Here is a 54,283-nt window from a genome sequence, read left to right as displayed (position 1 = left end):
TACTTCCTTGTACGAAATAAAAAAATCTGATGTGTACACCACATGACTTCCTTGTACGGAATATTAAATTATACGCATTTTTTTCTTGCATTTCATTTAAACTTATTGGAATGAATTAAATCTACTTCGTCGACAGCGCATAAACCATAATAGAATAAATGCACTCTTTAAAATTCACTATATTTGTTTACCCTAGCGACACTCTGGCGCTAGTTTCACTTAATATTTCGTTCATATTATAACTATGTCTATATGTCTATGTCATAACACAATTAAGAGGCAATCGGCCTAGTGCGGCCTTTACCAATATATTATAAGTAGGGTGTCTTTAATGATGAGTTGAATCCAGTAAGATGGAACGTACTTTTTGCACCTAGTGCAGAGTCTATAGAAGAGAAGTAAACGTGGCCCCACGATGTGAGGATCTGCAGTTAATATTATAACTATGTCTATGTTTATGTCTTATCACTTAGGCAATCTATCATCAAAACGGCTTTTACCAATATATGATACTTGACCTTTTAAATGCTTGAAGAACTGAGTAAGTTGTATTCAATAATGTGGAAGTACTTGTACACATGCTGTGCTAGAACTCAGAGATTATTAGCGACGGAGGCTCCTGTGCTGCCGTCCGTAGAATAAGTAAACTTTGAACAAATGAGGTGCTTCATAAAAAATTTCATAAAAATTGTTCTTCTGATAAGCAATAATTGGTAAGTAAAATGATGAAAAACGGAATTTGCAGTACATTGAAACGTGGCAGGAACAAAGTCCTTAGCGCTTTGTAATTTGATAAGTAAATCTATAAAGTAAAGAAAATGAAGTACAATCTTGGCTAAATAAGAAAAAAACGAAAATATATACATTACCACCGACTATTATGGTGAATTGTGCGGGGCCTCTTGTGGCGTTGTTCAATTGTGAAATCATAATTTCCTAGTTTTTTGATGATATTCTTAGGATGACTGTCACATTTCATAAAAAAGTTATGAAAAGCTTTTAGAATTTCAGAATCCGTTAAAAAAAATTTTAAGTCATTGCGAAGAGTACTGTTTCGTACGAACCAAGGCGCATTTGTAATTATTCGGATGATCTTGTTTTTAATTCTTTGGCGATGAATTCTTGCAGTTGCAGCCCACGCTGGGGAAGCATACAGTAAAATCGGGCGGATAGCTTGTAGATAAATAACTCTTTTTGTAGCGAGACTAAGTTTAGAATTTCTCCCTATGAGTGCATAGATACTGTCTATTGCTTGGTTGGCTTTTTTACAGATATTTTCGATATAGTTTTTGAAGGTTAGTTTTTGATCGAGATAAACGCCTAAATATTTAACACATTTTACATTTGGGATGGAGATATTATTGATTGTGATATTGTTGAGATGTCTTCTGGAAGGGTTCTTTTGGAAATAAATTGTTGTGGATTTGCTATCGTTGATTTTAATTTTCCAAAAGTTAAACCATGGGAAGATATAGTCTATTGCATTTTGGAGGTTTTGGATGGCTCTTTGCGGATTGATGGATTTTCTGAGATTGCAATATCGTCTGCATAGCAGGCGATAATGGCATCTTTGTGGCTGGGAAGATCATTTATGTAGATGTTAAAAAGAAAAGGTGAAAAGTTCGAGCCCTGAGGGACACCTGCTTTCATTACACTAATATTAGATAGCTCGTTCTTAATACGAACTTGAAAAGTTTTTTTCCCAAAAAACTTGAAATTAGTAGGATTAATCCAGGTGAAAATTTGTTTCCGATAAGTTTCATAAGGAGGCTTGGGTGGCAAACCTTATCAAACGCTTTTTCAATATCAATGAAGATGCCAGCAACAGTTTCTTTTTTATTAAAAGCTTCACCGATGATTTCAGTAATTCTTGTAACTTGTTGGGTGGTGCTAAATCCATGCCTAAATCCAAATTGATGTTCCTTAATAATATTATTGTCTTCAGCGAATTTAGTGAGCCTATTGATGACTAATCTTTCAAACAGCTTGCAAACAGCTGATGGGGTAAACTGATGGGTTTGTAATCTGAAGTTGAGGATCCATTTTTCTCAGGTTTCTTCAAGATAATGATTATCGCATGCTTCCATTGTTTAGGAAGAAATCCTACACGCAGGCAAGCATTAAAGTTGTAATATAGTTGCAGGATGGCTTTTCTTGGTAAATTTTGCAGTGTTTTATTAGTAATTTGGTCATAACCAGGAGCTTTTCTTGGTTTTAATTTTCAAATCATTCTGTAATCTCTCTGGGTGTGGTAGGTGGATTGGTCTGATTTTTCAAACTTTCTAACTGCTGAGTCACGTGATCAATGACTGCAAATATTATAACTCAGAATGCACAAAATTTATATCATTTGAAGAATTATCTTATCACTGCCACATGTACTATTCAAATACTATAAAAAAGCTAGAACGATGTATAAAAGAAATTAAGCAAACAAATCAAAAAAGAAACAGTTTTTCACAGACGATTTAGTATTTCTCATTCAGTTAATTCAGTTCTCACTTCGCGACAAGGCAAAAATACATAAAAACTCAAAATATCTGTATTAAAAATTACGAAGTAAATCTTAAACACTTATTTCCTCGAAAAAATTCCAGAAAGGGTTAAGCATGATTTAATTCGCAATAATAAATGAAGGCGTTATCTTTGTTGTTGCGAAGCTTAGTCTCTCTAGATTGGCAACAAATATACTACTCTGCTGTTAATAAATTGTTGATAATTGTACAAATATTGCTTCCAGATTTACGAAAGGCATAAAAACCTTAACCGAAAGATAAGAAAAACATAACTCAATCATTTTTAAAGCAAAAAATGTACAATTTACAAATATATAAGAGTAAAGAAACTGAGATCACTGAGCCGAGTAACAGAGTGGTTTGGTGCGGCCGATTGCAACCAAAATACGACGTGCACATCTACATGTTATAGCAGTCCTATATACAAAATTTCAGCGTTCTGAGGCTACTCGTTTTTGAGTTATGCGAGATAGGTACGTATGTACGTTCGTACAGACGCCACGAAAAATTATCTTCAGAATTCATTTTAAAGCAGTTTTATAATTTTTTTGGAGGAAAAGAATCTTTTATTCTGTCCTTACATACAGATGTCACGCAAAAATATCGTTCAGTTGCATTCGATAGCGGTCAAAATGGATATTTTCGTTGAAATATGCTGCCTGAACCTTTTCGCGATTACAATACTTCCTTTTTATTTCGTACAAGGAAGTAAAAAGGAAGTATTGTAATCGCGAAAAAATTTCGGTAGCATATTTCAACGAAATATGCATTTTGACCGCTGTCGAATGCAATTGAACTATGTTTTTGCATGACATCTGTAGGTAAGGACAGAATAAAGAACTCTTCCCCCCCCAAAAAAAAAATAGAAAACTGATTTAAAATGATTTCTGAAGAGAATTTTTAGTGGCGCTTGTGCGTACGTATGTATGTATGTATCTCGCATAACTCAAAATCGAGTAGTCTCAGAACGTTGAAATTTTGTATGTAGAACTGTTATAACATGCAGATGTGCAGCTCCTACTCCTATTTTGGTTGAAATCGGTCTCACCAAAAGTATACAAATGTATATATATACACTCTTAGAAAAAAAAAAAAAAAAAAAAAAAAAAAAAAAAAAAACTACGCACCGAGAAGATATAAAGCAAATTGGACACAAATTGATATGCATACAGGTTTCGACGGAAAATGCAAAATTTTACATTGTGGCTGCCAATGAATGAACGGTTGTGGCTACAGCGCATCTGATCTGCGCAACTGGCGTGATATCTAAGAGGAGAAATTACGATTCTAGCTCATAAATTCTTCAGGAATTTCATTCCGTGTACTCTGGTAGACAGTAACTATGTCTTGCATACAGGGGCGCGAACGATATGCGCAGATGTCAGAATTTGAGAGAGGTCATGTAGTGGGTCAAAGAAGCTGGTTGGTCTTATCGGAAAATAGCTCGACATTTGAGCAGGAGCGATGCCACTATTAGACGATGTGGCAGGAATGGGTGAACCATGGCCGCACACAGCGTCAAGAAGGATGCGGTAGGCCTAGAGAAGCGATAGAACGTGAAGACTGAGAAATCGTCAGAGCGGCACTCACAGCCTCAGATGCATTATTATTATCGATTGTACATGCAACTAGTGCTTCAGTGACCGCAAGGACCATTCATAGACGGCTCACAGAAAGGGGATGAGGTTACGGTGCCCCTTGCGCCGACTGCCATTGACCTCTGTACAACGTCAAGCCCCTTTGCAGTGGTGTCGGGCTCATTCGTACTGGAATGTCACTGAAGACTGAAGACTGAAGACATCACTGAAGACTATTCTACTCCAGTCGTCAGTGATCAGTCAAAGCGGGACTCATCACTGGAGACTGGAGTAGAATAGTCTTTTCAGTGATGAGTCACGCTTTGAACTGAGCCCCGATGACCAGCGAAGGCGAGTCTGGAGACGTCCCGGACGCATATTTCACAAGTGCACATCAGCGTAGCCACTGAGGGAGGCGTTTCGAAAATGGACCAATGAGCTTCTGCTGCTCTTGTGACGCTAAATCTTCATGCATGCGAGCGTATCTCGTTTACGTTTTAATTTGCATTTGTTTCGCGGTAAAAAATGTATGGCGTAGTAGAAGAAAATCTGGTAGTGCTTTCGTTTCATGAGTTTAATTAATCGCTGAAATTTCACTTTCGCGATTCTTATCACACATTAATATTTGGATTGATGTTCACGGCATATTATCGCTCTTTACATTGAGAAAATGACTCAAGCTATAATTAGCCTCGAATATTATGCATTTACTTAACACCTGTGGATTAAGAAAATTCAAGTGTGTAGTTTTTTTTAAATATTTTTTCATATAGACTGCAATAAAAGGTGCTATATACATATATAATTAGTGTAAATATTTTTCTCATCTGCATAGTTTTGTGTAAAGATAACATTTGGGCTCAAATGTTTATCATATATTTCTTTCTTCATCTTATTTACCACGTATTAAGTAATATCTCACATGGATATTTTTGCTATTTTGGTTGAAATCGGTCCAAACTGTGTTTGTATTTATTTAAAATTCTTTTAATCAGGTAGTTAAATCATTAATTTGCTTATATTTGACCTAACTTCGCAATGAAAATTTTCAGAAGAAATCGACGATGCTTTAATTATTTTGTACAGAAAATTGCGTGGCAAAATATTTTCAACCATTTTGCTTAAATCTTAAAGCACATGAAGAAAGTTCATGTGACGTGACAGAAATGTTACTGGATGCCCATTGGTCCATCCTAGAAGCCACACCCTCGGTGGCTACACAGATGTGCACTTGTGAAATATGCGCCCCGGACAGCGGTGTTATACCAACTTGACTGTCTTCCGACAGACAGGCCGACAACCAGGAGTGATGGTCTGGGGTGCCATTTCATTTCATAGTAGAATCCCTTTGGTTGTCATCCGTCGCAACCTTACAGCACAGCGGGACATCGACGAAGTTCTAAGGCCCGTTGTGTTGCCCTTCATGTCACGCCACCCTGGGCTTACATTTCAGCAAGATAATACCCGCCCCCACACTGCACATGTTTCTACTGCTTGCCGAACATTACCTTGGCCAACAAGGCCACCGAATCTCTCTCCTATTGAGCACGTTTGGAGCATAATGGGCAGGGTCCTCCAATCAGCTCGGGATGTTGACGATCTAACGCGCCAGTTGGACAGAATTTGGCACGATATACCTGAGGAGGACATCCGTAACCTGTATCAATCGACGCCAAGCCGAATAACTGCTTGCGTAAGGGCCAGAGGTGGACAAACGCGTGACTGACTTTTTCACTTTGTGAAGCTCTATCACTTCAATAAATCATCCACTTTTTCTCAAACGGTAATCATTTGTTTTTCTGTACATGTACATCACTGCTACCGATTTTCGTTCCATTCGGATAACTCCTTCTTGGTGCGTCTTTTTTTTTTTTTTTTTTTTTTTTTTTTTTTTTTTTTTTTGTCTGAGAGTGTATATATATATATTCACTCTATTACTCTGCTCACTGATCTCAGTTTCTTTATTCTTATATGTTTGTAAATTTTGCATTTTTATGCTTTAAAAATGATTGAATTATGTTGCTCTTATCTTTCGGTTAAGGTTTTTATGCCTTTAGTAAATCGGCATACACTAGTTGTAGAATAATCAACAATTTAAAAGTTGTTTAAGTGCGGATAAGTTTAATTATTTTTAAACTAAACTTTTATAACTAAAAAGAGGGAGACTTGAAAATAAGATGAAAATTTAACAAATGGATTGAACGAGCCCTCCTAAAGCCGTACCACTGTGTGTAACCATTTTCATGGATTTTTTTAAGGTGTGTAAATATGAGTCTATTTTCCCTAGAAAATTCTCCATGAAGCCATGCCTCGCCAACCCTCATATGCTTTGCCATATTCAATTAAATAAGCATTCAAAATCATTCTTAAGATGTTTAAGTAATTAACTTTGTGTTAGATGATACGAAGCTTTTCAAAAACTAGGGTACTTTCCGTAAACACTTAGTGCTAATTACTGCTGTTCAGCTGGAACTGGATCGGATTATTTATTTATAGCAGTGCTTTTCAGCCTCGTGACTTACATGTATGTATTGCTCAGGGGAGGGGAAAAGGAAATTCCTAGACGAAAATAATAGAATAATGAAATGTTAATAAACAAATAAATACAATCATTAAATTCATTTGATAATTATAACTTAATTTGCAATTATAAGGAGATATATGTTATTAATAATCTAAAAAAGTGCATACTAATATTATTAAACTGTTTCATAGTATATAAAAGAGCACTTTAAGACTTTTCGCATCCTATATAATTTGTCCCCATTCTGGTACCATGAATCTGGTACCATTATCTTGTATATATTATTGACTTACAGTGAAGAAAAGAGAACTCTGTAGCTCAAGATTTTATTCCTGATATGATACTAAATGACACCTAAAAACACATTTTTACAATATATCTCCCCTTATGATCCCTAACGTACCTGTTTATTTTCCCCTTCGCAATTAACGCCATTCTCCCGTTCTTGACCGCATTTGCAATGCCACCGCCGCAACACCCTATTCCTATACCGATGATCGATGACACACTGTACTCACTGCCTGCCTTCCAGGCGGTATAGCGGTTAGTGACGCTGACTGCCATACCGAAGGGCCTCTTTTTTAATTGCCGGAGAAAACATAGATGCTTGTAAAGTCTAGTTTCTCTTGCGGCAAACAGGCATTCAAAATGGACTTCGACCCAAAAGTCTTCTCGAGAGGTTGTGATAGAAAGTGAGAGACACTCGGATCACGCTCGGAGTTATCTCTCTCGGAATTCCTAGGGGCGGAAGCTTATCAATTAGTTACGCACTAAGTATGTAGTAGTATTAAGTTACCCATGGTACGACACAGGTGTTCGCCTAGCTTCTACATGTACTTGCTTAAGACAGCGAATGCCTTCGTGAAGGACTTTCTGAGAGAAACTAGCTTTTATTCACGTTATTTCATTGGGAAAATCACAAAAACTAACCTACAGTCATCCTCTTTGAACCCATACCAGGTCTAACTACCAGTACTCAGTTCTGTTAACTACAGCTGGTACCGCTAAATAAAACCATTTGCTTTATAAAATCTACCGCTTACTAAAGTCAAAAGACAGGGAAAGAATTCAAATGAATATAATATCATTATAAAATAACTGCTTAATAAAATAAACGCTACCGCTTATAGAAATCAAATCGTTTTAAAATTGTAAAGTCAAAAACCCCAAGTTTGTGTTTCAAGCTTTGTTTCAAGTTTAAGTGTTTTTGTTCAAAGTCGATTCACTTTCGCACGTGGAGGTTCAAATGCTAGAATTTTCTTATCTGGAATTGTCAAAACCCTCTAGCCTGTGTTTCAAGGTCAGTGATATCATTTAAGGTAAATTCTCTTTTACACGTGGAACTGCAAATGCTAGAATTTTCTTATCTGGCCAATCATGGGTAGGGCTGTATTACAAAAGATTTGCCAGAATTGGCTTAGACCAGTTGGGCGAAAGGGAAAACATTCCCTTCTTCCTAATATAACATATATTCCTAATATAACATTCCTAACATCATTCTCAGCTGCAAGCAGCTGAGGATGATGGTTCGTTAAAACCATCGAAAGAAGTCCTGTGAAAATTTGAAAATATAACGCTGATTTTTGTTGTTTGACTTCTAAATTAATATTTGTTCGGCGTGTTGTTGTATCTTAACTTAGAAGACTATTACCCTGGATTTTATTGCTCGACTGTTGGAGGAGGAAAATCGAATGAATTGGTGAAATGTTTGATGTACAAACAGTTACACGCCGTCCATACGGGCAAAGTCGTGCGGCGCTTTGAGACTTTGATGCGAACGTGATTATGCAAGGTTTCTACTGCCACAGCAGTACGTCCCTGCAACCTGAGATGTTTCCACGATGGGCATGGTGAGGAGGTTTACATGAGTAGATCCCAAAATGACAGATCAGCATTCAAAATAAAGAAAATGGCCCAAATACATGGCATGGGGAAGTGAAAAATCTGCTGGTATGGTCATGGAGGATATTTCAGAGGTACATAATAGTGTCTAGGTTGACTTATAGCTAGATTCTAATAGACGGTGCCATAGATGAGAGAGGGATGCTGAGTAGTCTATTTAAAATTTAATAACAATAATCCAAGTGGCAGGAAAAATGCAGATTCAGTTTCAGTTCAGTCGTAATAATGTAATTAAATTCGGGAAAAAAAAAGTATAAGTTGAAAAAAACCAGCATTTCCAAAAGTCGTTAAGCACTGAGTATCGCACTGACGATCTGCGGATCTGTAGGGGGTCGATGCTCTATCCGTTCGTTACTCTGTTGATGCTAGACGCTTGGGAAAGTATGAAGTGACTAAGAAGTAGATCAGGAACTTCTGTGGAGAAAACGACCAAAGTCCGACGTAGGATGAGATACTTTTAGCTATTTTGACTTAGCATAGTAAAGACATGAGCTGTGTAGGGTCGAGCATAGCAGTCATCGTCGATGACTACATAGTTTAGCACTTCAGAAAAATGAGCAAAATGGTTATAAATGGCTTTTTGGTAGAAATTTCCGTTCAATTTGTTGAGGTAGGTCTTAACGGAGTCGATGTTCAGGTCTCTATGATGATTTTTCTTCCTGATGAAGTAAGGTGCTCCAGTAATTAGTCGTAAAGGCGCCTACCATAATTTTACTATCTACCAATACCCGACCGGTGGTGAAATTCTAACTCTTCTTCCTCTAGAGCAGTTTTTCGCAACGTAGGGCCCATGCCCCACAGAAAACAATTCGATTGTTAAGGGGGGGGCAATTAGAAAATGGACTTGTCCAGAGTTTAAGAGGACAAAGGATGTTCAAATTTGCAAATTTTCTTCAAGAAGTCTATATTTTTCGAAATTTCATTTTTTATTCACAAAAATATAGAATAATGTATGTGATATATGCGTAATTTTTTTTTTAAATTGCGGTTACATTTTAAATATTTTATAAATAATTTTCGCTGTAGACATGCATATTTAAATGCTTTTAAAGGGCATTTAAATAATTGACACATTATACGCACATATCAGCCAACGAATTCATTTTATTTTTTACTGGAGGAACGGCAACAGGTATATTATTCTTTCCTTGAGTTGCAAAAGCAGCTGCTTTCAGCTTTGTTTGTATTTAGCCAAAGAATATGTAAGAATACTGAAAATGCAATATCAAGAAGAAATCGCAGAAATGCAAAATGATGAGTCTGTTAAAACTTTATTTAATATAAAAAGAGCGATGGCATTGCTTTGTGAGGAAACCGAAATAAAATATTCAAATGCAACAAAATGTGCAAGAGAACTATTGTTACGGTTTACATCTTCATATTTATCTGAATGCAAATTTACTGCTATAAATGATTCGTTGAAAAAAAAAATGGCTGGATATAATAAAACGCGAATACTTGAGGCTGAAATTAACTAAACTAGAACCTGACATAAAATCTCTTTGCAGCAACCATCAAGCGCAAGGATTTAACTAAATTTAAATAATAATTACTGATACTTAAAACAATGTAGAAAAAACTTTCATTAAAACTGTACTTGGATTTCAGTTCTCCATTATATGTTTTGAAAGTCTACTTACTGTGTTTCCTCACAAAATTTTCTAGCGATTTCTTCCTAAAACCTATCATTCAAGTTTTTTTCGCGAACATTTCGTTTTTTGAATATTAAAAAATTATGTATATGAAGAATAAGAAGCATAAGAAGTTTAGAAAGGATTAGATGGGCCATACCACAAAAAAGGTTGGATAACACTGCTCTAGGGGCTCTAGGTAGGCACACCGTTTGCCGTTCGATCAAAAATTTTCAGATTTAAACTTGCAAAATTTTGGGTTTATTTAAACGCTTTCGCAATCGTGCAGTTTTATTAATTTTTCATTGTTGAACCGTGTAAGAGTACCAAATCAATCTATGTATTCGTTATTCGGGATTTTCTAACATAGGGATTGTGAAAAATAATTAAAAAATAAGGTAAATGTTTAAGTAAATTCAGCATTGTGTACTACTAATAATTAATAATTGTAATAATGCTTTATTCAACTTAATTTAAAATTTTGAATTTTCTTTAATAACTTTTTTACATGAAAGAAATAAAACTTTGTATTTCTTAATTTTTAGTGATTTTATTTAGATGACCGGAGAAGAAAAAAAGGAATTCTCTGTTTATCATAATACACTGAACAAGCGAAAATGAGAGGAGAACTTGGAGAAGAGCAATTAAAAGTTGCCAGCTTTTTTCGGAAGCTCACACATTTTCAAGACAGTACTTCTATTGATAACAGTGGTTTTCCATTTCCATCAACATAAAGTTGCCATCAGAATTAGGAAGAAATGCAATGAGAATGATAGATTCAGGTTCTGATACGTTTATGTCGGTACAATCATGTTCGAGTAAGCAAAACCAATGAACAGTAGACGCTTCGCCCCTCTCTAACGATCCAGGTCTTTGGCCGTGTATATTATCTCCAACCTAAGCGTAAAAAATCCTATGTTCAGTATAAAGTCTTTAATTCGGACGTCCATAATCCGGAATGATCTATAATCCGGACCTCAAAAGCTACAAACTTTTTGCGCATGCGCATAATACGTTTACGCATGCGCGTTTAATGTATAACGGACGGTATTGGCTAGGCTAAAAATATCTAATTCAGTTAATGTTGCAGATTGCTTTGCTCCTTAATCTTCTAATTGGATCCGCCTTGTTATTTTTTGCAGACTGTTAGAGCAATTTTATAAAACGTAAGCATGAACTTTCGATTATGTCAAAAAGAGTTTCCAATTCTGGAGCTGCCAAAGGATCTACAAAGCGAAAGCATGTTTCGATGTCCATTAAACAAAAAGTGGAATTGCTGCAAAAAAATGGATAATGGCATGAAGAAAGTGAAGAGAGGTAATTTGTTTCTCTAACCATTCCGAAATCTGTTTATCAATTTCACGCTGCTCTGCGGACAGGGGGAAACGTCGCGGCACGCAATGAACTGGAAGTTGATCTGTCAGCACTATCCTCATCTTCAGGGCAGATGTTTTTATTTTATTCGACTTATAATTCCTTACTAAATGTAGTGTTTCATCTCGATGTACTCCGATATGATTTAAATCAATTCCGTCGTCATTATAAATATCACGAATACACATGAAATAGTTTTCTGGTTGCAATTTTCTAATTTCGACTATGCGTATTATATGCTTTACGCATGCGCACGTTGAAATAAATGTTTAATAAAGTAAACAAATAAATATTAAGCTTTTTTTTTTGTAAATTTTGGTACCCTTTAGATCATAATTGCTCTTTATTTCATAAATTACGGTTTCATATTTTTAATTTTATAATTTCTGCATGCCATCTTACCAGATTTAAATTGATGATCTATAATCTGGCAAACCCCTAATTCGGAATCGCCGAAGTCCCAACGAGTCCGGATTAAAGACTTTGTACTGAATTATCAAGTAAAACTAAAGACAAAAGTGGACTCAAGTTTTCTGATATACCGGGTGACCCAAAAGTCCAACATTTGAAAATCAATAATTCACTGAATAACGTAAGTAGAGAAGTAAAAACTGCTTGAAATGCCATGGGGTTTTATTGACAGGAAAAAAAAAAAGTGCTTAAAACGGCCAACAGATGGCTCTTCTTATGACAACAAAAGCAATAATTGGCATAACAACTGATTTTTGCAAAGACTATGTTCTTTATAATAAATGCATTTCGGTCGTCATTCATCAACAATACCTTTTGTCAAGGGACAATGCTGTGAACAGCAATGTACAGCATATCTATAGGTACGGTGAGAAACTGCCATTGGATGTTGTCTTTTAGCATCCCATCCCTAATGAGGTCGGACGATCGCGGAAGACTTGCTATTTCAGGTAATCCCACAACCAATATTCACATGGATTGAGATCTGGGGACCTGAGAGGCCAAGCATGACGGAAGTGGCTGCTTAATACACAATCTTCAGCAAACGATATGTGCAAGAGATCTTTCACATGTGTAGCAAAGTGGGGTGGAGCGCCATCCTGCATACAAGTTATACCTTCCAACAGGTACTTATCAGCCAGACTAGGGATGATGCGGTTCTGTAACATAACAGTGTACCTCGCACCCGTCACACTGACAATTTGAATAGCAGAACCACGCATTTCCTCGAAGAAAAAAGGGTCCGATCACCGATTGACGCGATAAATCCACATCACACTGTGACCACCACACCGAGGCGAGGATAGAAAAGTTACAAAGACATTCTCTTTCTCACTATAGATCATTTTACACACGATTCTCATGCAGCCTCACTGACATTTTGCTGCCCAGTGCCATATATTGGCCTTTTCTCCCCCCCAAAAAAGCCCATGTTATTTCAAGCATGTGTATCAATTTTTACCTCTCAATTTATATTATTTCGTGAATTATTGAATGTTCAATTAGATAAATTGATACATTTCGGTGACGTCGGAGGTCACATGATGTAAGAACTGCTAATGTAAAAAAACAAGCTTATGCTGTGGTAGATGAGATGAAAATTCGGAAACTTTGTTTATTTTTAAGTAGTTATGAAATTTGCCTTTCATCTTTAATTATTATTTCATCCATTAATTAACTATTCATTCATTTGGTTAGTATAATTTTGGTAACTCTTGTTATCTTCATGATATTCTTTTGTTCACTGCTTTACCATGTTTTGATTGTTAATATTTATTTATGAAATCTTTCCTTAATCTGATAATTAATTCATTTATAAAAAATGCAAAAATGAATACATAAAATCATGTTTATATAGATTGCTCTTCTACACTGAAAAGAAAGTTACTATAAATATTTTTAAATCATAATTTTATCAGCTTAACAAGCAGAACAGTAAATATAAATAGTTGGTTTCTGAAAATTGTAGTAGTCAAATTTCCGGAGCACTGTAAATGCAGTTAGCCCTTAAATCATATAAGGATAATGATGCCAATGTTCTGCACAGTTCAAAATTAATATATAATTTTATACAACTTAAAATTTAATTTTTTAGCAACTGACTATTATCCTATTGATAGTATAAGCTGCAAATTAACACATTTTGTATACTATAATATATATGTAAAAAAGAAAAATATAGAGATTTGTGCAACTGAGTTCACTGCAGTACTAGCTGTGACACTAATAATTTTTCATAATACATTTTTCTTCATTTTATAATAATAAATAATAATTTTTCATAATACATTTTTCTTCATTTTATAATAATAAATAATAATAAAGTACTATCTGTAGACATTTTAAATATTCAAAAAATAAATTTGAAGTTATTTTTAATCTTGTAAGTTACATAATTTATGTGCAGACTTTTTTATTTTAAAATCATGTACTCAAAAAGATTTTCAAGTGTATTTATTGAAAAGATCTACCATAGGAAATAGACTAGTGTATATACCTGTAAAGTTGCGCGCTTCTAACCTGCACGCAACAAAGTGGTGACTGCTGAGAACTGGAAATAGACCAAAGTCTTGAGAAGGGTTTAAATCCCTTTTTATTCAACTTTAGAAATTACAAATGCGTGCTCTTGACGCTCATAAACAACGCCGACCCGGCAGTAAAATAAAAATAAGAAACTAAGAAAAGAATAGTAACAAGTGACTAACTACGAGGCTGTCTAAACGGAACTAACCTCACCGCGTTCTAAAATACCGCTGATAGTTCAGCAAACTTCTGAATATTACGTTGAAAGATTAACAAACTGCCGAGGCAAGCACGCAGGCCGAAACGCGTGGTTCTTCGATTTCTAACTAGCCACCTCCACGCTCGTGAAGCAAGAAAGCACACTTTCGAACTCGTTTCCTTTCTATTTAACTCAGAATACTTCCGCTGATAATTTGAATCCTTGCGCGTTCTACTAAAATTTACATACTCTGGCATTGGCAATTCCAAGGGAAAGTAAGGCTTCACAGGAAAGATAGTTTAAACTTGAAATAAATGTTAGTTAAAATAAATATAAACCCTACATACCTATGGTACATGTTATCTCAAACTATGGACTGACACAACCACTGATTTTCAAGGACTAAATATACGTGCTAATTTAATATTTAAACTAAAAAACTCAACAATCTCCCATGAAAAATTAGAATTAAGTATAAATTCTTATAAAAGCATCTTTTTATATTAAAATATTTCAGTATTACTGATGCTTCTAATATTACAGCTGTTGGTATCCTTAATATCTACAATGGAAAGTATTTAAAAAAAATAACATTTTCGATATTTATGTGCATTCATTAAAATCGATTACAACAGCTAAAATATTAAAACATATCCTGATGAAATTAATAAAATGTTAACTGCATAAAATATTCTATGACACTAATTAATATTAATAAGAGAAAATTGGCTTTGTATTTATGTTCTTGCAGATAAACAGGTCGTTCACGAATTCGGCTATTTCAATAATTTAGAGCAACTATTCTTGAACTATGAACATACTATTTTTACACTTACATTTAAAAGTTTGGAAAACTTAATATTCTTAATGAAAACATTCTTAATACTGATAAGCATCATTTACAAGAAAAATTTATAAATCTTACCTCGTTTTCTGCAGAAATTTGCACAGATGTTTCATAATTATTGATTTCTTCACTTCAGCCTTAACACAGCTTCTTATAAGTACCGTGATATCCACATTACTTTGAAAGAAATATTGTTCACATGTTTCATCTTGAATAAAAAAAGACCCTTCTTTTTTGACATCAAAGAAAGAGAAATCATTTCCAAGCATATTTTTTAATTTCTCGCAATAGCCATAAAATTCTAAATTCGAAAAATCAATTAATTTCAGTGGAATGTCTGCTATTGACTGCATTGTAAATATAGCACATTCGGATGTTGTTGTTCGTAAACCACGTGACCACATTTTCCCTCTTCTTCTCTTGCGGAATGTATCTCATTGTTAACGGACTTTTGGGTCACCCGGCATATTTCACTCGAATTTTGTCAAATGATTGAAAGTTTCAGCGAGATTGGATACTGTATTCTATAGTATTAAGAATACTATACTATATTAAGAAAAAGTGTACTTTTCTGTTTCTGTTATAAAATATTCAATGAATTCATAATCCGTTGACCTTTAGAAGTACTAAATTAAATAAAGACGGTTTCATTGTTTGGCATCACTTAAGCGAACATTTGAAAAATCACGAAAAAAGTAAATTTCATTTTCAAAATGTATGTTTCTGGTCAGATTTATCAGAAAGATTTAAAGTTAATCAAACCATAGATTCCGAGATGCAAAATTTATTAAACAGTGAAACTAAACAATGGTGCAGTGTCATTGAAAGAATAATTTATAGAATTCTGTTTTTGGCTGAACAAAACTTGTTTTTTTTTTTGTAGTCCTAGTAACAATTATATATATATATAAAAAGGGGAAAGGAAATCGAAAATTTTTAAAAATATACAAAAATGATAGCAAGATTTGACCCAGTCATGCCTATACATATTAAGAGATCTCAGAACAATATGCCACTTTATATTGGAGATAAAATTTAAAACGAAACGATTAAATTAAAGGTGAATAATATAAGAAATTATATTTTAAATTAAGTTAATAAAATGCAAAGTATTTTTCTATATTACTTAGTTGCACTCCCGATGTGAGCCACCAGTAGCAAATTTCTTTTTGCATAAGAAATGTTAATTTAAAAACCAATTAATTTAGTGTCTAAGAATGTTTTTTGATATTCCGTCCTGTACGTGATACAGTAGGTGAAGGTTTAATCAACGTTTTATTAAAAACTTTAGAAAATTATGATTTAGATATTTATATGCGCGGAAAAGGATACGCCAATGGTTCAAATACAGTGTCATCAGCGAATAAGCCCTGATTTCAAAATTAAATATCTCTACAACAAAGATCGATAGAATTATGCGGTAAACTGTACGTTTATTAGCAAAACTGTAAAAATGGTGTACAAAAGTTTAGAAAATTTAGTTACGTTAACAGATGGCGCTATGCGCTGAAAACTCTCTGAAAGGAGTCTAAAAAACACAATGAAGTGTAGCGGGAGTGACGGGATTGTTTCGATACGCAGTGTCTTTCAATGCGTCCCACAGAAAGAAGTCACAAGGACTCAGATCGGGAGAATATGGAGACCAAGCAATTGCTGTGTCAGTAAATTGCGGATAATGTAACGCAATTACTCTATTCCCAAAGTATTCATGAAGAAAGCGAAAAACTTTATCTGTTCGATGTGGTCGAGCCTCATCTTGCATGAACCAATCGATACCTGGTCGATCCTCCAACGTTAGTTGAGTGCTGACAAACTGTTCCAAAATCGTAACGTAACGTTCAGTAGTTATCGTTTCTCGTAGAAAAAAGGATCCGATAATGCTTCTGGCGCATACCAAGTGCCGCTGATATGCCACGAATACCGCAGCCCTTTCTCTTCACACAAATGAGGATTTTCAGAACCCCAAAATCTCCAGTTTTGTTTATTAACGATTCCATTCAAATGAAAATGTGCCTCATCTGTGAACCAGATGCAGCTCCCATTAAATATGTCGTTCTCGATCATTGTTAGAATCTGATTCGCAAAGTCAACCCTTTGTTGCACACCTTTCATGGTGACTTTGGATTTTGTATGGAAACATCCGTAGGCTGTTTTTTATTTTTTTATTTTATTTATTTATTTATTTTTTTTTCGTGCTCGTATACTTTAAACCTGTCTCTGATGCAATCCGTCGGATGCTTTTCCTAGAGTTTTGCTGAACAATTCCAGAAACTTTGACTGCATTTTCCGGAGTGACTACAGTTTGCCTAGGCCCAGCATTTCCCTTCCGATCATCAGCCACACTGCCAGTCCGTTCGAATTTCGCGAAGAGCATGCGAATGGTTTTCGCATCGGGTCCAACTGGAACATTGAATCGGTTTTGAAAACTGAGACTTGTTGCCGTAGGATTGTGTTCTAATAGGTAAAATTCCAGAACAAAAAAAAAAAAAAAAAAAAAAAAAAAAAATTGTTCAATGGAATACATTATTTCACTTTCTACGGTAGCCTCTTTTCACTAACCAACAGTCGTACTGATCACTTTCCATTCCATTTACCGCTGTTATACTGGGCCTAGCCGGCGTGAATTTGCAGGCTTTTTGCCAGTTGTCTTCTAATATGGCATCTGGAACTAAGAACATCAGCAAAAGGTGTCACAGAAACAAGATGTGATAAATAAAGAGTTTTGCTAATAAACGTGCAGTTTACCACATAATTCTATCGATCTTTGTTGTAGAGATATTTAATTTTGAAATCAGGGCTTATTCGCTGATCACCCTGTATGAAGAGCGGTACAAAAAAGAATTTTAGACATTTAATTCACGAGCAGTGTTTGTACCTTCCTATAGCCACAGTTTGAACCTTATCATAGGAGAACGCTTTGAAGCCCAGTATCTTTAGTTTAAATTTTTTTTCTCAATGTTCAAGAGCTACATATATTTTTTTTTTTCTTTCCCTAGCGTAATCAATCGGTGGTTTGTTTTGAAAAGTAACATTTCAAATTTAACTTTAAAACTTTTGTCAGACAGCCGATAGTTTAGCAGAATTGATGCAATGACCTAAGATTCCAGTTAGGGAAATTTACGATGTTTTTTTTATGAAATTTTGTCTGGAAATAATTCTGATAACAATACAAAACATCTGGATACTTCTCTAGTCAAAGATATTAAAAATTATGAGTTTGTATGTATGTTAGTGTTGTATAAGATACTAAGTAAAGTTGATGTTGTTACCAAGATCCTGCGTAGCCCACCAGCGGCCGAGCGGTAAAGTCGCTGAACACGGGTAGTTCGGTCCGAGGTTCGAATCCCGCGAACGGGCTGGCTGCATGGGCGTTTTCGTGGTTTTACCCATGTGTAACGTGTATACGAACCAGTTTCCCTTAGAAAGTCCTCCACGAAGACATCCCTTCCCTTAGGCAGATAGCCCTAGTGTGCTTTGCCGTAATCTCAATAAACCAAACCAAACCAAGATCATGCACACTAAAAAATTCAATACTCACAGGGTTCAATGGCATGCTCGTAGATGCCTAAGAATTAACATCTTACTTGGAAGTAGATGCAAAATTTAAATATCCAGAAATTTTAAGGCCAATTGAGAACCAATTAAAATTCAAAGTCAGTTGTTTTCTTTTTGGAATGCTAGACATTATTTTTTCATCTGTAAATAGAGGATTTGAGCTGTTACCCATTCATTCTGATGTTCTCAATTTTTTTTTTTTTTTTTTAATATTGAGGAATTTGGCAAGTATTCTGACCGAACTCGATTTAATTTTTGTAAAAAACTTGAAGAAGCTTTAACTGACAAAAATCGAAACAAAAACGATGTAGATAGAACAGAACTTTTAAATGAATTACAATTTCTGCAAAATTCCAACAAAAATATGATTTTTTTAGAATAAACAATTACAATAAGTTACTTAACTCACTCCTTCGCAAACATTACGATTGCATTGCGTATGTTGTTAACTATACCAATTTCTGTGGCTAGACCGAGAGGTCATTTTCTAAATTAATAAAGTTAATAAAGGATTACTTATGATCTAGAATGGGCCAGGAAAGGTTACAAAAATCTGGCTATCATTTCTATAGAGTCTGAGCAGGTGATTTAAAGCAGCTGGATACTGAAAATCTTATTAATTAATTTGTCAAAATTAAAATTGAAGTCCAGTTTCTGTAAGACATTTCCTTTGTTTTCCATCATGCATGTCTATTTGTCATTTAAAAATGGGGATTCTAAATGTATTGCATTCGACCTTTTTTTTATTTAATAATTTGGAATAATGTTTTATAACTTTAACACTATTTTGTTTTGTTAGTGTTGTTTCATTGCATAATGAAAATTTTAATAATATTTTCGCTTGTGTACCTATTATTTGTCTCTAAGAACTACATACCAGTACTAACAAGTACAAAGAGTTTGTAATAAATGTCAACTTTGAGCTGGGCAGTGGGCGGTAATTTTGGGTCAATACGCATAAAGGAAAGCCGCCTTTCAGTATTTCGTTCGACGACGCCGAAGATATTTGGCGCATTCCTGGTACTAGGTATTTAATAAGAAATTAAAAAATTAATTTTGTAAATGCGAAATATTCTTTAAATTTAGCGAATCTTTTTTCTTTAGCACTTTGTGATCTAGGCATGCCTACTATGAATAATAAAAAGCCCACCAGTAGCCGACGGTAAAGTCTTTGAACATTGGTTCGATTCTAGGTGAACAAGCTGGCTGCATGGACGTGTTCCTACTTTACGCCATGTGTAAAGTGGATACGAGCCAGTTTCTCTTGGAAAAACCTCCACAAAGGCATCCCTTGAATCCCTTCCCCCAAAGAACCCTTAAGTGCTTTTACAAAGTCAAATAAGTGAACCATACACACGCACACACACATATGCATATGAATATATAAAAAGCAGTTTCTTATTTGTTATTAACTTTTCATAGTTATAATTAAAATACTGTTTTCATGTTTCATGAAAAGAGTTGTATTAACGTTTTTTGTTTTCATGAATTCATATATTGAAGAAAGTATTTTGGGATTCGAAATAAATGTTGAAGTAATAATTCGATTTTTTTGAGATGCAATCATTAATTATTTAATTACATTAACTTAACTAGTTTCTCTGTGTGATAAAATTTCAGATCTTAAAAGTCTACTATTTGGTTTGATACAGAGAGAACATTTTCTTTTCTCATGATTTGTAGAGTTACTTTCGAAATTTGACTCCACAGGACACATTTTCCAGTTGTTAAATTTACTGATTAAATTTTTATTAATGATTTATTTAATCTCTTTCATCTCAAATTTCTCTTAAGTTATAGAAATTCTGTCTCAGTACATTAATGCTATTAAGACGTCTTGAAGGATACACAAATCCAACAATAAATTTAGGTATTAAAACCGTAAAAAAGCTTTTGCAGCACATTTTTCTCCTAAACAGCGATAAAACGTGTCTACTAGCAGTCTTCCCCACACAAGCTTGCCAACTCTCAGTACACGTAAGCATTCCGAGTTTCGCGAATTCTCCATGGTCTGTGACCAATAGTAAGGAGCCAAATAGGTTGCACTTCGGCCAATCATCTTTCGACACGAGGGTTTGGGCCATTTAATAAACCTCTTCAACCGGCTTGTGGTAGAATTTAACTTCAATCGAGTTAAAACCGAATAATTTCCTGAGTGAAAACGTGTTTGAATCGTCTGTACTTGCCTTGGATTATTTTTACAGTTCTTTTCAATTCTAGCTCTTTCGGAAGGTATGTTAATTGTTAAGGTTTGCATATGTTTATGGTTAATACTTTTTTTTTTGTTGTGTAGGTTTATGAAGGTGCTCGTAATAATGTTGGAAATTTAAATTATATGTGGTAAGTTTCTTAAGATGAACGTTGCGTGTCACATGTATAGGAATACGTAGTATTTTCCTCGAATCTGTAAATTCTCGTGAGTAATCTGCTACGTAGTAGGTATAGTAGGTACTCTTAATTTATTATTAAATCCAATTTAATTCTTAACTTGTCGTTTATACTTTATTTCCGAATAAGCTTAGAGATCGTTAAAAATGTGCAGAAAGGTAAAAGAAAACAATGTAAAGTGTAAATGGAGTGGAATCTGTAGCGCTTAGATTACTTTTTCCTTGGTAAATGTAGTTCAAGTGTATGTGTTCGAAATAATAATTCACGTGCGAATTTTTTTATATCTTCCGGTAAAATACTTTTTTTGCGTACTAGGGAAATCTAGCCTGTTGTAAGTTAAGTCTGATTTAGTGATATAAATCTGTAATAATGCTGTAGTTCTGATTGAATCGTAAATTTCGGGTATAATAAATTATATTTTCCATTTTTTAAAAATCAGTTTTGTGAAGGAATGCGGTTTTGCACTAACACTGTGCATTATGCAAAATTATTAGTACTTATTTTCGTTTAAATATCTGAATTTTCCATGTTTGCCTTTCTTCAGTGTTTAAAGTAATCTTGGTCTACATTACAAATTTGTAAGAAGTTCTGTATGTGGTAATGATATTTCAATACAGTTTATATTACAATAAAATGTATAAATACTGTATATTACGATATAACATTTAGTTGATTTATATTCTTTTTACAGTGCTGAGCACCATGAAATTAATAACGAGGTTAGCAGCTTTATTGCTGCTGGTTATATCTTTTGTGTCCTCCAAGACTGAAGAAAAAGATAAGGATAAAGATTCTATTGGTACTGTTATAGGAATTGATTTAGGAACCACTTATTCATGGTAATATACTTTTTTTTACTGTATATATATATGTTGGTTAATATTCAAGAAGTATATTCCTATGTGCATGCATTTTTCAGCGATGGACACTAATCTGCAGAGATGCGACTTAAAAATTTGTAGTTAATTTTAACTCTGTTTATTAGTATTAAAATCTTTACATGTTCTATAACTTAAAATTTTAGAAACATGAAACCTTTTATAATAATGTGAACCATGTTTATAAAACTGGAAAATTGCATTACTGAATTTTTAATAAGTTGAACTTGATGTCAAAATATTGATTTCAAAAACTTAATTTTTAATAATTTACTTTTCTACTTTATTTTGGCATTTTGAAATTTGACTATAATATACATTTAATCTTAATTATAAAGTTAAAGAAAATTATTTAATGTTAAATACTGGAAACAATTTTGTTTTTCATATTAAAGTTCTGACTTTAAGTATGCTAGATTAATAAGCTTTTCTAACATTGATTATGAAATCAGCTTGTTTAGTCTTGCTAAATGCAGCCAGCTGGCTAGATATGCAACATTGGTAATTTCTTCTGACTAGTCTCGTTTAAATGTAAGGGCATGGCCAGGACATCTCACATTTTCTGAAATTTGCTGTTTTCTAAGAACTTTATTTCAAATAACTAGACTTTGTTTATATAACGTGGAGTATTTTTGTAAGCCTGCTGGGAAAATGACTAATTTGTCCTTGTAAAAACATAGCCTTTTTACTTCACACAAGAATGAAGTAAAAAAGCTATTTATGCTTTTACAAGGAAACTAATTTAATATTTACAAGAAAATTGTAACTCTACTCAATCCTTTGAAAATTATCTTAAAATAATATTTAAAATAGATTAATCATATCTTATGGTTACTTTATATAAAGACGGTTAAAGAAAAGTATTATACATTAAAGTTTAACGTAAAAATGTCATTTACTCGTTTTCTACCCTTGCTTTATATTTAATGATGGGGATGTGCTTGCATATTTTTATGAACTGTTGAATTTTAATTTTAGTAATGCTATTTGCAGTTGCATTCTTATTCTGCATTAAATTTGTTTCAATATTTTTAAATTTATATTTTAACTGTAGATCTGTTGACATGTTGGTAAAAATATGTTTACAGGTGGTCCTTGGTGAAAATTGATAATTTTTAGCAGTATGTAGACAGTTTGTTCAATTCTTTGAAATTGCGGCTATATAATGCCAAAATAACAAGTCGAAGAATCGCACATACTCGGTATCCATGTACACATCGACTTATTTTCACTTAAAAAGTCAAAGGAGCAGTCAGTTCTACACTTGAGCCAAACAAAATATATAATCTCAGTAACCGACATTTTTAAATGAAATAGCATAAAAAGAGAAACTAGTCTTATAGTATCTAAGCACTATGCAAAGGAAATATCCACTTACTTATTGTCCACCTTATTTAGAAATTTCTCTGTCTTCAGTCGGGCCCACCATCGGCCGAGCAGTAAAGTCGCTGAACACTGGTAGTTCGGTCCGAGGTTCGAATCCCGCGAACGGGCTGGCTGCATGGGCGTTTTCGTGGTTTTACCCATGTATAACGTGTATACGAGCCAGTTTCCCTTAGAAAGTCCTCCACGAAAGGCATCCCTCCCCTTAGGCAGATAGCCCTAGTGTGCTTTGCCGTATTCTCAATACACACACACTCTGTCTTCAGTCTGTGGCATAAAAAATTTTTCAATAACATCTCAAAACTTCCTAAAATTATCTGAACTAGAATCTGTACACTGGTGTTGCTACATAAATTCACTCCTCCATAGGGCCGGACCCTTTCTTGAGACGAAGCCATATGCATGATCTTTACGTTCAACCATACGTATTTCCTTCATACAAACAATACACTTACAATGGCTACTAAATAAATCATCATTTACACACCAGTCGATGTTTTTTTTTCCCTTTTATTCTAAATTGTACAAAAACTTCAAATTAATCTTGCCACATTCAGCCATTTTACCGTGTAAACCACAAAATAAGCAACATACTTCCTAACCAACATTTAACATTCAAACAAGCTCTTGCAAATCACATCGGTCAAATTCGTCACAGTCACTCAACCAATTGCATCATAATAGGGTTTCTATAACGTTCAACTACTCTGCTTACCATAAATGAAATAACTTGGTGGTAATACAAGGGCTACCTTTAAATATAGGCTAACCAACGTATATAAGTTGTTCCCTTTCCTTTACTATCAAAACTTCAGATTTATTGTAATAATCGAATAGATTTTTTTATCCGGTCATATTTATATTTCTTGTGGGGGGAATATTTTCTTTTTCAATTGAGAAGGTGTTGCATTGTATAATTTTTAATAATGTCATCTAAATTCAGTTTATTTTTCATTATAAAATTTAGTTTTGTAAAGCATTGTATGGCGTTTTCTTTTAACTTGAATCTGTCGGTAAGATGTACCATTTTCTTCATTGGAAAGTTTCTTCATTGGAAGTATTGGAATGGATATTTTATCTGGATATACTTAGCTTTTTATTCTGGGAAATATAGTATAATTTTTTAATATTGTCGTTTAAATTCAATTTTTGCATAACATTTTGTATCATCCCCCTTGACATGACCATATGTTAAGTTTTAAAACTAATCTATAACTAAATCTGTTCCTATATATTTTAGTTTAAATGCCAGTTAACTAATGTTAGTTGAATATATTTACATTTAGTCGCATAATCCGGCCTTCCGTGTAACGTAGATCAGTGGGCTATATTAAATACATTTTTCTTATAAGATACTTGTAATTTTGTTTCTAGTGTTGGTGTTTTCAAGAATGGCAGAGTAGAAATCATTGCTAATGACCAAGGTAACCGAATCACACCTTCGTATGTTGCTTTCACTGCTGAAGGAGAACGTTTAATTGGAGATGCTGCTAAAAATCAACTGACTTCCAATCCAGAAAACACTGTGTTTGATGCCAAACGACTTATTGGGCGTGAATGGTCTGATCCTACTGTACAAAGAGATATTAAATACTTTCCTTTTAAGGTAATTAAGATTATATTCTCTTTATGTTAATGAGACTGATCATAATTGAAACTGTAAAAAAGCTTTATAATTACAGAATGTTAATGCTTTTAAATATGAAGAAATTCTTTTCTATAAACAAATCGCATAATGCTTCTTTAATTTGATATTTTTTGTTCAATTAAACTTTTACATATTCAAATCTATTGTAATTAAAAACCGATAATCGTATTTAAGTGTATATTCTTTATATAAAATACTATGCAGTTCAGATACTGGGTATTTTTATTGTTATCTTAAATTGTTAATCTGCCCTATAGCTAAATGCTAATTGTAGAAATTTCCAATCATTGAGACTGTAGTTTTACTTTTTATTTTACAAAACAAATTTTATAAAATATTTGAATTGAATGTTCAATTTAACAGCTAATTCATTAACCATTTTGCAATTTATCCTGAATTATTTAACTATTAATCCATCCTTAATCATTAGCCGTGTAATCCTTAATTATTAATTTAACTATCAATATATCCTTAATTATTTAACCCAAGACAAATCAAATATTCGCCCAATTTTAACCCAATTTAATTTATAGGCAAATGCAAATTAAAATAAATTATTAAAGCACGTTAGTAATAGCATCATAAATCAGTCAAGTAAGGTGATTTATTTTGGTCGACTGGTTCTGGGGACTTTAGTATTAAATACCTGGTTGGAACTTGTATCTAATTTTGTAAAATACCTTATTTTGATAAAGTGATTAACTGTTTTAACAGTTTACAAATGCATCAAGTTATGGTTAATAAAATAGTGAAGAAGCTATAATAATCTTGTGGATAAGATTGACATTAAAACTTTCTGGTCTAAGCAAATGTTGTAATATGATTCAAGAATGGTAGAATAATTTTAACTGAAATTTGTTGATAATTCTTGTGTAAAATTATTCTAAAAAATTTCATTTTTAGAAACATGTTTGCATTACGTTTGAAATTTAAATTAAAAGGAAACATAAATGTTTTGAGATGGACTAGCTTTCTTAATTTTTTCCTTTTATTTTTTAAGCATATAATTTTGAAGAAATTTATATAAAATTTTTCATTTTCATATTTAGTCATTTTTGATATTTCTAATGTACTGCTGGATAAGTATATATAAATTTTATTTCTTTCATAGGTAATTGAAAAAAATAATAAACCTCATATCAAGGTAGCCACAAAAGAAGGTAATAAAGTTTTTGCGCCTGAAGAAATCTCCGCCATGGTCCTTTCTAAAATGAAAGAAACAGCTGAAGCTTATCTTGGCAAGAAGATAGTTAATGCTGTGGTTACTGTTCCTGCTTATTTCAATGATGCTCAAAGGCAAGCTACTAAGGATGCTGGAGTAATTGCCGGCCTGAATGTGATGAGAATAATTAACGAACCCACTGCCGCAGCCATTGCATATGGGTTGGACAAAAAGGAAGGCGAAAAGAACATCCTTGTTTTTGATCTCGGTGGTGGTACCTTCGATGTATCGTTGCTGACCATCGATAATGGTGTCTTTGAAGTAGTTGCTACCAATGGTGATACTCACCTCGGTAATTTGAACTTTGTGCTTGTTCACATTTAACTCTAGTTTAATTTTCAGTGTTATTTCATTAAATAATTAAGTACTCCAATAATTTATATATTTAAATTGACTTTAAAATATTTCCACTTCCAGGTGGGGAAGATTTTGATCAAAGAGTAATGGAGCATTTTATTAAGATATATAAGAAGAAAACTGGCAATGATATCAGAAGTGATAATAGAGCTGTTCAGAAACTTAGGCGAGAAGTTGAAAAAGCAAAGAGGACACTTTCTACTGCTCATCAGGCAAGGATAGAAATAGAATCTTTCTATAAAGGCGAAGATTTCAGTGAAACATTGACAAGAGCCAAGTTTGAAGAATTAAATATGGTATGTTTTTCGTCTACGTAATTGAGTAACATGCTTAAAGCCTTATTATAATTAAAAATAATTTAAGAATTTGTTTGCATTGAAAAATACTTTTTAAATATCTGAACATCTTTAGCATTGCTTAAAATTTTCAAATTTAATTGTGGAATTTGCAGAAATGTGTTAAATTCTATGTAAATTATATTGAGATCAATTTTATTAAATTTTAATTGGTAGTTTAGTAGCCAGAATTATTTTTCTGAGTTTCATGTATACAGAATATTAGAACTGTAGAAAGAAATGTATGTTGGAATTTAAAATTTCTTAGAATGAACATGAATAAATCTTAAAGCATAAACTTCATATACTTGTCTTTCTTATTGAAATTTTTCCTATATCGTATAAATTATGTTCTATATAGTGTTTAGTATTAATTTCTTACATACTTTTATTTGAAATAAAAACGCATAAGAATTTTTTAGAATAAGATAACTCTATACTTTTAGCGTGGAATTCAATATCATTTGTATTATCTGCAATTAGATGCATTTTCAAAAACAACCAACCATAATGAACTCTGGGTAATAAAATATTACAAGTTGCATTAAATAAGAACAAACTAAAATTTAATAAATAACATTTTCTGTCATGAAATGTTGTTTTTAATAGTTAAAAGTGCTGCAAGCTGAAGTATTCATACAGTTCAGATGTATGTAAATTTAAAATAGATCTGTGTAAGTAAATAAATCGGGGTATTTTCATTAATGTTTATAAGATTTTTTTATTATAAATTTGTATATTCTTAAATCTGTTCATTTAGTTTAAGTACATTTTGAAGAATAAAGCTAAATATTTATAAAGCTTCACAATTCAGTTTATTTAATGTGCCTGCCAGGTACAAAATTTAATTTTAAGATTTTATTTTCAGGATTTGTTCCGTTCTACCATGAAGCCCGTACAGAAAGTACTTGAAGATGGTGATCTTCAGAAGAAGGACATCGATGAAATCGTCCTGGTTGGTGGGTCTACTAGAATTCCTAAAATTCAGCAGTTGGTAAAGGAATTCTTCAATGGAAAAGAACCAACTCGAGGAATTAACCCTGATGAAGCTGTAGCATATGGTGCTGCTGTTCAAGCTGGTGTTTTAAGTGGAGATGAAGATACAGGTATGTATTTCATTTATTAAAGTTGCTTTAATACCTTGATTGATTTTCAGGTTTTAAATTTTATCTCAAATTTATATTTTGCAAAATGATTTGGTTATTAAATTATAGATAAGGAGGATTCGGTCTAGCCTGAATTCTGGATTTTAATTTCTCATTTAGATTTCATAAATTGTATGCTCAATGTCATGGTATGGACATGCAATCTTGAAAATTGATTCTAATTCTGAAAGAGGCTTATATAAAATGCTCTGTCTTTCTCCCAGAAAAAACTACCCACCCCTAAAGAGCTGTTTTATCAAATTTTATGTTACGAATCCTGTTTAATTATAATATAGTGAAACAATTACTTTATTGCTTTGATAAAAATTAGCAAATAATTTGCCAAATTTCATTTCAGAAGATGAAAACATTTGTTAGACCAAAGGTCGCTTGTCTGTTATAAAAGGAGGTTGTAATGTTGTGAACTTTTGTTAGTACTGCATTATGTGCTCAACTGTTCTACTAAGTCGTGAATTGGTGATTAATTTTTTGTCAACCTAACGTGTGGGAAAACGTAGCTTAAAAAAAAAAAAAAAAGGTGGCTCATTGAAAGTTGCAGAAATGATGACAGATGAAACAAAATTAAAAATAAAAGGCACGTACGTAAAGACGGTAAAAATTATCTAAAGTGAACATTCATTATGTAACTTAGTTTTGCAAAACGGTAAATTTCACTCTGCAAACTTCCATAATGACACTTTCTGCCTTCTCAGTTTCAACTTGTGTGTCTGTTTTCAGAGCAAACTGCCATTGCTCTGCATGTATATATCGACCTGGTTTAACAGTTGGAGAATTCTACTTGTTTGGAAAAAAACTATTGCAGTTACCTAAGAATGTTTTATAAACTACTTTGAGCTGCAAGATTTCTATAATATGACATGGGAGATAAATAAAACCTCGCCAAATGGTTAATTTTTTAAATTAAAAAATAACATGAAAATTGGTTTGAACTATATTTTACTTTTTGACAAACAATGCATGCTGTTTAGCTATCTGCTTTAAAATCTCTTGAGTCTTTTTCCATTTCACATATTTTCCCAACTAAATCAATGTGATTATTTCTAAAATACAACTTCATAGGATGGCATTTTTACACTCTACCACTATTACAGGGCAAAGCATCTTATTTTTTAAAAAATGCAATCTTGCTTTTTCATTAGCAGGCAAACTCAAGATTTGCATTATGATTTGTTTCAAGAAAAGCCACAAGCATAACCCTTGAATTTTAAAATTGTGTGCATTTAGTAAGTTGCCTACTTCGGAAATATTGTTTTGCCTGGCGATTCTTGTAACTCCTTGGACCAGCAGCATGGAACACTTGAAAGTATTCTTGAACAGCAACAGCCTAGATGCTGAGAAGACTGAAATATTCTCATTAAATAGAAATACGTATGCAATTTTTATATAAATTCTCAAGGCTATATTGATAAATACTTCAGGGGTAATTTATTGAATAGCTAAACAGCATGCTAAAATTCTTACATTTTATGAATCATTCTCTTCCCACTAGCAGTTCCTTATCTGTTAAGTTTTCCACTTCTTAATATGCTTATTTGGGATCTTAATATTTCAGTGTTCTCAGTCTCTGTTATCCTATGCGTCTGTTGCTAGGCAACCATTCCTCCCTCTCCTTTTCAGAATTAGAAAAGTACATATGTTTAAATTTACATTATTTGTTAATATACAGGGTGTTTATAAATGAATGGTGAAGTTTCAAGAATTAATAAATCGATGTATTACTTTATCTGAGCAAACATTAATAAGCAGTATAGCAACTGTAACTTTTTGATGCATTAATCATATTTTGCACTCTTGGTCATGCGACACACATTTACATGGTAATCAAATTCTCCCCGTATTCGATGTAATATGTTTGCCGTGACGCTATGCAGTATATGCTTTATCCGATCAAACTTCAAGTTGCATGGCCACTTGTTGTACATAAAATCTGTCTTTAACTCACAAAGAAAGAAATTTGCATGGTGTTAAATCTGTTGAATAGAGTGGCCAGAGAAAGTTGTTTGCTATTTTAGCACGTTCAGTTCAGTGTTGGTTAAGAACGTAATTAAAAAGCTCTCGTACATTCCTGTGAAAATGGGGTGGAGCACTGTCCAGTTGTAAAATTTATTATAATTGGTGTTCAGGTAGGGTAACAACCAGGTTTCCAGCATGTCTAGAACTGAGTTGCTGACCAGTTTCTTGTTCAAAGAAAAATGGGCCATGCACTTTCTCATGGGTCACCACACAGAAAACAAGCATTAAACTCGTTCTGCACTGAGACCACAGATCTGGACATCTCAAAATGGAACACTTGGAAAATCTTTTTCTGTTGTGTCGTTATCTTGGAAACTGATGTTGCTGCTACGCAGTAAGCATGACATGCAAACAGCAGATTACACATGAGAAACTTGGACAGTTGCCAATGCTTATGGTATAGGTTTTACCGCAGGTAAAGTAATTCATTGATTTATTAATTTTTAAAACTGCACCATTCCTTTATAAATTAAGTAAGAAAAGGTAATGGAAAATGCTGATAAATGGTAAAATTTAAATGGTAAAACTTGAATGAAAGTATCTTTTTATATTCCTAAACTAAATACTTAACTGATAAAAAAGGCTGGCTTGCCCTCTGGAGTTAAGTATCCCTGTAAAATACGAGAAAAGTTAACTATGTGCATCAAAATGGTTTGTACTAAAATTTCAGTATTCATACAGCCTTTTCTGTAATTTAATCCTTTTAATAAAAGAAGTTAAACATAGTAATTATTTTTTAAATGCTGAAAAATTCAAAACTAATTTTGTGAAAAGGTTTATTGAAACATGAAATAGTGTTCAATAAATTGAGAAATATTACAATTTCTGCTTCTCGCTGAAATTGAAAATTTGTATATAAAAGGATAAATAACACACAATATTCTGAATTATTTGAAATTGCATCAATATACTCCAGGTTAGTTTTCAGGATTGTTAAAATGAGGGCAGTTGCCTGTGATATATACATTCACAAAATGCAGTACACAAACGTACGTGAAGAATCAAAGGCACAAAGTGGGAGGGTTATTTTGGAATTGCAATTGGGAAAATACCATATATTCATGGCTTTACTGGAAACTTCAGAATTTTAGGGCCAAATCCTTAGCTACTTTGAAGGATAAATTAATATAGGATTAAATTTTTGAAGGTTTCATAATTAGTATTTAGAATCGATGAAAAATTTTAAGTTATCCTAGCTGAAAGAAAATGGTATTAAAAGCAAATTGTGAAATTTACGTAATTTATAGATTTATACAAATTGCAATTCTGTTTTCTTTAGGTGAACTGGTTCTTCTGGATGTAAACCCTCTGACCCTTGGCATTGAAACTGTTGGAGGTGTAATGACAAAACTGATCCCCAGAAATTCAGTTATTCCAACAAAAAAAGCTCAAATCTTCTCTACTGCATCTGATAATCAGAATACTGTAACAATTAAGGTAATTCTTATTTCTGCAGAATTTGTAAGATAGTCTGTTAGTACTTCTTAATATTTAAAATATATAACAGCATGAATTTCATAGTTAGAAAATGTATTATATAGGTGAAGGTATTGTTTTATGCTGAATTGATAGTTATAGCAATTTTATTACTACATGATATAAAACTGATATTTTACTCTATATTTAAAATAACATGATCATTTTTTTAAATATAGAGTGTAAAATATCAGTTTTTACTTTTGCAGTTTTATTTATTAACAGTGGGAACTAACATTCTGAAGAAATGTTGGTTCATGTTATTAACAGTAACACTGGATAAGCTTTAAGAGCAGATTTATTTCATAATTTAGGCAGTATTATATAGAGTATGTCCTTAAATTCACTAATGGTTAAAATATTAAAGAATTTTTTAAATGAGTTTTCTTGCCAGGCTATTTTAATTGAAAGATTTTTCTAATCTGAAACTTAAATTTATTCTTGATAGTTTTATATTTATAATTTGAATGCTTTAATGCCATTTATTAAATTTATGATTAAAGTAAGATGTGAAAAATTAATTTCATTTCTAATAAAGAATTAATTTTCTTTCATTGTTTATAAAATTGAGAAAATTTTCCTTTGAGATTAAATATTCTGTCTCTTACTTTACCATTTAATGTAGCAATTAATAAATTTTCTACTTCTACTATATACAGTTAATAGAATATTTTACCATTAAACATGCACATTCTCTATTAGGTTTATGAAGGTGAAAGGCCGATGACAAAAGATAACCACATCTTGGGCTCTTTCGATCTAACTGGCATTCCTCCAGCTCCTCGTGGTGTACCTCAGATCGAAGTAACTTTTGAAATAGATGTAAATGGAATCTTGAAGGTCACTGCTGAAGATAAAGGTACTGGTAACAAAGAGAAAATCACAATCACCAACGATCATAATCGTCTGACACCCGAAGACATCGAGAGAATGATCAGAGATGCTGAACAGTTTGCAGAAGATGACAAGAAGGTGAAAGAAAAAGTAGAAGCAAGAAATGAACTGGAATCTTACGTGTATACTCTGAAGAATCAGATTAGTGACAAAGAAAAAATGGGTGGAAAATTGAGTGATGCTGATAAAGAAAAAATAGAAGAAGCTTTGGAAGAAAAAATTAAATGGCTGGAAAGTAATCCTGATGCAGATGCTGAAGAATACAAATCTCAGAAAAAGGAAGTTGAAAGTGTTGTCACTCCAATTGTTTCAAAATTATATGGTGAAGGTGGTCATCCACCACCTCCTTCAGGAGAAGATTTTAAAGATGAATTATAAGACTAATTAATTCCATAATTTCAGTACAAAAAAGATTTGCAGACATTAAGCATCCAAGTAGGATGGACTTGTAAAATTCACTCTCACCCATGAACTTTGACCATCATGTGTAGACTTTCACTCATTTGTATATATTTTTTCACTATTTATACACAAATTGTTCTAATGTTAAGTAGTTGAATAAATTAAGTTTATTTGTATTTTTTCTATTGCCATTTTTTTCAAGGATCGTTTCACTTTTAGAATGTGAGAAAGTTGAAAGGGAATAAAGTAACAGTTAAATGTTTCAAATTTCTGGTGTTATTTAGTAGAAGTAATTAAATTCGTGAGTAACATGGCTTTTTGGATTGTTTAATATTTAAATATTTTAAAGACCAAGTGACTGAAGATCACAAAGTCTGAAGTGTTAGATTTGGCTTCAGTCCCAGGTGAATAGTTGGTTCTTTATGTGTAATATGAAAATGAGTTGCTTTTCCCTAACCCTTTGTCCAGTGATGAGATTTGGTATATGTATTATCTTATTATTTAAAATAATATCCTTTATTTACTTGTATGATTTAACTATTAAAGAATGCAATATTATGAAATTGTAGACCATAAATAAAAATTTAGATAATCTAAGCAGATCCAACAAGCTATGTCACTTGAAAGAATGTTCTCCACAAAGGCATCCTGCCTCTTAGAAGAAAGTCTTTATTTGCTTTGTGACATTCAGATAAACTAATCCAGTTTTTCTTAAATATCCTGAAGATCTTTATGATAAGCTTATTTATAAGTTTTAAAAGTATTTAAATAAGAAATCCATTGGCAGTGATTACTGACATATGAGGCATTCCATACCTGCCAACTTTTACGAATTTTTCGTAATTTTTACGAAAATGCGTTTGTCTTTACGATTTTACGATCGTAATCCATTTTTTACGATTTTTTTCCTTTTTCAAGTGTTTTTTAGTGATTTTTGTCGAAATTTTAGAATTTTTCGCCAATTCAGCGATTTTCGCCAATTGCATAGTGTTTTACCGCCAACTACCGACTACTTCGAATCCAGTAACCTGCGGTTTCTCCCAACTCGCCGCTTAACCAGCCAATCCAATGCGCTGAACTTGTTTTTCCCACTCTTTTCCAAGGTTCTTTAATATACTCTTTTCTTTGTGGGCGCCAGATTATTTTTTTCGCGTTCGCTTCAGCAGCAAGGGAATTACTCAGCGAGCGTGGATTGTTTTATTATGTTTTGTTTGTTTGCACGTGCTACGAATTTTCTTAATACGTCGTTGTTACGAAATGAGTTAAAAAAAAACCGTATTCTCAATATTTTCGGCCTGCCTACAAAGCCAAATTTCCAACAATTAAAGAATCCTTCAAAGGAAATAACTATGCATATTTCAACGTGTGCGTGTGGTGACTTCATAATAAGTCACGGTGGAAGAAGCGACATTGTGAAGCATGTTAAGTCTAAAAAGCATGAAGTTAATGCTTCGGCTTCGACAACGTCGAAGAAAGTGGATGATTTTTTTTCAAATTCGGCTACGAATTCGGATGCCGATGTCATTTTGGCAGATTATTTGTTTACTGCATTCCTCATCGAACACAACGTGCCGCTAAGCGCTGCCGATCACGCCGGTCAACTAGACGGATGTTTTCCGACTCCAAGATTGCTCAGAAATATGCTTGTGCTCGCACGAAAACATCTTCTATTGTGAACGAAATTGCTTGCGATGCACAAAGTAAAACGATAGCTGCACTCCAGAATTCAGCATTTTCGGTGTCAATCGATGGCAGCAACGACAGCGATTGGAAGCTTTACCCCATCCTTGTCACATATTTCTGTGATGTTTCTAATGAAATGAAAACTCATCTTTTGCGTCTTCCATTGTTAAATGGAGGCGCTACGGGGGAAAATATTGCCTTGGTAATTAATGAGTTGAAACAACTTAACATCCCAATATCAAACTGCATTTCATTTGGTGCAGATAATGCTCATGTCATGGTGGGTGACAAAAAGGGTGTAGCCTCTTTCCTCAAAAAAGAACAAAATGAATTAATTGTTATTGGATGTCCATGCCACTTAATTAATTTGGCAGCAGAAAAAGCTGCAGCTGTAATTCCACACAGTAATGCTGAGTGCGAGTGTTGTGAAGAAAAACAAAACTGTTTCGTTCTTCAATTTCACCAAAAACTCTAGAAAACATTTTAATTGCTAAATGTTATGAGGAAACTAATTGTTATGACAGGAAATTTTCCAAAGAATTTTTGGCTAAAGCCAAAAAAATGCACTCTTAATTCATTGCAATAATTTTTTTTGTGTAACATTAAGTTCTTGTTTTATGTTTCCTAATAAATTTTTTAGTTACTACTTAATTGAGATTTACTAATGAAAGTACAATTTTCTTTTTTCTATTTGTATAAATTGTTATATTTTTAATATCAAAGCATGATATTAATTCTTCGTGTTCTTCTGAATTTTTATCTTTAGAGGTTGGCAGGTATGGGCATTCTTTTGTTCATGTTACATATAATGAAATAAGTTAGGCTTGGCTATGCTGAAAAAAAGTATTTACTTTGAGGTTGGTCATGTAAAATTATATTGTAAAATGTTTAAAAAAATGCAGAAATTAAAATTCTTAAAAGACCAAAACAGTTTCCTCATAAATTTAATCATCTATTAAAACCATTTATTAATGGAGTTCTGTAATATTCTAGGTGCATTCTTTTTAATTCATACTTCAAAATTTATCCTTTTATATATTTGTTATGTATTGGGAAAGTTTTTATTGTATAAATCTTAATTTTGCTATTACAGCTTTCATATAAGTAAATAAAATTTATATAACCTAGAATATTCCAAAGGATAACATAGCTTCTTTAAATTGAAATAAGCTTCACATTCATTACTGTAAAATCATGCATATGATTAGAATTTTTATGTGGTTGTAGTTAATTGAAAGACATCAGCGTAACTTGCAGTGTTAATAAAATGGTATAATGAGTAGTACTACAAATAATTCTTTGATTAGAAAACTGAATTTTTTAAGTATCTTACTAGCTTGCCTGAGTTTGGTAAAGGAAATTTTGCATAATCAAGTTGTGAAATTTAAAAATGCAGACTTTTGTTGAAAATAGTTTTGTAATGTGAATATCTTTGAATTGAAATTATATGAAGCTTCATCTAGAACAGTGTTTCTCAAACGCCGGTTCGTAAAATATCCAGCTATCTGTCCAAAATCCAAAGTGTCATCGCCCAACAACCAATATTACAACGGCACCCTACATTACAATAACAATAGTTTACTAGTTTAGGTGTTTTTGCTAGTCAGGGTTTGTATACCTTTCTGCACACAGAAATTAAGTACTTTTAAGGACCTCTGAGCAAATGGGAACTTCATAAATTCAATAAAAAAATATTATCTATACCTAAATTTCACATTTGTCATACCATCCTAAAAATAAAATAGATCCCTAAGTAATATACATTACTAAACATGAATTAAAATAATTAAGTTTGAGAATAAAATAAACTTTATGCAATTTATCAAGTAGCATTAAATATTTTACTTACAATAGTTGGACATATTTCTAAGAAAAGTGACATTTATGTTTTACTAACAGTTAATGTAAATTAACTTAACAGTAACTTTATGTTAATCTTTTTTTTAATGTCTCATTTTTCACATACTTGGTCAGTCTAGAGGTTTAGTAAATAGCAGGTAGATTTTATGTCAAACGACATAGATGAAAATGAGAAGTAAGATCATAATCAGCATGATTCATAATAAAAGACTGAATGTTGTCACTGCTGTTGCTTGTCTAGAGAGACCTGCTGATTAAAACAAGTCTGAAAGGCCTGATGTAGGCACGGTTGAAAGATAGTAAGGCTCTGTTTGATGCAGTTAGTGTTGTAGCTTTGTGTAGAGTTCCAGGGCTTGTAACCTAGTTAATATACTCCAAGGTTCCAAATAGCCATTAAAGCACCAGAGGTGATAAGTTTTGTATTATTTTAAATCTCACTATATGCAAAGAATAAGTTTTACTTGAATTTTTACATTTTTATGTTTTATCTTGTGACCACAGTGAGTATTAATGAAATGTAATAACTTTCTTTAAAAAGATAATTTTTAAGGGTAGGCAGTTATAAATAATTAAATTAGGTAGCTAGATAACCTTAGTCATTATGGATTTACATGGCCACTATTAAATTTTAATTTTTAACAATATTTGTTAAAAAAGCCCTATTAAAATCAAAAACTAATAAACTTTCACAGTTAAAAATACATGCAATTTATGACGTTGATTTTTAAACAATATTAGGATAATTGCACATTAAAAGCTACAAAAATTTATGAGTGTTATTGTTGTTTTGTAACAACAACACTCAAAATATTTATCCATCATTTTAATTTGAAGCCTTCCCAAACATTTTGGGTAGTTTACATCGATTTCCTTTTCTTTAGACATCTTTTTTAACAATTAAGAGATTTGTGTCAATATGCGTTTGCTACTTTGTACATGCTTTATCTCCTAACTTGTCAACCTGTCTACAATGTTCCTATGAGGGTTTACTTGATCTGGTAAAATTTAAATAATCCCAAACCCCCGTCAGACTTGAAGTAAATTATCGCTATGGCTAAAAGTAACTACAATATCAGACAAAGGTTTAAAAACATACGGATTAAAAGGAAGATAAACATGTTAAGAAAAAGATTCTAGTATCGGAAGTAAAATGTTCAAATACAGTCAAAAGTCGTTAATTCGGACACCCATAATCTGGACCTCAAAGCTACAAACTTTCTGCGCATGCGTCGCGTTGATGCATGCGCGTAAGACTTTTACGGCTGCGAATTTGTGTGTGAGCATGCGCATAATACATTTACGCTTGCGCGTTTAATGTATAACGGACGGTATAAGCTAAGCTAAAATTATCTAATTCAGTTAATGTTGCAGATTGCGTTGTTCCTTAATATTCGAATTGGATCCGGCTTATTATTTTTTGCAGACTGTTAAAGCAATTTTGTAAAAGTAAGCTTGAACTTTCGATTATGTCAAATAGAATTTCCGAATATGTAAAGGATCTACAAAGCGAAAGTATGTTTAGAAGTCCATTAAACAAAAGTGGAATTGCTGCAAAAAATGGATAAAGGCATATCCTTTGTTTCTCAAACCATTCCAAAACCTGTTTATCAATTTCACGCTGCTCTGCGGCCCGGGGAAGGGGGGGGGACACTGCGGCGCGCAGTGAATTAAAAGATAATCTGTCAGCACTATCCTTATCTTTATGGCAGATATTTTTATTTTATTTGGCTTATAATTCCTTACTAAATGTAGTATTTCATATCAATATACTCCGTCTTTGATATGATTTAAATCAAATTCTTTGTCATTATAATTCGCTTCCAATAAAGTAAAGAGAAAGTATTATCACATAAAACGAAGCAACTTAAACAACTTACATTTAAAGAAATGTTTAATAAAGTAAACAAATAAATATTAAGCTTTTTTTTTGTAAATTTTGATACCCTTTAGATTATAATTGTTCTTTATTTCATAAATTACGGTTTAGTATTTTTAATTTTATAATTTCTGCATGCCATCTTACCAGATTTAAACTGATGATCTATAATCCGGAATCGCCGAAGTTCCGATGAGTCCGGATTAACGACTTTTGACTGTATTATGTTTTCATTGTTCTTTCAGACGTTCTCCAAAAAATAAGAAATTCATCTCATACTTTCTGTAAAAAACCATGGAGTACATTTGATTCAGGGTTTGTACACATTTCTGCAGATAGAAATTAAGTACTTTTAAGGACCTTTAATGAAAAAAATTAAGGACCTAGGAGCAAATGGGAACTGAATAAATTCAATTAAAAATATTATTCTATGCCTGAATTTCACTTTTGTAATACCATCCTAAAAATAAAATAGATCCCTAAGTAGTATGCATTATTACTAAACATGAATTAACATAATTATTAATAAGTTTGAGAATAAAATGAACTTCATGCAGTTTATCAAGTAGCATTAAATATTTTACACTTATAATAGTTGGACATATTTAAAAGAAGATAAATGGCATTTACATTTTACTAATAGTTAGCTTTATGCTGTTTTTTTTTTTTTTTTTGGGGGGGGGGGTCTCATTTTTATTCATACTTGGTCAGTCTAGAGGTTTAGCAAACAGTAGGGAGAATGTCACACGACATAGGTTAAAATGAGAAGTGAGATCATAATCCGCATGACTCATAACAAAAGACTAAATGTTGTCATTCTGCTGCTTGTCTATAGAGAGACCTGCTGATTGGAACAAACCTGAAAGGCCTGATGTAGGCATGGTTGGCAAGTGTTGAAAGTTAGTCAAGCTCTGCTTAATGCAGTTAATGTCATAGCTTTGTGTAGAGTTCCAGCGATTGTGACCCAGTTAATATACTTTAAGGTTCCAATAAGCCATTAAAGCACCAGAGGTGATAAGTTATTTTATATATATTATAAGTCTCGGGAGATGCAAAGTATAAGTTTTACTTGATGGTTACTTAATGGGTGTTGGATAATGTTCCATCAAAGTTCATCATCCTGTGTTCTCCACACAAAGGATTGGTGATTGGATCCCCTAAAAAACCCGTCGCCTTTTAAAAGGGGGACAGGGTTCATGGCCACATTTCAGTTAAAAAAATAAGCACCTATAAGCACGTTTCAAGCACATTTTAAGAAAAAAAAAAATAAGCACCTGTCTAATTACATTATACACAACTGCATAACTTTAAAAATTAGACTCTTAATTTAAAATATGAGAAACGCAGTATTTATTAAGAGAATAAGCATTACCTCAACCATGGAAAATAATTATTTTTTTTTTAATTTTAAATAACAGTTCAATTTACAAAACTAGTTTACAATGAGAGAAAAAAAAATGCGGAACTAAACTATACTACAAGATTTAATGATGAAATTTCAGTTCAAAATAGAGGAAATAAATAATAATAAGGCATATTTATTCTATTTGCTTGGAACTTAATAATAAATACAATTTATTTTTCCACTCATATTGATATTTAACTAATTTAAATCTAAATTCTGAATTTTCATCGTACAAGGGCAATCCCAAAAGAAAGGTATCCTATTTTTGGGGGACGTAGAGAAAGTTTTAATATGGTTGTTGGCAACACCGCTGTGAGTGGTGCCTTCTCCGCTACCACATAAGCACGCAAGCGCTTCGCTCAGTCTTGGCTTGGCAGCCATTCGAAATGAAGCTCCCGATAAACGTTACCGCCAAGTGCGAAGTCCGCGCAGTTATTCGATTTTTGAACGCAAAAGGCGTTATACCGGTTGAAATTCACCGCATATTGACGGAAGTGTATGGACAGTCGTGCATGAATGTCAAAAACGTTCGCAAGTGGTGTAGAGAGTTTACAGCCGGTCATACTGAAATTCATGACGAAGAAAGGAGCGGGAGGCCGTCAATTGCCGACGAGACAATCGCGAAAGTTGAGGAACTTAATGCATAAAGATCGGAGGATCACTCTGGATGCTCTCTGCATTTTGGTTCCTGAGGTTTCCAGAAGCACCATCCACAGGATTTTAACGGAAAAGTTGCAATATCGGAAGGTGTGTGCAAGATGGGTGCCGCGTATGCGGACAGAAGACCACAAAAGGCAACGGGTTGATTCTTCCCTGCTATTGAAGGAACATTTGTCTGGACGGCGGTTCTGCTCCGATGATGAGATGAAAGATGAAGTTCAACGCTTCCTGAAGGGCATGGCGGCAAGCTGGTATGACATGGGCATTGTAAAACTGCCACAGTGTCTACAAAAATGCATCGACCGAAATGGCGATTATGTTGAAAAATAAAGCATTCTTTAATCTTTAAAGTGATGTAGCAATTATAGAAAATAAACGGTTCTTTGTATATCTAAAAATATAGGAGACCTTTTTTTTGGGTTGCCCTCGTGTATCAGTTTTTCCTTAACAGATATTGCAAGCAAAGTAATTTAAGTAAAAAAGAGGAACATTTCTGAAATCGGAAGACATAAATTTGCTTCATGCAGTCATCCTTTAACAATAAAAGCTTAATTACCCGCATACTTGAAAATTGGCGAATATTCGGACAGTCGAGCGTAATTTGAAAAAGAGGAGCGGAGGGGGGATAGACTGTAGCCGTTCTTTGTATTTTTTCGTTAATAAATGCTTTTTACATTTCGATATGTGCATCAAATAAAAACAAACCAACGGAACAGAAAAATATCCTGCTTAGCAAGCACAGTAAAAGTCTTTTAAGTGTTCATAAACAAATCTCAGACCGAACATCAAAATTATTTATCTCTGCACAATATCGCAAACGTTATTGCGCCGTAATTCTTCCCTACATGATATTATGCAATCGGATTCAACAGCTGTCGGTATTGGGAGAATAAAGAACTAAATAAAGGAAAAGAAAGACTTACCAATCTGGGGTGTTTTTCATTCTAATTTTCAACAGACTGCGTTAAATTTCCGAAATAGAATAATTCTTCGCTTGGGTTGGTAGACCGCAAAAGACTACAGGTAGACTTTTAGTCCTATCCTATTGAAAAGTGACCCCCCCAAAAAAAAGGTCCGTTGTTTGTTTTGCAGCGAACTGTAACAGTTTCAATTTTCGAGATTTTGCGGAGAAAGGGGAGAACCTCCCAACCTTCGTACTGTACAATGTGTTGGCCAAAAAAATGAAATTATTTTGACTATTCGATTACTTTCCCTTTATTTAAGCCGTTCCGAATATTATTAATTAGAAAGCTAATCTGTGTTAAAACACAACCATTTTTGGAAGTTTACTATAGTTCAGCAGTTACTGCAACTATGTTATTATAAACATTCATACATATGCTCATAATATTAGCATAACGATCATAATAAACACGAATATGAACTGACCAAGCGGAACGAGAATGCAAATTATCAAGATCTTGATAGAAATTCAAACGTGTGTAATATTTGGGTGGGAGGAAAATAATGCCGAATGTATTGGAATTTTCTACTGCTTTCGCAATTCTTTGACCAACAGAACGACAGGCATCTGTCTGTACTCTCCGCGCACACCAAAGGTTATGTTAATGCAGAGAAAGCGGGAAAAGCTATTTCCGGGAGTATGATTCACCATCTGACATTCCATATTAGGAAGAAAAGTTGTTTATTTAGTTTCGGCTTTGGTACGGGAAAAATTGCACGTTCATTTAAAAAAAAAAGCACTAAAACAAAAAAAATAAAGGCTTTAAAGAAAAAGTAAGCACCTATAAGGGCCTTTATATTTTATTTTCAAATATAAGCACTTATAAGGACCGCTATGAACCCTGGGGGAATATACAAGGTATTTCTTCCACCTTCTTGGCGACCCTTTTCGTGGTGTAGTGGTTTGCACACTGGTAGCAGTATTACAGAGGTCCGTGGTTCGATTCCCAGCGAAGCATTGTTAATTTTTTATCTTTCCTGCTTTCAAAAATACCTAATGTCTCTACAAGCCTTCCCAAACATTTTGGCTAGTTTATATCAATTTCCTTCTCTTTAATTATCGATCTTTTCTGACAATAATTAGAAATTTGTCTCAATATGCAAACCAATGTTCTCGCTAGTTTCTGTGTGCTTTATCTCCTAACTTGTCAACCTCTCCACAATGTACGTATGAGGGTTTACTTGATCTGGTAAAAGTTAAATAGTCCCCCCCCCCGATAGACGTGAAGCAAATTATCACTGTATCTGAAAAGAACTACAATATCAGACAAAGAACTTAGAACATAAAGGCATGTTCTGATGCTAACAAAGTCAATTATAGCTCAACGGTGACGTAATTAAACAAACACAGTCAAATTCAAACCAAAAATGTGGACTAGTAGTCAAAGACAATACAATTTAATTTAAATTTAATCTGGCTCAGTAACTCTATCATATGAGGAAACAGAAATGGGAAGTTATAGTAAATGCTGAAATGATAAACAATCGGGTAATTTACATAATAACTGCACATATCTTTGAAGAATAATTTTCTTTATGTATTCGGTTTCTTTCTTTAGCGTGTTTCCTTTTAATTTTAGAATTTTTGGATTAAATTAAGGATTTCTATTATTCTAAAAAACACTAAATGCATTTAGAATAATGTACAGAAAAAGTGGCTAATTTTATTCCTTTAGTAATATGAACATTCAGAAGAAATACGATATATATATGGTAAAGGCCGGTTACAGAGCTGGTGTGGCAGAATTTTTAGAATTTAGTGACACACAGAACGACAAAATCAAGAAATGGCAAAACTTTTAGAATTTAGATAGGCACTATGCAGCAGAATTTAGGATACACAGAGATCGCATCGGGGGGGGGGGGGAATGTATAGCACCAGCTCTGTGTACAATGCATTTAGACATATTAGATGAATCTCTTAAAATGTAAGTTTTCAATTTCTTTATTAATAAAAAAAAAAAAAAAAACCTCTTTCTATAATGTCTGCTCAAGTGATAAGATTAGAAGCATTTTTGATATTTTCCATGCTTTTGTCTAGTGAAAAGTAGAGAAAATAAAGGGAAGATAAACATGTTAATAAAAAAGATTCTAGTATCAGAAGTAAAACATTCAAATATTATGTTTCCATTGTTCTCAAAGTAAGAAATTCATCGCAAACTTTCTGTAAAATGCATCCATTACATATTGATATGTTGATACTATGGACATATTTTTCATTTTGTCACATATTTCTTGAATCTTTTAGAATCGTGGGTCTATAGATCTTGCCTTCAAATCCTTCTAAACTTTCCATGCTGCAGTGTCAAAAATACTAAAGAAAAATTAACCCAACCAATTCTGTAACAGCAAAAAGCCAGAAATATTTTGAAAAAAAAAAAAAAAAAAAAAAAAAAAAAAAAAAAAAGGGGGGGGGTTTATAGAGAAAACTGATGCATATTCTGAGACAATCACACGGGAAAAACTCTTTACTATGAAAAATTAAAAAGAAGACATTTTTAATTAATTACATAGCTAATTTTGCTTTTGCTAAGAGCTGTTTCGCAAATTGTGCTTTATAGCATTATACCTTATTTATTTTTCAGATTAAAAATATTGTATAAGTTGCTAAAATGAAACTTTATAATATGACAGCAAAAAATAATAATGTTTTATTTTAATGTTATTTTTTAAATATAATTTCAATATATTACCATTATTTTAATGAAATTTATTACATTTTACGATGTTTTAAAAAAAAAGCGTCGAAAAATTCTCAGATCTCCGAATTAAAAATTTTCTATAGAAACTGATCTTAAAATCGCCGAAATGTTGTTGATAAATCGCCAAATTTAGAACCACTTAATAAAAGAATTCACATCCCCAAAAGCGAAAAGTTGCTTAAGAGCTCTTTATTAGAAAAAAATGAATTTTGCTATGCTTATGTTTCACTTCTTGCTTAGAACCTCGAGTATCCCATCACTCTTATATTAGAAACAAATTATAACCGATGAACCCATTCAAAAGGGATAACCATATACATCAGTGAACTGCCAAAAATATTCCTCCAAAATGCTAATTCACACTCAAAATGGCAGTCGTAAAAAAAAAGAAATTTCAGATGACTAAAATTAAGGACCTTCAACTGATTTTGGCCAAAATTAAGGACTTTTAAGGACCAAAAATCGATTTAAAAAAATTTAAGGACTCTTAAGGACCGTACGAAACCTGTTGATTGGAGTACCAACACTAGACGCCTATTCTACGCTACGAGAGTCGACAGCAAGTTGTGGCCCGCCAGAGGTCGCTGAAAATTAAGTAAATTTTTTAACTTTTTGAGTTGTATTATTTAATTTTTTTTAAAATCATAGCTGGGTAATAAATGTTTTTATACCCAATTTATAACTGTGTAACTTATAGTTAGGTGCTAAAATTTATTAGCAGAATGATACTGCATTATTATTGCATTATGTTATAAAGTAACAATGCTATAAAACTGAGGGTTTTTTTCATAAAATAGTATTTTTTGGTCTATTGGTATTAACAAATAATTGTTTCTTTGAAAAAAAAAAAAAAAAAAAAAAAAAAAAAAAACTGTTTATAGCTGAGTTCTTAATTTCATATAGTAAAAGAGATACTGATTATTATTAGAGTTTTCCATTTAATGTGTTAAAGTGTTAAATGCTGCTCCAGCATTTATCATCTCATACAGAAGCACTGATTCTCTTATACTTTTAATATAATTTGACAATCACATGCACACATAATAGGCAATTTATAATTGATGTCTTTCTATCCATGTCAATTTGCACATTTTGCTGTTTGACAACTCTTTTTGATGCTAGTTTTAATTCTCATTTCCATTCTTTTTCATTTTACTGGGCTGCTCGTTGCTTAATAGCAGAAATGCTGCTGACAGGCATAGGATAAAAAAAAAAAAAAAAGTTGCTGTTAATTATTGATTGATAATTTAGTATTGAAAATAACATGACTTAATTTTTCAACTGTGTTTATGCTACGATTTAAGCCATGGTTTTTCCATTTGGCAGATGTATGTGACAGCTACTTACACTATGCACTTAGTTATATGCAATAGTTTGTTGAAACTATTGATATATAAGTTAACATGAATAATATCTCATACAAAACATTTCCTTTAAATTACTTTGTATAACAAGACAATCACATCTATTATCGACTTAAATTCATTGGATTTCTTAGATCCTATATATTTATATGTATGTTTAAGATTAATCAGATTGCTAGTTTTATATATCATTGCACAAGTACAAAATAACTGTCATAATTTCAGGTACTTTGTGCCTTACGGTTTTTTGCATGTGGTTCATACCAGCAGTCTATAGCAAATGAATTCTGCCTCCAAGTCAGCCAGCCTACTGCTAGTAGAGCAGTTTCACATGTTGCTGCCGCTATCAACAGAAAATTACTCAGAAAATTGATAAAATTTCCAAAAACTTCAAGGTATGTATAACCAGTTGCATTATTTTAAATAAAACCTTGCTTTAGGTTCTCTAAACTGAAAAAGTAGAAGAAAGATAAAGTAGATCAGCTGTATGCATACTTTCAGAGTTTTCTTGGGTATGATATAGAAGCTAAGGCCCATAATAAACCACCTGCCAATGCTTCTAAAATAATTTGTGTACATATATGAAATATGCACCTAAAAGCTTTTATTTCTTTCACAATTCTATGCAGTATACCTGAAAAGCAAAATTTAATGTTTAAATAAATGCTTTATCAGATTATTAATTGTTCTTTTGTGAATATTTAATGTAGTGGGAGGGTAAGTAATTAACATATTATTATTGATATAAATTGATTATGAATATTTCCTTTCCTAGACAGCAGCAAGAACTGAAAACTAATTTTATGCGATTGGCTGGTTTTCCTGGTGTAATTGGGGCAATAGACTGCACTCATGTGAAAATAGTGGCACCTCCACGTAATGACAGCACTTGTCCTGAGCACATTTTTGTTAATAGGCATTGCAGTCATTCTATAAACGTGCAAATGGTATTTACGACATATTACTTTTTAACCATTTCTTAAAAATATAAATTTGGAACACAGCAATGTGATACTTAAAAAAATTAATTTTTGTTGCTGAATATTAAATGCAGTATGATTACTTATTTCTGTTTTCTAGGTCCCCCCCTCCATTTTTTGAAGTATTTAGATTTCTATACAAACAAAAATTATCTTTAAATTTTTTTATACAATTATCTTTCAGATATGTGATGCAAACCAAAAAATTATCAGTTGCAATGCTAAGTTTCCTGGATCAACATATGATGCTTTCATATGGAGGACATCAGCTGTCAGAAGAATAATGCAAGAAATATCATCGGCTGAAAATACTACTTGGCTGTTAGGTACTTACATACATATGTGTGTGTGTGTATATATATACACACACATATGCTTGAATTTCTTTGAAGTACAGCTATGCAATACAGTATATGCATAGAATTAAATTAATAATCATTTGTTAGTTGTATTAGTTTATGATATAAATGCACTGTAAATAAAATTTTGGGATACCTTAATTTATAAACTCCCAGAATTTAAATATTACTATATGAAAAGTTTTTCTGAAAATGTTCATACAGATAAATGGTCTAAAGCAACGACTGAACCAATGAATGATGATAACAGTTTATGTTAAATAATTCTGGCTATATAAACAGTTATAATTATCATATAAAGAAATATGTAAAATGTGTGTAAAGTAATAAAATGTTTCATTATTTTGAAGAATTTTTAATATTTAAAATTAGGCGAAAAGCAATATGTGTTTGGCATAGATTTTGAAGAAATTGATATCAGTTTTAGACAGAGGTACAACTGAAGAAAGAAGTCTGCTGCTGAGAAAGGAGCAAATAAATCTGATGTTGTTTCTCCCCCCCCCCTTAATTTTTAATTTTACATTGCCTAATTTCTGTTCCAATTTGAAATTTTTTATGTGTTACAAATGGCATTGCACCTAAAATTATAGTAGCAGGTAGTTTTCAATTAGTGTTTGCTAGTATGCCAAACTTTATCTATGTATTTCTATTTTTTTTTTTTTTTTTTATTCTTTTGTGAAATATTTTACTTCTATCTTATTTTGAATTCCTAATTTTATGAAGGAGATAGTGGTTATCCTCTTGAAGAAGGTTTATTAACTCCACGACTGGATGCATTAGAAAATTCTCCTGATCAAAGATATAATGTTGCTTTGTGCAAATCAAGGAATGTGATAGAGAGATGCTTTGGAGTCTTAAAATCAAGATTTAGGTAATAAAGAGTATTAAATAATTTAAAATACTTTTTAGTATACAGTATTATATAATGTTAAGTCAGAATATATTAAATAGTTATTACAGTAATTTTTTTTTCAGGTGTCTTCTAGGAGAGTTTTGCATTACAGACCACAAATAGCAGGAAAAATAATAAATGCCTGTGTAGTCCTGCATAACATGTGCAAAGCTCATGGATTTCCAGATCCAGCAATTGTGGAAAGTGAAGAAATTCCTGCAGAAATTGAAAGAGGCACTTCACATGCAAGAGCACTCTTAATACAACGTGATTTAATAACCAATTATTTTAGTACATTGTTTAAGCTCCTAACTCACTGAAAACTTATCTGCAAACTCTAATTAATTTAAGTACTAATTTCTTTATATGTTTCTCATCTAAATTGGTAATAAATAAAATCTATAAACTAAAATAAAATCTATAAAGCAATAGCATATAATTAAAAGCTAATAAAAGGGAAAATTTGAGATAATTTAGCCCCTGTATTTTTAAAATAATTTTTCAATATAATTTATAATAAGTTATTTCTATTTACAGGTTGAAATAAGGAGAGTTACAGCTCTAGCAGAAACATATGGATTATTAAAAAATTATGTCACACTGTTATATATAATAATAAACATATATTTTTTCAAACTGATTTTTATTATTTGTTATGATAATTTCTATCAAGTGCTGCAAACATTAATTGGCAAGAATTATTAATTGTTTTGGTTAATTCTGCTACTGCAGATTTCATATCATTTCCAGAGTTCTTCATAGAACATGACAGCTCACTGATTGCTGCTGTCATGTTTACAATATTGTGATTTAACTCATCAATTTTCCCCTCCATTGATGACTGTGCTGCAGCTATTCTGTCTAATGCAGCCTCTGCTGCATGTTTTAATTTTTTTCGTGGAGGCTCCATGAAACTGTTGGTGCTCTGGAAAGTCTCTGCAGCGGTATGCTGAATTGAGTTTGACTGCAAAAAAAAAATTTTCTAAATTTCATGTTTTTCTCCTTAACACATTTCAATAATGCTAAGAAAAATGTGCATTAATATTTAGAGTATTATATATATATATATATGTATTGAATTTCTTGCATCTTCAGTTGCAGCAATGAAATTGTAACTTACATGAACTTCAAATTTTTTGTAAAATTTTAAAATGCTGCTTTTTCTTCTAACAAATTATTGCTTGAAAGGTAATCAATTCACTGATACTCTAATTTCATGTACATTGTGTTGTAACAGAAAATGTGTTGCGAATTTTTACTAAAAAACTCATATATATTGGAAAATATATTTCTGACTTCCATGGCATTCTATATACATTTATTCCTTATAAATTCTGAATTCAATAAAAATAATCTTTTAAGTAATAACACTGTAAGATTATGCTACAACAAATATTAATTTAGGAAATAATACTGAAATAAATTTAGAGCGTTTCTAAAAAAATTAGTTGTGCATTTATGTTACACATCAAATATAGCACAAAATCATCATGTGACTAGCCTATACAGTGACTAGAACTTCAAAGGAATTATTATTTTTGGTTTTAACTTCTTGGATACTACTGGGCTTTCTTTATATAACTGTTTGGGAAATGCACATTAAAGTTATTCATTTTCAAAAAATGTGAATTTTGTTTTTGTATTGTTTCCAGGTGAAGTAAAAATATGCATTATGAGATTAATTAAGATATTTTTAGCTAAACAATATCTATAAGCATTCAGTTTTTCAAACATTTCTTTCAAGGTAACTCAAATCATTTGTTGATTAAACACATAGCAATATTTACCTAACAACATAATGTTATTAAACAGAATTTAAAACACTTACAGATTCTTCACTGGCAGGGTCATCGATGCCTTCCATTCCTTTAACGGAGGTATTTCCAATTAAATTCAGCAATCTTTTTTCTAGATCGCTCAATTCCTTTGCACAAGGTGGTCCTCCTCCAGTTTTTTTTTTTGTGAAACTGTTATTTCGGCTGCCTTCTTTTTCACGGAACATTTCCAATCAATCCATGTCTAATTAAAAAAAAAAAGAACAGGAAATACATGAGTTCAAATTCTTTATATAAGGTGAGTTTTTATTTTTAGAATAGAATAAAATAAAGAACTAATGTTGGACATACTAAAGTAAGTAGAGTCAACATGAATGCATACATTTACATGAATAGTTTTAAAGAATTTGACAAGGAATTTCTTGAACTGTAGGAGGTCTATGTTTATTGTTGTTATTTTAGTACTTCCAATGTGAAAAGAATATTACTACCTTTTAATTACTTTCACAGAATTAAATTATTTTGAGAAGGAAGAATATTTAAAACAAGCAGTTCTTATATATGTATAAGAAATTAAAATATCAGTAAAGTAATATTTAAAAAAAGTATTATTGATATATGCATATTAGTAATGACAAAAATTACAATACAAATAAATCACTTATATAGAATAGATGATTATAATTTTGGTTACATATTTTATATTGAAAAATTATTTTCTATTATGTTAATTATAAGATAAATTATTTAAAATAAAATATTTTAATACATGTGTGGTAGCTAAATGCAGCAGCATACTGTAAGGAGCAAATAAATTTTATTTCTTTTACATAAATAAATAATTTTCTTAGAAAAAGAAAATAAAAGCTATAAAGAAATATTTTTCTGATATTAACTTTAAATAAATAGCTTCAACAGAAATAGCAGTTTTAATGTGTGCATGGGGAAAAAAAAAAAAAAAAAGTTTACAGTTAGATTGCAATGCAAATTAATCATATTATAAATTTAAATATTTAAAATTGCCTCTTTTTAAAAAAGATTTTAAATAAGCTTATTTCACTTACTCTTATCTATTTTTCTGTTGTTTTGGTACATCCTCCTTGTGCGTTTAGATTGTACGCAATCACGTTCCACATCTCTCTTTTATTCTTAGCCGTGAAGTCCCGAGTCAACTTTCCTCTAAAAAAAAATGGGATTTTCTTCAATGCAACAAAGCAGCATATTCTGCTGCGTTTTAGTCATTATACTTTTTAGTGCCTTTTTTTTTTTTTTTTTCCCAACTACAAATGCGGTGTGAGAGCGAAATGATGGGAGAACATTCGTAGAAATTCAGCCGGCGCGTGCTATAAATTGCGTCACTTCTCTGTGCTGTGATTGGTCTAAAGCTCCTCGAAACCTTGTCCCCTCTCAATACAGTCAAGTGGACTCAGCCGCGTGTCAACCGAGGAACACAGAATGGTTTTCTCCGATAAGTTGACCGCGGAAGAAGACACCATTTTTTTTTGAGTCAATGTTGTTCGCGCAAGTAGTCGAGGGGTCAGCAATCATAGAATAAGCGTCCTGGTACCATGGAGTACCAGTATTGATACCATGGAGACATTTTCCATTTTGTCACATATTTCTTTAATCTTCTAGAAACGTGTGTGTAATAATCTTGCCTTCAAATCCTACTAAACTTTCCAAGCTGCAATGTCTAAAATCTTAAAGAAAAATTATCCGTACCAATTCTGTAACAGCAAAAACAGAAATATTTTGGAAAAAAAAAGAGGAAAAAGTGTACAATTTTATAGAGAAAACTGATGCATATTCTGAGATAATTACATAAGAAAAACTCTTACAATGAAAAAATTGAAAGAAGACATTTTTAGTTAACCGTTAGAGTCTGGCAAAGCGCTACGGTGCTTCACTTGTCGTATGCCAAAAATACGGCACAGCACAATAGCGCTTCTCTTGTTTTGTATCGAGAATGCGAAGACGCTGCTGTTGGTTAGTATACTTTACGCAATTATTGAGAGCAGTTGTAGTGATATCAGTAGTAGTTGTTTTATAGGAATTGGAAATTGTTTTCATTTCATTTTTTTACCAAGTGTTATATTGATAATTACAAAATAACCCACATCAAGTTCTGATTCATTTGAAAGTGATAATGAAGAGTATAGTAATGACCTTAAAAGTGATAGTGGAAGTGACATCATTCGTTCTAAGAGATTACGAGTTATTAGTGATAGCAGTGATGATGATGAAGTAACTGCAAGTACCTCCGATGACGATATTATTGATGAGTTTTTACTCATGGATACAATTTTTTTCGAACAAATCGAATACTTTTTCTGAAGTACCTGGACCAAAGCATGCCCCTCCTCTTGATGCGAAACCAATTGAATATTTCAATAAATTTTTTTCAATTTTCAATAATTTTTTTTTTTTTCAAGTATACTAACCAACAGCAGCATCTTTGCATTCTCGATACAAAAACAAGAAGCGCTATCGCGCTGCGCCGTATTTTTGGCATATGACAAGTGAAGCATGCCGTGGACTCAAACGGTTAATTACATAGCTAATTTTGCTTTCGCTAAGAGCTATTTCGTAAATTGTGCTTTATAGCATCATACTTTATTTTTCCGATTCAAAATATTGTATATAATAAGTTGCCAAAATGAAACTTTATATGACAGCAAAAAATAATAATGTTATTTTGAAATATAATTTCAATATATTACCTTTATTTTAATGAAATTTATCAATGTTAGGATGTTTAAAAAAAAAAGTCAAAAATTTCTCAGACCTCGGAATTAAAAATTTTCTATAGAAATTGATCTTAAAATCGCGAAATTTAGAACTGTTTAATAAAAGAATTCACATCCTCAAAAGTGAAAAGTTGTTTAAGAGCTCTTTATTAAAAAAAGTGAATTTCGAAATGCTTTTTCACTTCTTGCTTAGAAACTCGAGTATCCCATCATTTATATTAGAAATAGAAAAAAAATTATAACCCATGAACCCATTCAAAAGATAACCATATATGTCGGTGAATCGCCAAAAATATTTCTCCAAAATGCTAATTCACACTCAAAATGGCAGTTGTAAGACAGAAATTTCAGATGATTAAAATTAAGGAATTTTAAGTACCAAAAATCAATTCAAAAAAAATCTAAGGACTGTATGAACCCTGTAATATATTAATTAAAAAATAAATTATTCATATTGAAATTTTCTTGGAGTTTTTATTACGTTTTGGTAGTTTTATTCTCGATGCAATTATGATTTTTGAACATTTAAGCAATTGTATTGTCGGTATGAGGGCATTGGAGAACTCATGAACTTAATGGCTTAAGCGTTGTTTGGCATTTGTAAAATAATAATAATAATAAAAAAAAAAAGCTTAAAACTATATGCATGATTAAAAATTTTCTTTTTATCATTAAAGCAGAAATATAATAATCTACTAACATACTATTGAAGCAAATATTTTAAACTGCAGATAATCATTCAGGAAATTAGAATCTACAAATCATTCATGTTCATGAAATTTTTGGATTTTAATATCTGACATTTAAAAAAAAAAGTAAGAGACAAGTATATATAATCGTTGAAAAAAGTACTTAATTCATACATAAAATATGAATGCAAAGATAAGTAGTATGCCTAATAAACTTGCATTCTGAATTAGACATTTTTTTCCTACAACACTTTTACATTTGCCTGTATGTTTATTTTTCCATTGAGAACAGCTTCAAAAGTTGTACCTAAATTTGGCCAAAAATACAGTATGATTATATGTGTATGTGGGTGTAATACATAATAGAAAAAAATGCTTTCAGAGGTTATTTGAATGAGGATTTTTATTTATTTTTCACTTAAAAATTCTGATTCTTAATCCTAATAAAATACATTTTTATGAAAAAACAATCATGCAAGCATAAATTTGCGAGATTAATAATTTGGCTCCGCAGCTGAGGACTGTCTGCTTGGCATTACATCTCAAACCGAAACATTCACCTATTTTATATCCCTGACGCCGACTTGGTGAGTCATTATTTATTATATTTTGCTTTCATTACTGCATGTTTATCAATACATGACATCTTCAATAATATCTCATGCAGTGATTTCTTAACTTTTTTTATATTAGTAATTTAATAAGAAGAGTATGGCAACCTTTTATGCTAACATTACGCTTGGCGATGATTATAGATTTTTAAATGTTCTAAGAAATGTTGATGAGGAAAAATGCAACAAAAATTTCTTTTCATATGCTAAAAATGGATTTTGTTAATTTTGTTAATGAAACTCATAGGTCAAAAGATTACATTTAGTGCTATTTTAATTAAGAATAACTGCTATGTTATTCACCATAAACCCAGAAGCGGCGACAGAATTTAGGGAAGACAAAATTTTTGGAATTTGGGAAAGCACCGAGCGGCAAAATTAAGAGATGAGAATTTTTTGATGATTTAGGAAAAGCGCTGGGCTCCAAAGTTTATAATTTAAAACTTAGGGAGGTGCTTTGTAGCAGAATTTAGGACCTGTAGAGACTGCACCAAGCAGTATCTAGCGCCGGCCCTAGATAAAGCCTTAAGTACATGTGGGAGTTTATTCAGGACTCAGATTAGTTTTCAGCATGTGGAAGAGTAAACATAGGTATAGTAAATAATAAACTAATACTATTCAGGCTTAATTCAGTACGCAATAGAAGCAAGACAAAATTTAGCGAAACGACTTGGCTTTCATCGCTAATCTTGTGATACACAGACAATAATGTACGCTATTAAGCTAGGCTAAAATTATCTTTACTGATTCTAAGGCATTTCAATTAATGTAGCAGAATGCGCTGCTCCCTAATCTTGTAATTTGATCCAGCTTATTATTTTTTGCAGACTGTTATTATTACGGCAATTTTATAAAAACTAAGTGTAAAGATCGTGACTTGTAAAGATCATGACTTGTGAAGATCGTGACTTAAAGAGAACGTGAAATATAAATAATA

General features: G+C 32.2%; 2 protein-coding genes across 3 annotated transcripts; one reads left to right on the top strand and one right to left on the bottom strand.

The window, feature by feature from the left end:
• The first annotated feature begins 20,682 nt into the window (after positions 1-20,682).
• On the top strand, positions 20,683-32,956 carry LOC118198500 (endoplasmic reticulum chaperone BiP-like). The gene is made up of 8 exons (XM_035370190.2): positions 20,683-20,850; positions 21,698-21,845; positions 24,642-24,873; positions 26,027-26,429; positions 26,555-26,790; positions 27,698-27,935; positions 31,288-31,445; positions 32,187-32,956. The coding sequence occupies exons 2-8, from the start codon at positions 21,709-21,711 to the stop codon at positions 32,754-32,756; spliced, it is 1,974 nt and encodes a 657-aa protein (XP_035226081.2). The 5' UTR covers positions 20,683-20,850; positions 21,698-21,708; the 3' UTR covers positions 32,757-32,956.
• A 15,164-nt stretch (positions 32,957-48,120) lies between these two features.
• Positions 48,121-51,682, bottom strand: LOC146995465 (uncharacterized). Of its 2 annotated transcripts, XM_085823964.1 has the most exons (3): positions 50,364-51,682; positions 49,353-49,543; positions 48,127-48,488 (listed from the first exon to the last, which is right to left on the bottom strand). In XM_085823964.1, exons 2-3 carry the CDS (start codon positions 49,524-49,526, stop codon positions 48,171-48,173), a joined length of 492 nt encoding a protein of 163 aa, XP_085680090.1. In that variant the 5' UTR covers positions 49,527-49,543; positions 50,364-51,682; the 3' UTR covers positions 48,127-48,170. The 2 variants fall into 2 exon arrangements, with proteins under 2 accessions (XP_085680091.1, XP_085680090.1); XM_085823965.1 differs by lacking the exon at positions 50,364-51,682 and having other exon boundaries at positions 48,121-48,488; positions 49,353-49,824.
• Positions 51,683-54,283: the final 2,601 nt, after the last annotated feature.

Source organism: Stegodyphus dumicola, chromosome 9, assembly GCF_044657685.1.
Source record: "Stegodyphus dumicola isolate Sdum_Otavi_A_Nest chromosome 9, ASM4465768v1".
NCBI lineage: Eukaryota > Metazoa > Arthropoda > Arachnida > Araneae > Eresidae > Stegodyphus > Stegodyphus dumicola.
The sequence above is the reverse complement of the archived record's forward strand: the minus strand, read 5'-3'. Positions and strand labels throughout refer to the sequence as shown.

Bases quoted from the DNA above. Each gene is read 5' to 3' on its own strand.
- LOC118198500 (XM_035370190.2), top strand. From the start codon at position 21,709: ATGAAATTAATAACGAGGTTAGCAGCTTTATTGCTGCTGGTTATATCT. The intron at 21,846-24,641 runs GTAATATACTTT...TTTTGTTTCTAG, and splicing joins TTAGGAACCACTTATTCATG to TGTTGGTGTTTTCAAGAATG. The intron at 31,446-32,186 runs GTAATTCTTATT...ATTCTCTATTAG, and splicing joins AGAATACTGTAACAATTAAG to GTTTATGAAGGTGAAAGGCC.
- LOC146995465 (XM_085823964.1), bottom strand. From the start codon at position 49,526: ATGTTCCGTGAAAAAGAAGGCAGCCGAAATAACAGTTTCACAAAAAAA. The intron at 48,489-49,352 runs GTAAGTGTTTTA...TTTTTTTTGCAG, and splicing joins ACCCTGCCAGTGAAGAATCT to TCAAACTCAATTCAGCATAC.